This window comes from Pyxicephalus adspersus, chromosome 2 (assembly GCF_032062135.1).
Source record: "Pyxicephalus adspersus chromosome 2, UCB_Pads_2.0, whole genome shotgun sequence".
Lineage (NCBI taxonomy): Eukaryota > Metazoa > Chordata > Amphibia > Anura > Pyxicephalidae > Pyxicephalus > Pyxicephalus adspersus.
In genome coordinates, this window is record NC_092859.1 from 118,094,719 (window position 1) to 118,166,807 (window position 72,089).

At 37.6% G+C, this 72,089-nt stretch overlaps 3 protein-coding genes and 1 long non-coding RNA gene across 8 annotated transcripts in view; 3 read left to right on the forward strand and 1 right to left on the reverse strand.

Annotated features, from left to right (window-relative positions):
- The first annotated feature begins 9,104 nt into the window (after nt 1–9,104).
- On the forward strand, nt 9,105–13,801 carry SENP8 (SUMO peptidase family member, NEDD8 specific). 2 transcript variants are annotated; one of them, XM_072402104.1, is made up of 2 exons: nt 9,105–9,328; nt 11,630–13,801. In XM_072402104.1, exon 2 carries the CDS (start codon nt 11,631–11,633, stop codon nt 12,285–12,287), a length of 657 nt encoding a protein of 218 aa, XP_072258205.1. In that variant the 5' UTR covers nt 9,105–9,328; nt 11,630; the 3' UTR covers nt 12,288–13,801. The 2 variants fall into 2 exon arrangements, with proteins under 2 accessions (XP_072258205.1, XP_072258204.1); XM_072402103.1 differs by having other exon boundaries at nt 9,106–9,398.
- A 3,463-nt stretch (nt 13,802–17,264) lies between these two features.
- PKM (pyruvate kinase M1/2) lies at nt 17,265–37,269 on the reverse strand. Of its 3 annotated transcripts, none has more exons than XM_072402105.1 (11): nt 37,113–37,269; nt 31,308–31,470; nt 29,720–29,811; nt 28,374–28,505; nt 27,850–28,036; nt 26,348–26,618; nt 25,871–26,021; nt 25,615–25,767; nt 20,221–20,387; nt 18,607–18,788; nt 17,265–17,796 (listed from the first exon to the last, which is right to left on the reverse strand). In XM_072402105.1, the coding sequence occupies exons 2-11, from the start codon at nt 31,462–31,464 to the stop codon at nt 17,690–17,692; spliced, it is 1,599 nt and encodes a 532-aa protein (XP_072258206.1). In that variant the 5' UTR covers nt 31,465–31,470; nt 37,113–37,269; the 3' UTR covers nt 17,265–17,689. The 3 variants fall into 3 exon arrangements, with proteins under 3 accessions (XP_072258206.1, XP_072258208.1, XP_072258207.1); XM_072402107.1 differs by lacking the exon at nt 20,221–20,387 and adding an exon at nt 20,639–20,805; XM_072402106.1 differs by lacking the exon at nt 37,113–37,269 and adding an exon at nt 33,155–33,297.
- A 10,693-nt stretch (nt 37,270–47,962) lies between these two features.
- The window catches only part of PARP6 (poly(ADP-ribose) polymerase family member 6), a 31,727-nt gene continuing 7,600 nt past the window's right edge, over nt 47,963–72,089 (forward strand). Inside the window, exons 1-18 of one of the 2 annotated variants that reach the window (XM_072402108.1) lie at nt 47,963–48,797; nt 49,423–49,555; nt 53,623–53,700; nt 59,932–60,026; nt 60,638–60,698; nt 61,641–61,731; nt 62,068–62,134; nt 62,418–62,567; nt 63,323–63,500; nt 65,245–65,298; nt 65,473–65,568; nt 65,682–65,774; nt 65,859–65,984; nt 67,955–68,020; nt 68,095–68,162; nt 68,455–68,503; nt 69,362–69,474; nt 71,687–71,759. In XM_072402108.1, coding sequence (XP_072258209.1) covers nt 49,553–49,555; nt 53,623–53,700; nt 59,932–60,026; nt 60,638–60,698; nt 61,641–61,731; nt 62,068–62,134; nt 62,418–62,567; nt 63,323–63,500; nt 65,245–65,298; nt 65,473–65,568; nt 65,682–65,774; nt 65,859–65,984; nt 67,955–68,020; nt 68,095–68,162; nt 68,455–68,503; nt 69,362–69,474; nt 71,687–71,759 — 1,461 coding nt within the window. In that variant the 5' untranslated portion in view covers nt 47,963–48,797; nt 49,423–49,552. The remainder of the gene's footprint in view (nt 48,798–49,422; nt 49,556–53,622; nt 53,701–59,931; nt 60,027–60,637; nt 60,699–61,640; nt 61,732–62,067; nt 62,135–62,417; nt 62,568–63,322; nt 63,501–65,244; nt 65,299–65,472; nt 65,569–65,681; nt 65,775–65,858; nt 65,985–67,954; nt 68,021–68,094; nt 68,163–68,454; nt 68,504–69,361; nt 69,475–71,686; nt 71,760–72,089) is intronic. The other variant, XM_072402109.1, reaches the window with a different exon arrangement.
- LOC140324318 (uncharacterized) lies at nt 57,509–58,046 on the forward strand. The gene is made up of 2 exons (XR_011919522.1): nt 57,509–57,624; nt 57,798–58,046. It is a non-coding gene; the product is annotated as an uncharacterized lncRNA (long non-coding RNA).

Here is a 72,089-nt window from a genome sequence, read left to right on the forward strand (position 1 = left end):
GAGCCCACAGATAAGCAGTACCAAGATTCCAATAGAGACAAGTCCAGAATATAGAGTAAGAGGTCATAGAGTCAGGGTCACAGGCAAAAGGACGGTCCAGGCAGCATACACTCACAGGGTCAACAGGCAAGGACAGCAACAGTAAATCAGAGAAATCGCACACCAAGAGCTAGTCATCCTAGCTTAACACTACAACAGGCACTGGTGACTAGAAGCAGAGAGGCTATAAAGTCCCAGCAGCCAATGGCAGCCCAGGATGGGTTCAGGGACTAATCTGACTCTAAAACCCCTTCAGCTGTGTACAGCCTCGGTCTGCGTGCTGGGGATGCTGATAAAATTCAGATGTCACAAGGGAAGCAGGGGCTACCGTTTTTCTTTATTCTCCCTGCTGCTGCAAGTGGCATTGCTGGATAAAATAGGTGGTGTGGGATACTGCACTCAATTGCCAGCCCAATAATCTTTTCCTATCATTGTGCTAATAAAATCATCAGCAATCACAATTATTAATTGCTAGTGACCTATTTACTTATACATATAGTTTTATATAGCAATAAGTGAATGCAGATTACAAATAAATTGTTTCCACTTGGTGCATTTCTTCTTTTCTTTTATGTAGCTATGGATTGCCATGTTAACCCATCTTCACGATTTTACTTACATCATTTTTGTACTTACCAGGGCTTATTTGTACGTAACAGTTTGCAGAAGCATTTGGTTAGTGCAAAGTAGAATAATGCTGAATTCATACAGTGAGGTTGTGGTGCGTTTACTGCTTCCTCGCACAAGGATCCACTGCCTACATCCTGCCTACAATCCACTGATACATGTAATTAAATATTTAAGTAAGGTTGGGAAGGACTGGATACATGCTTTAACAGTTGTTCAATGGTGCACACTAATAAATCAAACTTGTATTTTTTTTTTTTTGGTCAACACATGTCAACACAGAGCATGGGTATAAATAATCACCATTAAAAACAATGGCAAAGTTTTGGAGCTTGGCGTTCAAATTTAACAAATGATCAGATAAGATATCGGACATAATTACAATAAACTTGCATTGTCAGAAGAAGTATAACAAAAGTATTGTATTGCACTGCAAAGCAGAGAGCAGGGCCTGCTCATATAATCAGGAAATATGTCTGCCACCAGTCACATTTATGTATTTGACTGGTATATACATATATGTACAATAAACATAAACATACACTGAATATTTACATCAATCTGATCTCTCTTGTATGTACCGTATTTTCCGGCGTATAAGGCGACTGAGCGTATAAGACGACCCCCCACTCTAACCAATCAGTTGGCGGTCGTGTTATACACCCAGTATTGTACTGTTCCTTCTGCCTGTCAGATCTCGCTATTGTGCGAGAACTGAGAGGCAGAAGGAACAGTACAGTACTAGTTCCAAGGCGGGGACACCGGACGTGAAGCAAGCTGCAGGTAAGTACCAGTACCCGGCGTATAAGACGACCCCTGACTTTGGCACAGATTTTTCGGGGTTAAAAAGTCATCTTATACGCCGGAAACTACGGTATATCTAAAAAGGTAATTTAAAAGATTATACATTACCCTTAATTTACTACAACTACAACTTTGGCAATTGAACATAAGCCTAAGGCTATGTACGCAAGTAAGATATATGTCCTTGGAAGGGATCTTTCAGGATCCTTTGCAATGATAAAAGACTGAAGGATGAAGGAGCAAGCGCTGTACATACACTACCATTCTGCTCCATGGAGAGGGAGAACAGGTGAGCTTGCTTTCACTTGCATTCCCATCAGTCGTTGTTCATAGATATGCCAGGACGGATCAATGAATGACGTCGGACGGCCTCTGTACACATGTCTGAATTTCGTCTGATGCTAGCCCTGAAGCGATAATCGGATGAGAATCATCTGACATGTGTACGTAGCCTGACGTGTTTTGCTGCACCATTTTTTCTGTTATGCATTTTGCAGATTGCTAAGTGAAAAAATCCTGCATTCATTTCAGTCAATATTTTTTTTTCAGTTTGCAGAAAAGAAACTGATCTCTTCTTTATATATCTATATCTCCCTATGTATGTGTGTGTGTATGTATGTTCCACCATCACTCGAAAATGCATGGTGACATTTCAACCAAACTTGCCATACATATGACTGAGACTCATGTGTGTGCACTGCTGAACTTTGTACAGCGCTGTGCTATATGTCGGAGCTATATTTGGTGATCACTCGGAAACGCATCAAGACATTTAAACCAAACTTGCTAGACATGTGACACCGCTGATCTTTGTACAGCGCTGTGGTATATGTCAGAGGTATATAACTGTATAATAATAGTGTGTGACTGTGGGGGGACATTAGAGTGTCACCTCCTCTGTACAGGGACTGATGGGTCTAGCTCAGTGTTTCATTGTACAGCACTATGATCAGAAGGGGTTGAATAGGCACAGGGCGATCAGAAGGGGATAAATTGGCACAGAGTGATCAGAAGAGGATACATTCCCGACTCTGTGCCTATTTATCCCCTGCTGATCCCTTCTAACTTACCGGTCCGCCGGCTTGCTTCCGGGATCGCGGGGGCACGCTTGCTCTCCAGGCTTGCTTCCGGGATCGCGTGTGCAGGCTTCTCCTCGCTGGGTCTGCAGAAGGCGGAGACACGCGCTGCAGCCAGGAGGAGAGGAGAAGATCGCGGGATCGCGGTATCGGGTAAGTATGTTACCGTTTTTTTTTATTTTTAAAACTTGCATTCGATGTATAGGACGCACGCACTTTTCCCCCCCAGTTTTGGGGAAGAAAAAGTGCGTCTTATACGCCGAAAAATATGGTATATAAAATTGGATATGTGTATGTGTGTATGTTCAGCCATCACTCTAAAACACATGGAGACATTTAAATCCAACTTGCTATACATATGACTGAGACTCATGTGAGTGCACCAGTCATCTTTGTACAGCGCTGTGCTGTATGTCAGAGCTATATTTTGATATATGTATGTATGTGTGTATGTCATCACTAGGAAATGCATGGAGACATTTTAACCAAACCTGATATGTTCCACCATCACTTGGAAACGCAATGAGACATTTAAACCAAAATTGCTAGACATATGACACCGCTAATCTTTGTATAGCGCTGTGGTATATGTCAGAGGTATATAAATGTATAATAATAGTGTGTGACTGTGGGGAGATACTCTGTACAGAGACTGATGGGTTTAGCTCAGTGTTTCATTGTACATATGACTGAGACTCATGTGAGTGCACCAGTCATCTTTGTACAGCGCTGTGTTATATGTCAGAGGTATATTTGGATGTACGTATGAATGTGTGTATGTCATCACTAGAAAACGCATCGAGACATTTAAACCAAAATTTCTAGACATATGACACGGACTCATGTGAGTGCACTGCTGATATTTGTACAGCGCTGTGGTATATCACAAGTATATTGTATGTATGTATGTGTGTGCGTATGTATTGCTCAGTGACAGTGTGCCTTTTACTTATATTATTACATACTTTTTATGGACTCTTTTACAAATTTCTGGCCTGTAATAATGCCTTTGAGAAGACGTAAGGCAATTGCCCGAGTGCAATCAAAGGCAAAAAAATGAAAACACCGTAAACAAGTAAATCACTATAGCTTTATTTGATTCACTTTCCTGTATAATATAAGATTGCAATAAATAAATACCCATGCAACTCCGGGTAATCAGCTAGTATATATATAGTTTCAAAGTGGGTGTTGGTGATTCATCATGTTGAATGCCTGCCCTTCCTCTCCAAGAGCCTGGAACCCGGTAGCAGAAACATGCAAGGAATGTGCCTTGTTTTAAATTATTGCAGATTGTGGTCTATTTTAGATTAAGGGTTGAAACAACTTTTAAGCAGAAAGGAGAACAGGAAAAGTTGAGTATTAAGTGCTAGAGGCAATGTTCTTGTGTAGTACTGAAAACGGTTTCTGGCCTTGGTGTGCCCTCCACTTTGGCAAAGATTAGATTATTACAAGTTAGAACAGAAAGCCTGTACTTTAGTACAAATCACAACCAATTTGATTCTATATAACTGGTAAAAAAATGGTTTAGATTTAAAAGAAACACTGATGTGGAAAACTGACAATTCTACTAATAATGCTACAGCACAAGTTATCAAATTAAAGTGTGTTTAAAGGTAACATTAATACATAACCAGTTAATCTCTGGAGTTCATACACATTTCCCGAGAAATGCATCTTCAAATCTCATTTATCCTCTTTTAACAATTCTCTTAGTGCTGTACTATTACTACTACTAGCTAGTAGATGTCAAGTCATATTACAAATTAATTATATAAACTGCATAAGAGACATTTGCAATATGTAAAGGTGAATCTCATAAATATTGTATTTGGAATGAACAAAAAAAAATGTGATCATGAATAAATTATAACCAGACTAGTGCTTATCAGTGTAATTAGTCTTTAAAGATTTAAAGGCCCCATTTACACCTTTGTGTTTTAAAGTCACATGCATTTTTAATGGGAGTATTGATGTGTATGTCTGCTGCAAAATGTATGAAGATAAACATATAGTCACTGCTCATCATAGCACACATTAAATATATATTCATTTTTAAAACACAAAGGTGCAAATGGGACCAATATGTTAAAAAATGAATCTAACCTAAGCATTATTGTGCTTAATGTGAGGTAATTTAGCATACTACATATTGGAATTTGTGTAGGAAAAACAATATATATATATAGAAGCACAGGGACAAAAAATTGTTTGCAGGGAAGCAAAAATTTTGTTTTTCCGCGGGTCTGGCCAGTGCGCCCCCAAACGGGGTAAGGAGAAGAACGCCACTTGCGGAATGCACCTAAAAGAGCCGCGGACCATGTTCCCCATACGGAACGCAGGCTCAGGGTAGTGGGCGGGATGTGTCTCTGGACTCTGGTCGAATGACCGGGGTTCTGCCATCATGACGTCACTATGGGGGAAGTTTCTTTCCCTTTGAGTGACACCTGGCTCCCCGCGCATACGTGGTCCGGAGCTGGTAATTTTAGTTGTCCGCGGGAGTGAAAAGGTTGGCAACCACTGCTACATAGCATACCTGGTGTTAAGCAGCAGTGTTAGGCAGACTGTGTGAGCCAGTCTCTCTGGGTGTTGGCCTGTGTAGAGAGAAGTGCTGGTTTTCAAGTAAGCCTGGACAGTTGGTTTATGTTAGCCAGGAGGCTATATTTTTTTTGTTTATAGGACTTTTGTTGTCCTGCGAAGGAAGACTGTTTTGTATTTCCCATTTTTGCACCTAGTAAATATGGGCAGGAGCCCTAAAGAGACTGGAGCCGTCTGGAGTTACCCTATTGCCAGCCTGCCATTTGTAGCTTATTCCCACATATATATATATATATATATATATATATAGTCTTATATATCAGTGTCTCTGGGAAAAGAAAGCTTGATCTGCATGTAAATAATAAAAAATGTGTAAAATGCAGTTTACAGGGCATAGATTCATGCAAACTTTTCTTCTACAAGTTAAAATCTATATCAATAATGGAGCTCCCTGGGTGTTGTGTGCACAGGAAGGTAAATGCTACTTTACTGGCTTGCTTGCCACAGTCTGTCACTACCAATAACACAGTTTTTGATTTTGTCAGTAAATCTGTTGGTGTCTTTTCTTCCTTGAACAGGGTGCCAACACTTTGTTTTGCTGGTAAATTACCAACAATGATGTCTCTATAAAAATACCTTCCCTCTGCACAATGCTATTACATCCCCCCCCCATAATAACAATGAAGTATAATTAAAAAATGTTTTGAAATCTGATTGAATAACACATTATGCATCATTGAGCATGCCAGAGTGAGAGTAGTAATTCTAGGGTCATTATTTCAGCCAAATAGATTAGAAATTAAAGGTTTTTAATGCATCCCTTATGAACAGTTTAGGATATTATGGATTTCCGCACGATTTACATGATTTTGAAGCTTGACATGGTTGGCATTTATTTACTCAACACAGCCTCATCTTTACAAAAATGAGAAAATATAGACTTTATTGTGTTTGCATGCACTAAAATTATTTTAAACATATTTGAATTAAAATAAAGATTTATATATTGAGAATTAAATTTATTTTACAGGGCCTCTGCTTTTTAGAAAATTGTTGTTGTGGCACATGTGCCTCTTGTGGTGTCAGTGCATTACTGGTGGATGCTGAAGCATTCATTGTGTAAAAGATGTCCGGACTTGCCACTTTTTGTGTCTTAATTTATTTAATATACGTTATTAATGTACTTTTATATTTCTCAACAGAATGGAGATATAACACACATCCATCTACATACATAGTACTGCTTAGCAGAGAAAATCATCATAGTGACCAAGCAATATGCATCAAAGTCCTGTTTTCTGATTCATAGCAAAATAAACTCAGTTACCTGTTGTACTCAATTTGTGTTATTCAAGGGACAATTGTGTTTGACCTACCATAATCTGTTTATCAGTATCTGAAAAGGAACACATCCTGTACATAATATAATATATCATACTTGTCCTAAAGTAGATGTGTCAACCTTTCTGCATCTATTATTTTAATAATTTCAATAAACCAGTCTTTAATTGTGGGAGCCTCAAAGTTTAGTAACCAGGCATTTTCCTGTGTTTAAAAAATGGGGAAAATAGTAAAAATATAAGTGATAAGTTCCCACTACAGATGAAGGATCTCTCTGATCACAGCTCTTCTATTAGTAATCAGATGTACCTCGAAACATTGTCTGCAAACAAGCAAGAGTTAACTTGTAACAGTATTCTTTGGTAATTATGGGAAAGACAAGAACAAACTGGGTTATCCTTTGCATCCAGGAATGAAATAGATCCACAGCCAATTAATATGTCAGATGATTCTCCTCTGATAATTGTCTCAGGTCTGATATCGGATAACAATCTGATGTGTGTACAGCGCTCAACTCCTGTCGTTCATGGATCCGTCCTGGTGGATCCACTGACAACGAACGGTCGCAATGAAAGTGAGGGGGAGAGAGCACAACGGGGTGCCACTCCATCGTTCTCCCCCCTCTATCCAGCATAACAGCACTGATCTTTTTTAATGGGTGCATCAGATAAGGAGGAAACCTCCATTTAACAGCTCATACCATAGAAGAAAGAGATTGTCCATCATCTGAGAGCACCCAATTGGTCAAATTGGGCCCAAATCGCTTCAAACTTATCCAAACAGATATATAATCGAGCAGGCATTTGTTCCATCAGCCAAACATCCCCCACACAAGCTCTCAACTTAGATAGAGAGGGCAGACATGTTGATCCCCCACCCACCGATATAAGGCATCTGAGAGCTGTAAGGATGTGATCTATGAGGGTTTTCTTTTGCTTGGAGAGTCTTGATATGGGCAAGTTCAACAAATGAGTTACTGGGTCCAACTGGACTGAGGTGTCTGCTATGCTGAAGAGCAGATTGTTAACCTCTGTCCAATATTATCTAATCCTTAGATTCGATTCACCAGCATTCTACAGCATAGGTCACTACATGGGGGATAGATAGCATACAGTTTATCTGGGGTATAGTATCAGTGCATATGAACTTTGTATGCATTTTCCTAATATAAGGTGCACACCGAACTTTTATGAGCTCTACTCCAGGTAACCTGCCAAAGCTCAAACTGTACCTCCGTGCCCAGGATAGCCTCCGGGTTGTACATATATGCATGTTTAATAAATGGCATAGCTGGTTTCATATTCAGCATTTGGTAGATTTCAGAGATTACTCCCGTGCGAGATGGGCCACCTGCAACTCTCTAGTGAATGGGTTGGATATATGACCAAAACAAAATATTTGTTTATAACACCATAGCTGAATCATTTGTAGTGTCAGACTACCAGAGATCTGAGGGTTGTACAGAAATGATGTAAGTAGGGAATTAAGGGATGAGAGATGATACTTACATTTGCAGAATGACCAGATTTGTTTAATGAAACGCATGGGTGCTAGCAGTGAGATGGATGGAGCTATAGAATAAAGAAAAGGAGATACCATAAGACTATTCAAACTACTTCTTGCTGGAACTCCAAGTTATTGGCATACAACAAAAAGGAAATAGACAAGGAAAAGGAGAGATTTCTTTGACAATTAGACAATAATTACTAGATTGTAAGCTCTTCGGGGCAGGGTCCTCTCCTCCTGTATCACTGTCTGTATTAGTCTGTCATTTGCAATCCCTATTTAATGTACAGCGCTGCGTAATATGTTGGCGCTATATAAATCCTGTTTATTAATAATAATAATAATAATAAAGATTTAATTATAAAATGAGATTGGACACCATGTATGGTGACCTCTTACAAAACAATAATCAACAAATCAATCTACAGTGAAAGGTAACAGTTGTGGAAATAGTTATCATGACATTATAGCTGAGCGTGGTGAACATAACAAGACACGATTATCTCAATAATCATAACAAGACACAATTATCTCTGTCCCAACGCGTTTGCCAATAAGGCTTTATCAGGGGAACAGTAGAGAAGTATTTGTGTCTAATAAAACGTATTGAGCTCCAAAGACTGGCAATGGGTTTTACTTTAGATAAGATCCCCGCTTATTCCCGATGAACATCTTATGATAGTAAAGTTTGCTTAAAGACGGTTCAAGTCCAAAAAGCCTAATTTAGTATGTGATTGGGAAATTAATTAGTAAGCACTGGTTCGTAGGGTGCAATCAGGACTAAATTCCCATTGCAAGATCAAACTGTCACCTTTCAAGATCAGTTGATTTTTGTTTAGTTAGGGTTCAATGTACATGGTGTCCAACCTCATTTTATGTAGATGTTTGTCTCAACATATTATTAGGCAGCGTGGTCAGTTAATGTATAAAATCCTCACTGCAAGTTAAACACAAACAAAGCAAAAAAAAAAGAACACTGCTACCTCATAGCCATACATTTGAGTGCATTATTTGTCAGGGTAGCAGCCCTATAAGACATTTGTGTCTCTGCCATCTCTCAAGTGACAGCTCTCCTCACAACTACTCAGACTACGTCACTGCTGGTCTTTTAAAATCTAGGCGCCACGCCCCTAATAGGCGGTGCTTATCTAGAGGCGGGGCTTAGCACGAGGCAGAACGTCTCCCTGTCATACTTCATAAAAAAGAAAATGCTATCAATGCCTCCTCACTCTGCCACACAACGGCATACACACAGCCCAATATACTGAAAAAGGGTTGTTTTCCAATGCCTAACCCCTGTGCAGACATGACTATCGCTCTATAAGTAAATGGCAGCCGTTCTCCTCTATCGCAGTGAAGTCAGAGTTTCGGGTGACGTCATCATCGGGCGCCGGGAGGTGAGAGCTGGTCACCATGGTGGTGCTGGAAGATGTGTGTGTGTGTTGTGACACTTGTGCTGCAGATACTGTGAGTTGTCATGGTTGTGCTGGTTTATTTCATTCGTTCTTGTAAACTGCACCATGACTGTAATTTGTATTGAGCCTAGAGTTGTCATACATAAAGTTAGGCTGATAGTCCAGTGCTATTTCCTTGTTCCTGGATTGTGTAGAGTTGTGTTAGGAATGTATTGCCATTTCCCACAGACAAACTTGTAGTATGGGTTTTAAAAGTGCAGCAATATTTACTGAATTATAAAAAACATAATTGGTTTAATGCACACACGTGACTGATTTACCTGCTAAAGGGGGCGGAGTCAGCTGTAATGTGCAGCTATGACATCATGTTTGAAGATTTCAGCACAGCTCCCCCTAGTGCCTAGCTCTAGCCATGGCAGCTTCAACCCCAACCTCCACCATCTTTACTGCTTCAAAGTCCTGTAATTCTCCTCACCCATTGGATTCAGTTTCAACTTCTTACAGAAAAAATGTCCCTGTACCACAACCCCCTTCCCAGTCTCCGGACTTACACAATGCGTGGAGTATGTCTGGACCTGCTTCTAAAAAAACGTGGATGTTAAACACTCGTGGAAGTCTACTCTGCACAGCTAGGCTTCCAGTATCGTCTTCAGGCCAAAAAATAAGCTTACGTTTGAAGAAGCCTGTACAGACTTTTATAGTCGTATGCAAATCTATGGAGACGTTTTGACAGCCAAATGTCCCTAAAAGCAACAAATGCAAAAAAAAAAAGGTGTTTTTACAAGACTTTTGTGTTTGCAGGGTGTGAAAATGTTTACAAAAGAGGTCTGATCATGCCCTATTAAGGAGGAAGTAAACTCAAAAGTCCCCCAAAACAAAAAAAATTCACTTTCCTTAATTCCGCAGCGCAGTCGACTGGTCCGAAGGGGTCTTCCATGGGAACCTGCGTCGCCCCAGAATCTGTCTTTGTGCCGCCACTATCTTCTCCTCTTCTTCCTACGTCACCCGACCCAGGCGCAAGATCTGGTGACGTAGATGGGGAAAAAAACACGCATGCGCAGTGAGATCGGTAATTTTTTTCCCTTTACACAAAAAGGCTCCTCCTTCTCGAACATGCGCAGAAGGAGCACCGAACGATGTGTGACGTAGATATCCCGGGAGGCTTTGCGCTCCCATTCATTAGGGGGCAGTGCTGCGCCAATACAAACAAACAGAATTTTAACCTTACATAAAAGAGATGCCTATCCTGAGAAAGGGGATGAGCTAGGTAAGCCAGCATCACTCTGTCTTTGAATCCTTATGGTGGCAGCAAAAACAAGTGGTAATACCAAAATTTATTTTTTAGGTGAAAATAGGCTACAAAATTAAAAATGTATATTTTCTGTACACACACACACACACACACACACACACACACACACTGCTCGTTTAAGAAAAAGTCACAAATAACCCTATAATATTGGTGGTCCACCTTTGGCTTTGATTATGGCATGTATTTGCCATGATATTGTTTCAGTAAGCTTATGTAATGTATTTATTTCCATCCAGAGCTATATACGGTAGTTCCCCAAGGTCTCATATTGATCACGGTGAAGTTAGAGTGCTGTGTACAGTCTTCGCTTTCACATGCCAAATCCATGTGTGATAATAAAGTCATGGCTCCCTGAAACATTCTCAATTTAAATTTGATGAATCCTGGCATTCTCATCTTGAAATATGCCCATGCCATCAGAAAAAATAAAATCATTTAATTAATATTATTAATATTGGGCAGCAGGTTGGCTCAGGGGTTAGCACTCTGGCCTTTGTAGTGTTGGGTCCCAGGTTTGAATCTCGTCCAGGACACAATCTTCATGGAGTTTGCAGGTTCTCCTTGTGTTTGCGTAGGTTTCCTCCGGGTACTGCGGTTTCCTCACATTTCAAAAAAACATTCAGTTAAGATAATTGGCTTCCCCCCAATTGTCTTTAAACTGTAATAGACATAGGTAGGGACATTATATTTGGGGGACAGCTAGTGACATGACTGGACTTTGTACAGCGCTGTGTAATATGATGGCGCTATATACTCTGTAATAATAATATTTATTAATTACCAGTACTTATGAAAAAGCGGGGTATTCAGGTAGTCAGCAGAGCTCATTTTCTGGGCACATAATGCTGCTGAACCCAGACCTGACCAACTTAAGCAGTATCAAGTGTATATTTAGGGGTGCATATGTCACACTTACTTGTCCTGTTAATTACATTATAGTTTAATCGTGTCATTTTTCCCTTGTCTTTCAGAATGGACCAGGTTGTATTAAGTTATGGAGATTCTCTTTTGCGCTCTTCTGATGTCGCGCTACTTGATGTCCCAAACTGGTTGAATGATAATATCATCGGTTTTTCCTTTGAATTCCTGGCATCTACCTTAGCACCACCTAAAGCTGAAAAAGTTGCTTTCCTCAGCCCTGAAGTGAGCCAGTTCACCAAATGCTGTGGAAGTGAGGTCAAAGATTTTTTACGTCCGCTGGAACTTCCAAAAAAGGACCTTATTTTGTTACCTGTGAATGATAATGCAGGATCTGAAGCTGGTGGGTCACACTGGAGCCTCCTCGCCTACCTTCGTAGGTCCCATGGACTTCTTCATTTTGACTCCTCGCCAGGAACTAATTCTCCACATGCAAAACTCATGGCCAAAAACCTAAATAAATTGCTGGGTAATCCTCTTTACCAGGAGGAGAATGCACCCCTCCAACACAACAGCTATGATTGTGGAATGTATGTGATATGTGTGGCTGAAGTTCTCTGTAAACAGTATTTCCAGGAGTATACCTATCTGAATTTTGAAATGATTACACCCCAGTATGTTACACAAAAGAGGAATGAGTGGAAGGCGGTCATCCGAGAACTGAGTTCATCAAAGGTTGCTTCTGGCCAGTCCAGATATGTTTCTAATTAGACTACTTGAGAAATCCATTATGCTCTTGTCTGCTAGCAGATACAAACTCCAACAAGGTGCATTAAAATTTATAATGATCACACTGACAATGTGTTTGAGTGTGGTGTGTTCTAAAAGCTTTGTTAGATGCATTTTGGGTGCCCTTTCCATCCAATGCATCTTCCAAAAGGATGAAAGGTTTACCATACTTTAAAAATGAATAATGCAGACATGAGTGGTCTGTATATGTTTTATGTCTCTTTCCTTCCATACACCTAAACATCTTTGCTAGTATTTTAAGTCACATTTAAATTAAAAATAAACAAAAAACGCCTTAAAGTAGAAGTAAATTTTGCTTTAAAGCACTAGGTATTATTTGTTTTTAAAAGATTGGGCAAGGCAAAGTTTATTTGTGTTCTCTAATGACAACTAAACTGGGTTATCTTTTTGCTTTGGAAATATCCCCTTTCTGTTGTGTGTGGGACAGAAAGTGAATAATCCTAGACACCAGAAACAAAACTGAGATCCTGATTATTCCTTACTCTAAAATACCGTACATGCATTTAAATGCACTGTAAATGGAAATCTGCCAGGAATGTCTTGCAGCTTGTATTGCAAGTCCCCTTTTAAAATGTTATAAGTATGGTATACTTTTTGCATCACACAACTAGGATGCTGTAGGGACATTTTACATTTCCTTATCTATATGCTTGTACTAAGGTAGAGATTTGGAGAACATTGAAAACCAATTGCTTAGCATGACAAGACATACAACTGATACTCCAAATGACCAAAGGCATTGCCCATATTTCTATCTTGGCAAATTCACTTTAATTATATATCTGCTATCCTGTGTGGAGTTCTACCAAACCTAAATTTATTAAGGACTCTTTGGGGAAATATATTAAATATTAGAAGCCATCATCAACTAATATTTAACAATGTAAAGACTTGTGCAGACTGTTTGATTTCCAGCAGTAGCCTTGTGGTTTATTTCTATCAACCAGTGCCTGGTTATCATTGAAATGAATGAGAGTGGTTCAAACTTTTTTTTTTTTTTTCCTTTACAAGTGTTTACCTATGATATATTCTCTTAATGCTTCATGCAGTATCTTCGGCTGGTCTGTTGCATGAACCACTTCCTTTTTGTTTGGGCAGGAAAACAAGGGCACTACACAGCTGGACAAAATAATTCCTATGAATGCTACCTGGCACTAAGTTGTTAAAAATAAGAGCCATGGAATAGTTTGTGGTTTGTCTAGACCAGTCCTAACCCTGATAGAAGTTTTGCCTTTGTATTATCAAATTTAGAAGATTGTGTTTGTTTTGTTTTGTATGCAGAGTAACTCTAAGCAATATAGGTTGCTTTTAAACATGATAAAACCAAAAATGCAGGTGGCCTTGACTATTTACAGTTTACAAAATAATACAGCAAATTTAGCTTTATTTAAAACAAATATTTTTGACACTTCAAATTGCAATTGTTTTAATGTGTTGTCAAATTATTCACTTAATAAAATTTTACTGTGACTAAAGTTTGTAGTTGTAAATATTTTATCGACCACAAGGTGGCACTGTGCCGAGAGCAAAATTTGACAGCCTTACCTTTTACAGGTTGTGCATTTAGAAGTTTGGATGCCACCACCCCTGGTCAACTTACACGTTTATTTTCTACATGTGATATTAACAAACGTTTTGTATAGATGGTCATAGCTCTGCAAGTTGCATTCCATGGTATTTATTTGCTGTACTTACATGGAATGTATTTAAAGGTCTATGAGAAAATGTCAAAGCAGGCAATACATATAACATTAGGTTGGGTATAGTTTAGAAGTAGAGTTTTACTTGGAAAAGTTCTGAACAGCCTGCAAATCTCTCTTTAAATGTTTTCTCATATGTAAGTAAAGTATGTATTGAATATTTTTATATTTTCTTATGATAGGATAAAAACATTGATGAAATAACACCTTGTTCTTGAAGTGCGTAGTCCTGATAAAAATTACATTTTATTTTTCAAATTTATATTACTGGGAAAGTTGGAAGTATTACATATAGTAGAAGGCTCATATTACAGAGACTAAAGAAACAAGCTCACACAAGGTTCCAGGAATAATACTATCTTTTTTTTTTTCAGTAATGTACAACTATGCAAGATCTACAGTAAACAGGACCAGGATTTTTCTTTTCTTTAAATGGGCTAAAACCAGGTTATTTATTGCTGGTAAATGTTTTCTTTATTCAAGACACAATACAGGAACTTACTGGAAATGTTCAAAAATAAAAGATTTCCTATTAGTCTCTGGAACAAGTGTCCCCATTAGAAAGATTTCTCATTTCTGGTCTACCTCTTCCCCAATACAAAACTAAGATTTCTGCTTACTAGATTGCGTCCCTTTTTCTTTACCTCGCCTCCTCTTGCTCCCAGCATTTTACCCTCCTTGTATTTTCTGGGTTTGGGAACTCCATTCCTTCCAGCATAAATTGTACAGTGAGCTGTGCACAAGCTGTCCAGAGCCTCCATTAATTAAAGGGTCTGCTTACTCAATAAGCCCCTTCCCAAATCAAGAACTCTTGTTAGGTGTTAAAACAAAAAGGGAATAATTTTCCTAAGACAGAATTTTACCTGCGAAATGGGCTATCCATACCATGAAAGATGAAAAAAGTGTTTTGTTTTTTAATTCATGCTGTGCTTTTTTATGCAGTTGAAAGCTTCTATACATATTTGTATTGAAGATGCATTTGTTCTTTTTAGACCTCAACCTGAACTCCACCTTTTACACATACAAGAGAAGGCAGTGCAGTGAACTAAACAAACCCAGTGTTTGCTGAAGTTTACTATTCTGTCAGCATTTATTACACATGGGCTTCTCATAAACTTAAACTCAATGGAGTCACAAAGCAGTGACAGTGGAAGCACAAAGACAATACAAATGAGGTTTGTGGCTTTTTATGCTGTCAGCAGTGGTAGGACAACTGATAAAAGTTAGGGAAAACTGCTGGGGGAGAGGAATGGAGTTTACCCTGTGTCAGTGTTCACAGTTAAGAGAGTTTTCTGATTCAAGTAAATGGGAAAGATAAAGCTTTACAAACACACTAAAATGCACAGCATGATGGCAGAGTATGAGAACCATGTAAGGCAATGGAAATGATTAGGGTGACTGTGCTGAGATAAGAGACAGTAGAGAGATCCTCCCTGCACAGACACTCCCCCCTCTGTACAATTTGTCACAGAGACTTTGGCTCCTGAGCATAGTCTTTTGCAATCCCTATAAGAGTAAGTAGCTCTGTAAGCTTTAAATGTTGTGAACAGTAAGAAAAGGACTAAAACCTTTATTTTTTCAAGAAAAATGTCCGTTACAGGCTCCCTTCAAACCTTACAGGCCTGAATATCTGAAGGCACAGAACTCAGGTTGATCCTCTGGTTTTATTTTTGTAAAGACTTTAAGGTTTCTAAATATTTTCAACTACTTATTTTAGGGCAGGTTCACGCCACGCACGATTTCACACTCCTTGGTTTTGCACATCCCAGCACTTGCCTTGCAGAGCTGGTTCTAAAAGAATCAGCTTCTGCAAATATGATAACTAGCAGCAGTGAGCAGTAAACCCACCACAAGCTCACTTCCAGTGTGAATTAGCCCTTTGAGTGACTGTTACTAAACATAAAATACCGTATTTTTCGGCGTATAAGACGCACTTTTTCTTCCCCAAAACTGGGGGGGAAAAGTGGGTGCGTCTTATACACCGAATACATGTTAAATATAATAAAAAAAATCATACTCATCTGATACCGCGATCCCGCGATGCTGTTTTTTAGTATTTTGTTCAGAATCTTTTTTTTCTAGGTTTTTCTCGTTTAAAATTGGGTGCGTCTTATAGGCCGGAGCGTCTTATACGCCGAAAAATACGGTAAACAATTGCTAGCAAATACCAGCACTTAACCTGCAGAAACTTTTAATTGCCTCTTCCAAACCCAAATGCAAAGCTGTACTGATAGTTGAGGCTTCTGAAACTGCACTCTTTCAACTACTACTGGTCAGGAAAAAAAGAGATGGGCTAAGTGGAAGGGGTGAGGTAGAGTAGTCAAGCTCCAATACCATTTGTGTCAGAGCGTTGTCCTTACAGAATGTCCTCATTACAAAATAAAAGCGATAATGAAAGCTGCTGTAGGTGACAACACTTTTGTAAGTCGACCATTTTAGACAAAAACTCAAGTCTGTTAACCTTTTAAAAGGTGAACATAAGTTACCTTGTAAACCTACTGATAGGCCACGTTCACTGGTTTTATACATAAGGTTCCAAAGTACCTGGGATGTAAGTCACAATTTGGCCTCATTTACAATAACAGACTTCAATGTCATAGTATTGTGCACTAATACACCAGTGTCACAAAGGGACTTAAAGCAGAATTCACCAATGTGACAGCTTCCTAAAGGCTCAAAGAAAAGAAAAAAAAAGCTTAAAAATACAAGCATTTTGAATGGTGGCTTAGCTGTTCATGTGTGCAGCACTACAGGTCTAGAAGTCAAGATGTCAATATCGGTGGACAGAAGATTTGATTTTTGCTTTAAGTCCCCTTTTATAACAATTCATACATCAGCCAGAGGAAGAGTTGTTTGATGTTGGTATCTATTTGAAAGCATTCTTGTTACAATAGACTGTCCCCATGTATAATGTAAACCTAAATAAAAATAAACATCTGAGTTGCCTGGTTATAGTAAGCCGCTAGCCAAGTAGTCTTATTTAACACATTTTTGAACTCATCAGACTTTGTTATGAAGCATTTCTAACAATAATCAAAGGGACGCCAATATTACAATCCCAGATAATGTTACAAAAGGAGCAAGCATAATGCTTGCAAAACAAGAATGTTAGGCCTATTACCATTTCAGGGACAGTTCTGGTGTTAATTTAGGTAGGTTGGTAGCAGCTGCTATCAATTCTTTAAATGTCAGATGTGTATATGCAATGAAGAAATAACAAACAAATGTGAGGCAGAAGTGCTCAGTAGCATGATTTTATTAAACACTAAACCCAGCACACTGCTGACAGGTGGATTACACATTGGGAGATCACCTTCCCCTCACCACAGCACAAACTACACAGCTGCCTAGAGAAGACACACAAAGGATACTCTTACTGAACACTGTAGAGGGACAGTAGGAGAGGAGTGTGAACACATATAGCACTAAAATGTTCCCCCCAAGGAGTAAGCAGCACATATGGAAACTAATGGCTATTTAATAGAGGGAGTGTGATGAGCAGCAGCAGAACAGTGCTATGTACACACACACACTTAACGCCTCTGTCCCGCACAGAAATTATGGGATTTACAGGTGTAGCCACAAGTGTGTGCAAGGGGCAAAACCGTTCTAAGTGCAGATAAAGGAGTGGGGTGAACAAGAGCTGCAGGAAGATGATCAAGTTTAAGGAACTGGTACCACACGCATAGTGTTGGTAAAACCGGATCCTGGCTGCCAGCCAGTTAGCACGATGACACAATTGCCAGTGTTGAAGAAACCACGGGCTTTACCTAGAAGACAAAGAACAGAAAATGTGGATGTGTAATTGACAAAAGCATACATAAACTGGCATCAATCCTGGCTATGCCTAGATACAGGTCTAGCTTATTTTGGATTTTTATAAGCCACATGCTCTTTTGGCTGACTCAAACTCTACAAGGCCTACACAAGGCATAATAAATTAAAGGAAATGCAGTCAGACAACCAAAATTTACAGAATCCTGTGTCAGTAATAGTAACATATATATCTGAATGAGGAAGTTGGGTAAATAGTTGCTCCAACCTACCAAGGGCTCTCATAAATAATTCAAATTAGTATGCCAAAAAAATCAAAAAGCATGCCTGTAAAAAGCAAGAAAGTCACTAAAAAGCTGATTTAATGATGACTATAGAATATCTCTGCTGTCATCTTTGGGAAAGAATTACTTCACCATACAAGCAGCTAAATAGGTGAGACTTGTTTTAAAGCTTTTTCACTATGTGTTTGGAGCATTATGTAAATACTTGAATGCCCAAAGTATGGTCACACGTGCACTGGTGTGCTTTTTAAAAATTAAATCAAATGCAGTGATTTTTTAAAATAACATGAATAAATACTGTCTAAAACATGTACAGAGTTTTATATTGATCAATGTGATTTTTAAGGAATGTCTGCACACAGCAACCGATAATTACAAATCACAGATAATGTGATGGTAATGAAAGTCTGTATTTGACAGCCATAATTCTTTTTTTTATATATTGAATAAATTGAATAACAGGTGTTGTATACTGCATATGGTTATTTAGAAAGTATCATTTTATTCTGTTTTTCCTCTTACCAATATCCATGGCAAAGTTCACTCTGCGGTCCACATCTTCTGCCCAAGCCTGGTGAACTGGCTCCTTGTACAGTACAGGGAAGATGCCACGGTATAGATGTGCTTGACGGGCAGTCTGCCCATTACGAGTTACAGCTATGATTGGAGCACGTGGCCTATACCTGGATACCAGGTGTGCAGATCTGCAAAGAACCAGTGTTAACACATAAAACACACATTCCAAACATAGCAATTAACCCTGCAGAAACGTTTCCTGTGAACCCTGTTATATAGGGTGACATTCAGAAAAGACATACTATCTTTCTGGGATGTTACTTTTCCTAATTTTCAAACTAAATGGACAGAGGGGTAGCAACTGGAGGAATTACAGACCCCCGTACAGAACAGATTTGGATTTCCTGGCCCTCAAAAAAAAAGAACAGTAACAGCAGGCATTTTGTGGCGGCTGAATAAAGTATGGGTAATTAGGATGATCTTTTGCATCAAAACAACAACAGAAATGTATGTAAACTTTTGGCATGGTAACCATGTGTCAACTTCACAAAGCACCAAATCAGCAATGCGTTTTCTGAAGTACATCTATCTAAACCTGAAAGTGTTTGTTTATTTACTTAAAACCAGCCTAAACCCAAAAATTAAACTTTGCATAGATTTTTACCAGGCAGCAGCACATAATGTTATCTCACTTTTTAGGGATCAGATCATGATACTAGCTTTAAAGAAGTCTAACATTCTCACAAAATTATACCTCTAATTCCTGTTATACCTGTTTTAATGCCACATTTCCTTTTTCATTGAAGTGACATATCTTTAAGGAGACCCTGCCACTAGGTTATAAATGGCAACATCAACCTTATCATAGGATTATATGTGCACATATTTAACTTCACTGGTGTTGACCTCCGAAAAAAAACCCCGAGACTGCTGCTTGGTGCTACTATCATTGACGTCGTGTCAGCAGGACGGTTACTTAATTGGTAATCTATAGTATTTTACATTCCACACTCTGACTGCCACAAAAAGGTTATGTAGGAAGGGGTACCCGGAAATGTTGGACTAAAACAAGCTGTAATGAGACACTCCCAGAAGGGGAGATGACTCTTCCCTATAAGTTCAAAGGTATATGTGAACAAAAATAAATGTTTACAGAAAAGCAAAACATTGAAAGTAAGCATCTGAATACTTGTATGGTTGGTGATAGGGTCTCTTTAAAATATAAGCCAACAAATAACTAAATCCCAGAAATATAGACTTTCTTTACAATTAGGCAACTCAAGGACACAATGTACAAACAGAAAAATTCTTTTCTATGTGACCCTGTAAGAGAAAGCTGTATCAGCTATAAATACCTGCAAAGAAAGGTCACAGAGTGAAGGATTCACAGGAGAAAAGGTCATCTGAAATAAGAGCAGCAACTCAGCTGTCCAAAGTACTGAAAGCTCAATTCCATCATGACCTGCTTCCTGGTAATCTGGTCTCTGCCAGAGGGCTGTTCCCAGGAATTAGCAATCTCATGCAGTCAGTATTTGGTCTAGTAACACATTTACCTCCCAGACTCGAGATCCAATAGGCATAGTATACACAGCTTTGTCACAGAGTTCATTACCCTCCTACCTGCCAGATTTGGTAAGCACGATGATGGCTCCACTACAGCATTTGAAAGATGCCTCAACTGCTCCTACAGCAGTTGCTTCTGTTGGGTCGCTGGTCAGCGGGGACACACGTCGAAGCTCCTCAAACAGCTGTCGATGATAAATGGCTGCTTCTGCCTCACGAGCGATCTAGCAGTAATGGGATAGGATGTGCCACAAATGCCCAGTGCAGGGAGGTAAGGGATGAATGAGGAGGGAAACAGGATGGGATGGTAGACATTCACATCAGTCAGGCTACATTTTTCTTTATATGACAAAGCCTATCTCACCTGAAACCACTCAAACAACATTCATACTCGCGACCTGCCTGAACCGTGGAATAGCAAGAGAGGGCGCAGCATGTTGAAAGCTAAGGGATAGAGTTGCAGGCAGAGCCCTACCTGCCAGACTCTGTCAGAACTATTAACGCCTTTGCTAAACATTTAAAAGATGCCTCCACTGCGCCTACAGCCATTGCTTCAGCAGGGTGCCTTGAGCTAGCGGTGAGACGGAAAAGTTCCTCGAAGAGTTGGCGGTGGAAAACAGCAGCCTCGGCCTCCAGAGCAATCTGTGAGCCGAAGGAGAGGAGAAAAGGAACCAGGGCAAGGAAGAGGAGGACAAGGAGAGAAGGGAGACATATAACAAAAGAAAGAAAATAAAGCAGAGTGATTCTCTGCACTAGTAACCAGAAGTCAAATGTTAGTGTGAAAAATTAGGAAGCTCTAAAGGTTAACTGAAAGAAAAACTGGAAGTATACGAGAGATAAAAAAGAAAAGAAGGTCACTAATAATCATCAGGCTGCTGTAAAGACAATAAAAAACAATATCAACAAGCAAAAAAAAAAGGTGATGCACTGTTGATAAGACAGACATTTTATCTTGTATTGATTCAACTGAGTATGTAACTACATAATTTAATAATTTCAAAAATGTCTTAGATTATAGAAATTTTTCACACAGCCTGATGACTTTGGACAACAGCAACCCGTAAAGCTATTTGTATACTTAAAAATCGTAAAGCTGTTAGCTTTGCTATCAGAAAAGAATATATATACCAACTTCCCATGAAAATATAAACCCTGAGTAATGAATGCCTACTGGATAAGAATATATAAAAAAAATGTAGTTGTGGTATTGACATGTGGTACAAAAGTATCCAAAAATACACTGTCTACAGTCACGCTTTATGCAATGGAACATCTACTTTTCCAGCATGCATTGTTCAAATGTTAGCCATTAAGGAGATTCTATGCACTAGGAAAAAAAAAATGTGAATCTTCCCTTAAGGAACGCAAAATCATCATTTGGTGGAATAGTGAGTGGTGGAAGATTCTTACTTCAAATTCCCCTGAAGAACCTTTTACAGGACCTAACACAGCAGTAGCTTACATACACACATCAGATGATTGTTGCCTGAAACAAATGGTTTTGGCAAAAATCTGGTGTGTGTACAGAAGACTCCCAACATAATTCACCAAACAGACCTAGCAGATTGATGAACAACTGATCTAGTACTTTCCTATGTAGAAGAGCACAGGGGTGCCATTTGCTGGTTCTCCATAGAGCAGAACAGCACTGTGTGCACATCCCCCATTCATTCATCTGTCACTGGAAACACATCACGAAAGATAGTTTTCAGTAATCTGACATTTGTACAGGCTTTAGATAACTCTTCCCCCATCCCTGTTTACTAACTAACTAACCTAGAAACATTTCCAGAATTCATGTGCTGAACAACAAGGACAGAGAATACCAACAATTGTTTTCTTGTATGTGCAGAAGTCATTTGTTATTGAACAAAAATATTTGCTCAAAACTTTTGAAGGTTTCTTAGCTGTCCTACACACACTGTATCATGTAACAGTCATGTACTATAAGTACAAAAGCTATGTGTGGCAATTTTCAAAAATACAATTGTGCTATACTTCAATAATGAGTATAATCTACTGTAATCTATGCTGTTAAAAGTTCATCAATTTATATGACTCTTCTGCCAAACATCTGGACTATATTGAGCCTGGCATAATGCGTGAAAAAAATGCATAAACAAATAAATGTATGTCCACATAAAATGAGATACATGTATAAATATTCTCCTTTAGGTATTGGGCAGTTAGGTTTAGAACCCTTCCCTGGACATAAATACAAAAAAATTAAAAACAAAACAAAAACTACTGTGTGATGTAATGCCACACCAGACAACACCATGCAACACACTGCTTCACTTCTCTAACCCAGCACAGAAAAGTCAGGCAGGAGGGCTGTTGGGAAAGGTGAGGGAGGTGAAAGTGCAGAACCATACCTTGCTTTGCAATCATTCAGTGTATGTATGGTCCATTAACACACAAACCTGCATGTGGGCACAGCCAGTTTCTGGTAGTTTTGTGGTTAGAAACATATCTATTTCATTTAGGATAGATCACTTGGACCCCAGAGAATTAACATGTACTACCAGCATTTAAACTCAAAGCTGCTGGACCTTTCGAGTCAAAACACATAAATTAGGGCAAAATATATTACATACATAATTCAAATTAAGTTTGCCAGCATTATGGTTTTAAATATTAAAGTACAACATTTTGAATTGTTCATTTCATTAAAGCTGAAAGTTGTGTAAAATAAAAAATTCACATTTGCCACAATGTATGGCCAATCCCTAAATTGAAATGCTTGCACATGCTAGAGAGCGAGCATTTTACAAATTTTCAAGATCTATTTAAATTAATACAGCTAGACAGTAGGGAATATCTCTTTAAATTAATTCCATTGTAATTTGAATTTCTGGTTTTGAAAAAGAAAACTTCCAGTGTTTCTGAAAGGGCAAAAAAAGACATAAAAAAGCAAAAAAATTATGTTCCAACCCAAAACATATGCTTCAATATAGAAGCTTTTTTTTTTTTTTAAGAACTGGACATCCTGGAAATTCTTTTCTTGACGTCCATTGAGGAAATAGGAATATAATATCTTCAAGACTTTCAAGCGCAGGTAAGAGATGTGACATCCAAACATAGGTAAGATATCGGTCTAGCACATCAAACAAGTGGTTCTAGGGAGTTTTCAGCATAGGAAGCCATCAAAATGATCAGATAAACAAAGCCAAAATCTGGAAGGGACATGTGCACAAAACAATAGGATGGAGCTCCATATAACTAGTATTTCAGACAACAGACCCACCCACAAGAACAATGCAAAGATTCAGGCTAATGACAGCAAAAAAAAAAAAAAAAACTTCACCTAATTAACAATTTGGACTAGGAATGGAGGCCAAAGTTAACATTACCATGGAGGAAGAACACCCCAAATCCTGTGTGTTTGGGGGGAAAGTAGGTTTTGGGGACTGAAATCCCCAGTAAACACAAACAAAATCATCCTAAATAGCATAAAATAGCATACCTAAACAAACACTGATTTAAGAAGAGGCTGGGACAAAGACCTCTGAAAGAGTCACTCCTACTTCTTCCAAGGATGTGACTGCAACAAAGTTTTTTTTAAAACAAAGCGTCCACAATGTAAATACATTTAGCGTCCACCCCTACCTGTTTTAAGAGTAGACTACTCCTCAATGTGGCTGACTCAAAAGGGTAAAAAAAAATAAAAAAATTGGAAGACTAAAAACAAAAACTGAACAGCCACATGAAGGTAAATAGTAAAATTAAACTAACTGGATTTACAAACTTTTCGTTCTGGATTAGCTCTACTGCGTGCTTTGCTTGGTAATGCAATTCAAAGCAACTCCAGAAATACATTACCTCTGAAAGTTCAGGGGGGAAACAAGCTACTTGGATGCAGAATCTGCAGTTTAGGTTTGCAGTCAATGTTCTGCTCATGTGTATAGAGAACTGAGCCATTTACAAGAAAAGTAAATGAGCTTGTAATACACCATCACAAAAGTAAAAACAATCCAATAATTAAGACTAACTGTCTCAGCAAAATGATCTCTGTGAAGAGACTCAAGGTACACCATCATAGTCTAGAACAGCAGAGCAACAGACAGAACTGGCCAAGCGGTAAGGAAAAACAAAGCCTCGGGGTATGAGGTAAAGCTTCAGGTATCTGAGTAACCCAAAATGCTAGTAGTAGATGACCGAAGGACAAGCATGACCAGATGACTGTTGTTGGGAAGCAAAAATGGAATATAGATTGAATATTCACATGGCTTTGCAGCTTGGAAAGTGCACATGCAACACAATAGGTTAGTAAAATAGACCTTTTGGATAGTATAAGATTGTCCTGAGCTGCCTTCAGGAGTTTCTTGTTGACAAGTGGCAATGTGATTTAAAGATATCAAATTCCGGAATCTCTCAATGGGGGACAGAGAAAAATTACTAACAAAAAAGACAAATTGACTTTCACTTCAGGTATATTGGTAAACCACAAAACCTGTCCATTGTGTGTGAATTGTGATCAAATGACATGGAAACAATGGGACTAGTTGAAGATTTGATTAAGAATGTACACTGTGCAAAGGAAATTTTCCCTAAGTATATTCTGCCCCCAAATTCAAAGTTGGTACCTCAAAAGATATCCAAGGTAAATATTTAATAAATAAAAAACTATAGAAACACTGCACTCATGAGCATTTTTTCCCCACTTGTGTTTGTGTCCAGAAAAGAAGACTTCACACATAAATATGCATACTGGTACTAGTAGAAGCAAATGTGTACACACGCTGGTGCATGAGTAATATGACTTGCTTCAGTCAGCACTCTCCCACACCAGTTATCTAAACATGCCGACTGTCTAAATACCAGGAGCAGTCAGGACTCCCCTCCAACAACACTATTGGAGACAAGCATGACCTCCACTAAGTCAGCTCCCACACCCATGGTAGTGAGCTGGCAATTTGGCATGCCATTAAAGGCTTTCTGTTAAGTGGAGAAAAAAAGAATAAGGGCAAGGAGAGAGGAAATGCAGAAAAGAAGCTGAATTTTCCAGGGCTCATAAGAAGACATTATGTATTGACTATCTAGAAGCTGCGCAAAGCTTTCAGCAAGCTATAGCAAATAAAGCGACAGCGCATGCCACACCAACCACATCTAAAACACAATACAGCACACTCCACACATTTGTAGGCTATATATATTTCATAAAAAAACATACCCACACACTACCAACAAATACACTCAATATACACTGTTATGTACATGTTAGAAAGATAAAAAAATATTATATGTAATGTTTCTACCTTTAACTACTTTTCTTAAAGTAAATAGTACTGGAAGACCTATAAGGTAATTGATTATACTAACTCACTTACATTTAATGCAACCTAGCTTATGTTTTAGAATGGGGTAATGCAAGTTGCTAGATAGGTGTTCTATGTGTTTTGCTATGTGTGTGTATATGAAGAACTCAACTTGTTTTAATTAAATACTCACAGCGTGCTGCATGCGTACTGCCTCCAGTGGGTAGTCTCCCTTGGCAGTCTCCCCAGAAAGCATTATGCAGTCTGCCCCATCCAGTACTGCGTTGGCAACATCACTGCCTTCGGCACGGGTTGGGCGGGGTTTTTTGATCATGCTCTCCAACATCTATAGAGAGGAATTTTCCAAGTTTATTTTGTTTTTTTTTTTTAAAGGAAAGTTTTTTTTCATACAAACTTTACCAACAAGGTAAAACATTTAGGCATATTACCTGAGTTGCACATATTACAGGCTTTCCCGCGCGGTTACAGCGGCCAATCATCATCTTCTGGGCAAGGAAGACTTTTTCTGCTGGGATCTCAATACCAAGGTCACCACGGGCCACCATAATACCATCACTGGCTTCTAGAATTTCATCAAATCTAAAGAAATGCGCAAACATACAATGTAACAGTTTATGCTAGAATAGGTTATGAAACATTAAGGCGCTCCCTCTGGTCTCTTTGCAGAGCTCAGAGCTTTTAGCACTTGAGAAAATCTCACCAGACATAAAGGCCCCTAAGACTTAGGGCTGACCTGTGCAAGATCAGATAACTACAAATCAAAGATGTCTGGGAAGCTGGTAAAAAACTTGATACTTGATACTAACTGGTTTAAAGATTTGACCTAGTATTAAGATTTCACTATATATTTTACAATATTCCAGCACAAACCCTTCAGTAGCCATTTATCCCCCCATCATTCTTACCTGCGTACTCCTTCATGGTTCTCAATCTTGCTGATAATTTTGATATTTTTTCCTTTCTCTCCAAGGACTTGTCTTACAGCATGCACATCAGCTGCCTTGCGAATGAAAGATGCAAACACCATGTCCACTCCCTGTTCTACTCCAAACTCAAGGTCCTGAATATCTTTTGCAGACACGGCAGGCAGGTCTACAGCAGCCCCTGGAAGATTTACACCCTTCTTGCTTCCAAGAGATCCACCATTCTCCACCTCTGTGACACAAAAGTTTGGGCCTAGAAAAATGGAAATTAATAATCATAAAGCCACAGACTAAAATATTATGCAGAATGGAATATTGATAAAACCTTCACTTCTCAGATGATAGTAATTCATTTTCTTAATACTTTCAGCACTAGACAACATTTTAGTAACACAACACTGTTAAGACCAACCTTTCTCAAAAAGGATTCCCCTATGAGTAACCAGAAGTTGTTCCACCGACCATGATGACCAGTAATAATTAATGTGGCCAGTGTAGTGGTCCCTTTACACTTGTGGTGCCAATATACTTATAATATTTTATCATATAGAAAGGGGTGATACAAATGTTCTGTAGTCCTTAAATTGGTATATTTTTATCATGGGTGGTAACAGTAACTGGTATGTACTTGGGAGTTTTCTGTAAAATGTAAGATGTACACACATGCAAAATTTGTTGCCAGTTCCACACTGGACTGATTGAACAGATTGAATGTTCGAAGTCTAAAAACAGGGCACACAGGTAGAATATGCTGCCTTCCGATCATGGAGTAGGAATGAATGAAGCACAAGACAGATAGGAGCTCCTGACTGCTTTTTAATGATCACGCGTACACCACTTGTATACTTTTAATCAATACCACATTGCCAAATGCTCAGAGCTGCAGTGGTTATTAAACTAGACTAAACTAAACTAGATTTTTGGATTTGATAAGAGGGCAGCTGCTTCCTGCCGCTCCCCTTTTATTGACTATTGGGTTGCTGTTTGCAGATGTTACATGTGGCATGGTTGGCTCAGAGGATAGCACTCTTGCCTTTGCAACGCTAGGTCACAGGTTTAAATCTCGGTCAGGACACGATCTGCAAGGAATTTGCATGTTTTCCCTGTGTTTGTTTAGGTTCCTCTGAGCATTATGGTACAAACAACTTGGGCCACTAAATTTGTTAGGTGTTGCCCCACCTACAGCCTCACCCACTCCCTTAAAAAAAAAAGGTTTGGAGCAAACACTGACCTGAATGGGATTTTTCCCCCATGCTATTCATTTGGCATGTCGAATTGAGTTCATTTTAAAATGTATATACACTAAAGTACCTAAACATACAGCAGAGTGAAAGTAATACAACAAAAACAGGTCTATCAGTTAGCTTTAACCTAAGTGGGGCATTAGAATCTCCTTGGTACGTGATACATAGAACACTACTACATTTTCCCCAACTACCCTAATAATAAAATTCAGATTATTTTTTCATCAAAATTATACTAACCAATTTCTTTAACCAGCAGGGAAATAAGACCATCATCTACATAGATCTTGCTTCCAGGCTTTACCACTTTGGTAAGGTTCTTGTAATCAACCCACAACACATTCTCATCGCATTTTTCCTGGAAAGCATCATCCAGGGTCACCTTCAGGGTTGCACCTTTCTTCAATTCTACCTCAGCTGTGCCACTCTACAAGATAAACCAAAAAGATCAAAAACAAATTAAAATATAGGACATTGCAGCTACAGTTAAAAAATATACACTGTGAACAACTTTTTTCTAAATTTGAAAGGTTCCTCGTATGTTTTACTACTGCCCTTCCCTCCACAAAAATTAAATAACCCAAAGATCCCTCATACAATGTCTTTTTTATCCATCATTAATATAGTGCCTCAATAACAGTTGGAAGCATCTAATAGCTGTCATACTAAAAGGTATTTTGGATAACTGCCACTGCAATCCCTCACTGTACTTCTTTAACCATGCCTTTTTTCCCTGTAGCTACAGTACATCATTTGGTACTTACACCTTTGATAAGACCTGTGCGGATTTCTGGTCCCTTGGTATCCAATGCGATAGCCACAGGTCTGTAGTGGATGGGGTTAGAAGCAAAGCTTTCTGTGGCTTCACGGACATTTTTGATGGTTTCAGCATGGTACTAGAACATAATAATTCAGAATTAAAAAAAAAGAAGAATTTAAATAATATTTTCCCATCAATTTCAACCCAAGTGCTATGTTTTTTGTTTCTAGGGAAACATAAAAAAAAGTATATATACATTTTTAGCTCTGTACACAATTTCCCTGAACAAAGAATGAAAAGTAGAAAAAAGCTTTTTATTGCAGTACTTAGCAACTAGGCTTCTTTGTTTTCTCACTGAAGTTTATCAGTTCTGGTGCAAAATGTGGAAAAAAGTACAAGGATGTGGATATAAGTGAACACTTGAGGCAGCCAACTGTGGAGCACAGGGTACGCCCAACTACCAGACATGCCAAGTCTAGGGCTAACGTCATGCCCATGCATGAATGGGAATGTGCTGAACAAATGTCAAAAAAGGTTAGTGCATGCTGTATTCATACAATATAGAAAATATTACTCATATGCTACAAAGATACGCTGCTCTGTGGCAATGACTGTTTACTGCCACGAATGTTGGGGAGAGTATAGCTAGCCGGCATTACATTCACAAATCAGTAATAAATATTTGCCATTGCCGGGATTTATAACACTTTAGAAGTGATCCTTCTTGCATAAATATCAAAAGGATTACTTATTTGCATATTATGTAAACAGTGCCATGCAATTTGCAACAAACTGGGTTGCTTAGTACCAAGGTAGAAAGTAAAAAAAAAATGCATGCCAAGTCTTTCCTGCTGTGACTAATATAAAGCTAGGTTGAGTATGACTCATAATGAATCTCATTTTACTTTTCACTGGTAAAATGCTGGAACAGTTGCACTCACTCTCTAGATGAAAAATTTACTCTAAAACAGCTTAAATTTATTGACAAAATCATTAAAAAACACGACTGTTTAGAAAAAAAAAACAGTTTTAAGAGTTTCAGTTACATCCATACACATAAAACTGTTCCAACCTAGTTCTTTGATGTGCAATAGATGCCATTAATGACACCATCATTTAAAGGTATTAAAACTTAAGAGATCTTTTATGCACCCCATCTCTAAATGTGCTTAAAACAATCTCAGAAATCATTCCAACTTGTTTATAAAAAGTAAAGCAAAATGGGAGTGCTAACCACTTGCTGGGGAAAATACTATTTTTATAGCAAACAGCTGCAGCCAGCAGATTGGATTTCCACAGTGACCTTCTACTCTGCAGCCTGAGAAGGAATAACTGGGATAAACTCCTTACCTCATGAGACCCATGGGAAAAGTTCATACGAGCAACGTTCATCCCAGATTTTATCATTTCTTTTAGCATGTCCACTGAGCGAGATGCTGGCCCTAGCAAGGAAGAAAAAATAAATTTGTTTTCAATCAACTTAACCTGAAAAACAAATTACACAAAACATGATCTGTAAAATTATTATATCCTAAAGCATCTGAGGGGAAGAATTGCTTTTACTATGCCAGATCATCCATATAAAATATACAACCCAAGGGCTCTATTTATAAAACAGTGGAATCAGACATTTCCAGGGAATGTTTGAGGGAATGTCAGATTCCTTGTTTTAAAAATAGAGCCCCAAGTGTAATTTTTTCTAGGGCAGGTTAATTCTAACTACTTGTTATAAGACCACATATCTTGTCTGAGCCAGCTCTTTCCACTGATACCGTAAAATGAACCTGAAAGGAAATATATTTACTGCCACTGCCAACATGGTTTTTATGTGGATCCTCCAGCACCCTTATTTTGTTCTTCGCTTTGGTGCCTAGAAAATAACAAAGCTCAAACATTCCAGAAGGGTATAGAAATTCCCAATGTAGTGAAGCCAAGACCAGGATAGAGCCCTACAGCTTGCACAATTAAACAAATATTAAATTAAATACACAATTAAACAAACAGTAAATCAGCAATGCCAGCATTCATACCTCTTTACAATTTCCAAAGTAAATTTGGCTTTGTTTCTATGGTAACAGCACTAAATGCAGTTGCTATAAAGTAATCATGTCCTCAAATTGACCCTAAATCATTTTTGTCTTTACAAGTTTACATTAAACACACACAAAACTTCAAAAGACAGCAGGGGCTTTGGCCTTGTGAGCAAGTTAATGCCGGGGTTTAATTTAAAATCATAATTGTTGTGTGCAAGTCTTGCAACTAAGGCCTACTGTGTTCCACAGAGCAGAGAAAATGCTTATAGGTGTAAGTTGTAGTACTGAGGATGATATAGGTGATAGACTAGTATTATTTTTATTATTATTAATAATAAACAGGATTTATATAGCGCCAACATATTACGCAGCGCTGTACATTATATGGGTGTTGCAAATGACAGACCGATACAGACAGTGACACAGGAGGAGGAGGAGAGGACCCTGCCCCGAAGAGCTTACAATCTAGGAGGTGGGACTCTAAGTGGTGAATTTAATAATGTTGCTTGCATAGTATATTCAAAGTAACCCAAATATTCACATGGCTGATAAATTTGACTGACTACCCAATCTAGAAAACTATTTTGATTAGTGATTTTCATTCAACAGCAATGAAGTGTGCGCAGTATATAAAAGCAGTTTAATATCTAAAAACATCATTGGATTGCCATTTCGATTTTGTTACTAAGCAGTAGAACTCAGCATCTGGATCACAGCACCATGAGATGGAAAATATAACCAGTGTTATATTTATATGAAGGCCAATGTGCACTGAAAAAATAAAAACCCTGAAATCTGCATTTCATTTCATTTCTACTTTTACATTATATTGTATTTCATTAAAATGCATTAAAAGTACTACAATGATTTTTTTTTAAATTTTTGTCCAGGTTCCAAATACATACCAATAGTGCAGATAATGCCTGTGTTACGTGCTACTATGGGCTCAGAGTCTATGTCCAGACGGCACATGTGTTCCAAGAAGGTGTCCGCCATCGCTGCATGCAGCTGCTGTGTCTGGATGAAGGCGCTACCAGCATCAGATATTTGTGACTTCGACATGGTGACCTGTGTGGAAAGTAGGCATTAATGTCTGTTCAAGACTGTTTTATGCATAATATAGTTCAGGGTATTAAAAGAAACGCACTACAACAAGACTAGTAAATTTTAATGAGTACAAATTATAATGAAAAAAAAATAATAATATATATAATATATATATATATATACACACACACACCCAAACTACTTCCCCTGGGACTGAAACCCCTCTGAGTAATTGGACTGACTGGTCCCACATTCCACATGTATATGATGTGTATGCATGCAAATGTATTGGTTTACATGTTTATTTCATGGCAGTGCTGCAAAACATGATGACTTTGCACTCTCTCCCTGGCATCCTAGCTTAGCATTGCCGTTACAGCATGCGGTCTGTAACCTGAAGCAGCAGAAACATAGCAGGTTTAGGCAAGTGTCTACTACAACATATACATCCAGTTTTGAGCGTTCAGCTATGTAAGAAAAAATGAACATTTTTGCTATACATTTAACTATGCTAAAATGCACTTGGCTTTTATGTCTTTTATGTAACTGTGTTTTTTAGTCAATACTTTTCCACTTCACTTTGCTGGTTAATTTGTACACTAAATATTTCACTTAACTAGTAATCCTAATTTGATATGTACTACTCTTTTTCAATGCATTTTTAAACAACATTTTGAAATGGTTACAGCCTTTGCTAGGTTTTTACAATTGTCCAGAGCTGGAAAGCTTCCACTTATTTCCTGACCTGGCACAGCACTGTCCCCAGTGCAGGAAGCAAAGAAAGTTTGACACAGGGTTTGTATTTTGTTAGTAGAATAAGCAGAGATTAAAACTCACATTGACTTTTTAGTGTTCACTCTTCATCTAATGACAAAAAAAGCTACAAACTGCAACAAAAGCCTGAGGGGTTTTTACGTAGCTATTCTATCTAGATATAGCTAGATATATAAAATATCAATTATATATTCATATTCTCAATCATATTATAGTGCCGTTGTAATAACCCCACAATCCAAAGACAAAATTCTGTATAAGACTTTGTTTTTTTTATCTGCAGCTTGGACGGTAAATGTGACCGACATGTGGATTCTACTTTGCTGTTGTTACTGGAAATAAACCAAAAGCTCAGGTGCCTGTAGTATCAGCATTATAACTACAGCTAGTATACTAGACACAATGGACATTGTGACATTTAGAAAGGTTCCTTAAATTTCATCATCTTTACATTGCTGCAAATATCTCATGCCAAACCACCTAATAAAACGATACCACAAGTGCACAGTGTTCCTTTCACACACACAAGCCTCCCACTCACCAAGAACTGGAACTAAAACTACCACCCACATTCACACCGATATGACGACATGCAGAACCGTCACAGTTAGAATATTCACTAATCCATTGTACAGGATTAGTCACTTCCTTGCAATCAAAAATCACTGTTCTAACCAGAAATTACCTGCACTGAACACTTTCAATGTTTGTACTCTTGTAAAAGTCTCAAAAAACTCTCACAAGAAAGGTGTGCACGTGAGTATATATATTATATATATATATATATATATATATATATATATAACACAATTCATTCAACAACATCAAATAAAAATAGAAAGCTATTTAAACTGTATAAACTGCATGTACGTATAAGGATCTTAGTGCAGTGATATATGGCTGATATGCAATAAAATCTGGCAGGATGTACCTTATGTAACACTTGATGCTCTCTCCTCCTCCGACACAGAAAATGGAATGATCTAGCTACCCTGCTAGCATCTAGTGATGTGCGGCATCACTCCTCCTCTTATAGGACATGCCACCAGTAGGTCCCTCCCTCTGTCTGTAAGCCCAGACTCTACGTGCATCTGCACACGAGCATGCCAGATATACAGAATTACACAGTATGGCTTTATTCACCACATACATGCACAGATGCCCCTCCAGAAAGCCCACTTGCCATGAACTAAAGCTTGCTAGTATGTAGCATAAGGATGACCATCTCTGACATATTAACATAACAAGTATTTTTGATAACTTGATTTTTTTCAGAATAGTTTTAGTTATCAATACTTGTCCACAGTAATATTCTGACTGCAAATGAGGAAAAATAATGTGTGTTTTTCTGTTTTTGTGTTTGCTATGTGTTGTGTAAAAACACCAACTTCTTTCTAGCCGGTTATATTTATTTATATATATTATATTCAGCACTGTGTAATATGTTGGTGCTATATAAATCCTGTTTAAAAATAATATTATTATCCAATTCATGTACTGAAGATAAATTCCCCCATCTGATTAAATCTGATTTTTGGGATTAAAGTTAGATGCATTACAGTCAAATTTGTAGAATTTTATATTTCCTGTTGAAGCCCAGACACAGATGACGTATATATATTCTTTGATGTGTGGTTCCATGCATCACACCACTAGCAGAGACCACTGGTACTTTCCTCTTTGTTTCATTGATTCCAGCAGTACATACATATAGCAGGGGAGGTCCCGTCCTCATACTAAGTGCAGTAAACTGGTCAGTAGGATATTACTCAGCTATTCCGTTAGATTTCAGAATACGGGAAGTCTCTGACTAAGCACTGAGGATGTGCAAAGAGGTTGGGTAATATTAACACTCGAATAAGAACTGTACAGACACTTATTACTGTATGGCAATATTTTACTGTACATATATGACATATATACAGCAGAGGTGAAGATCTATTAAAGAATTATATCAGGAGGAGCACTGGGGATATGAAAATTAGAAATCTTCTGCTAGCAACCTCTTGAAGCCCACTGGAACCTATGGCACTGTACTCCTTACTGCCTTTCCAAGATTAAAACTTGGAATCATATAAACATATAAAAAGCTGTTACTACTAGAATGGAACACTGTGGAAAGTACTTGTGGAGTGGAGTTCCAATTTAATAAATACCTGCCAGATAAATATATATTATTATTATTATTATATATATTTAAATATTATATATATATATATAAAATAATATATATAAATATATATTTGTCAGGGTGTGTATGGCTTCAATAGCAAGTCCCAGATCTTGGTGGTCATCCATGTAGCAGGTAATATCAGGAAAATCTGCATTGCATGATCAGGTGCCAGACGGTTTCATTTTTACAGTTCGGGGTTCTATCATACACAAAGGGTGTGCTTTAGTTTTTTGAACACTAAAGGGTAATGAATTTAATAATCGACAGCGCCCCATTATCCTGAGATTATAACTGTATACAGAATGTCAAAATCAGAATACAGAAAAAAAGGTGCTAAAAAACAATAAATAAAACAAAAATGAAATATAATCAAAAGGAAATTATTACATTTATAATAAAACCGTGTGTACTGCTATTTTTAGGATACACTGTGAAGAATAAGGACCTCTGTTAGGTTTTTACTGCAGGCTGTCCCCTTGCTAAAGACATTCACCCAATGACCAAGACTTATTAAAGTTCTCCAAGGCTGGAGAGAATACACTTTCAACAGTGTAGCTAGGTGATCCAGCAAACCTGGAGTGAATTTCCTAAAAATCATTAGCTACTTGTCCTGGACCTGATCCATTCCAGGTTTGCTGGATCACCCAGCTTTACTGATGAAAGTGTATTCTCTTCAGCATTGGAGAGCTTTAATAAATCAGGCACAATATGTCATGGTGACCACTGTATCCAATACAGATAGTAATAGAGACGATCTTAGATCATGGGAACAAGAGGTGAAAGGAAAACTTATAATGATGAAACCTGGTCTGACAGCTGTCTACTGATATCCCCCCTGCATGGGTCAGATCTCCTCTTGGTCATGCTGCATCTCTATGATAGAAAGTAAATATAGAAACAGAACGACTACAAAAACACCAAATAGTCACTCAAGCTGCTCCAGTTTTTTTCATTGTATTTTTATTAAAATATAGATGGAGGTTTGTCCAAATATTGTGTAAATTTACAAACTGCTCACTTTCTCTAATAGAAGTCTATTCCAGGCATCAGTTACTCTGTCCATAAAATGATATTTTTTATAGGTGATGGGAAATTCCTCACTGGAAACAATCTAAAATAAAGAAAATGGACAGGGTCTAAACCATTCTCTAATCTATCCACAGCGATAATATTTCTGTCTTTACATGCACTTTAATTTCAGTGCTATAAGAAAGCAGCTGGTATTAGAACCTGGGCCTGTCAGCCTTGGATTATGTGTGTGATCGCACATACATACTGAATACAGAAGATGATTCTATGGAAATCCAGTTCATCAAGCAGACCGCTCCTAGAACATAAAGGAACCACCTACTGCATCATCTGTAGCTAAGGTGTGTTCTTCTTTAACAATGCTTCAGCCCTGTCCAGCAAGGACAGATATCATGGGAAGAAAAAAGGCTTCCACAAGATGATGGGACAAGGACAACCCATAAGGATCTGAGGATGCTTAGGGATGCCGGACACCCTAATCTAGCACCCTTCATCATATAAAGGTTCTATTAATCTATGTCATATCTATAAATGTACTAAATAGCTCATAATGTCATGTTTCAGTATTCATTTCTGCTGGTCTTCTGCTCATCTATTTTTATTAAACAGGAGTAATATAGCGCCAACATATTACGCAGCGCTGTATCTACTGCAGCAAAACCCATATTGGATTAAGGGCTGAGCTGCTGGAGGCTTGGATCATCATCGTCCTGTTCTGCCGATTAGGTTATTGACCTATGCAGATCCTTTTTAAATCAATCGCTGACCTGAGTAACAAATGCTTCAGCCAATGACCTTGGAAAGGTCACAGCGCACCATGGCACTGTACGATGCTTAATATAGACCAGCTACAGATATCTGAGACTCCGCATACCATAATGTCGCTGGAAGAAGAAGAAGGCTAGCAACCATAGTGGTGCGGGGTACAAATACACATTTATTGTGAAGGTTTTATAGCAAATGTGAATTTCACACATATCTTAGACCATTGCCACATATTACAACAGAAGGCCCTTCTAGAAAGGGGAGCTGGATTTCATCATGAAGTTGGGCAGGTTTTTCTGTCAAGATGAAAAGAAAAGCTGCATATTTATACAGCGAGCCGCCATATATCTGACATTATATAACGTATGAGATCCCCCACCTTCTATTTACCACAATCAGGAGCAATAGAAAAAAGCCATAAATGAATATTATGAAAATCACATTGGATTATAAACAAGGCTTTTATAGAATTCATGCGATTTCCTCCCAATCATCTTATTATGAACTGGAAAGCTGCTGAGCCCTTTAAAGGAGAACACTGAATGGTCCCCATTGGTGAGGCAGGACACGCCCCCTCGTCTCCCTGGTAACCTCTGATGCAGCACTTTATAAAAGGGAGCCATTTTCACCCTCCCCGGATACCTGAGGCAGCATTACGCCTCATATGAAGTATAATAAACCCAATATGAACATACATTGCATGGCACACTCAGTTAATTAGGCCAAGGCTTAACACATTCATTATTATAAGGGGCAGGCTGGACATAACGCTACAGACCAGCACACCCATCCTGTCCGCTCCATGTACATCTATGTAATAATTTGTGGAGCTATAATTGTAATGGAAACCTTTTCTCCTGACTAGAATCAGTGAATGACGTGTCACCCCATGCTATAGAAGTAGCGGCATATTACTCATTACCTGTAAGCTGGGTGTGTCCGAGCACCTCTCTGTTATGTATCCGTCGCCCGACTGACAGCAGCCGGCAGCTACCCAGAAGCAAGGTGATCCCTGCAAAGCCGCATCACTAGCCCACACCTGCCGCACAGATCCCTCCGCCAGTCCTTCTCACATCACTGCACCGCTGCCTGTCCCGCAAATTATATCTGCCCTACAGCTACGTGTTCAGCAATTGTGTTCTATTAATGAGCAGAGCAGAAAGAACGTGCGTCGGTATAGAATTACACGATAGAGAAGAACTATTTGGCGAAAGGATTATTTTTTGGATTCGCAGTGACTGACGCATTTTCTTTGCCAGCCAATCAGAAGGCAGGAGTCAGACACATGCTTCATGCGTGTAAGGCGAGCTGATTTGCGCATGGCTGAATTAGTCATCCGCATCATCACGTTATTGTCATTAACAGGATACAGTGCGGCTCTTGTATGGGGATGATAAGGCCGGGGTCCAGCTGTGCAATGAGATGTGGCTGCAGATTATTTAGTGCTGAAACGTCGTGACAGCAAAACTTTATTAGTCATGTCAATATTCACATTGTTTCTGCTGGTCACCTACAGTTACAGTACAGAACTGACTAGAGAGAGGCCAGACCTTCTATTAGGTGTAGGCCTAAAACTAAGCTTCCTAATTCTTAGCACAAATACAGTTCTAAACAAGTCAGAAGTGGTGCCGCTGATATGGCCATGAGGCCGGGGTACAAAAGATGGCTATTAGGAGGCTGAATGAGCCCCATCTGCACCACAAATTGATAGTTTGCTGCAAGTTAAATAGAAACTAAACTGAAAACTGCCCAAAACAAAAAAAATACACTTACCTTCAATCCCGCAGCACAGTCGATCGGTCGGGAGGTGTCTCCCATCAGGTCCCGCGTCTTCCTGGTATTCGTCTTCAAGCCGAGTGCCACCATTTTCGCTTCTTGTTCCTGGTACTTCTTCCTACGTCACCGGACCCAGGAGCGAGATAGGTTGACGTAGGTTGAAAAAAATTTGCTGATCTCACTGTGCATGCGTGAGATTGGCAATTTTTTCTCTTTTCACCAAAAACACCAAGATGTTGGGGCATGCGCAGAAGGAGCACCCAAGAGCCTCCTGGGATGCGTGACATAGGAATCCTAAGAGGCATTTAATTTCAAACAAGGATTAGAGGGGCAGTGCTGCATCCTTTTTTTTTAAAAAAAAAAACCTAAACCAACAGAATTTTTACTTAACATAAAAGGGTTGTCTACCCTTTTAAAGTTTAGGTACACTTTAACAAGGCTCCTGACTGGGCACCTCTGTGCGAAACTGCTATTGACATGCGCTATTGTGATATATATATAGTCACATATGTACACAAATCTCACATTCCCTTTTGGGAATCATTTCTTAAAGCTGAAACACATGGAAGATTCCTATGGGGGAATGTCAGATTCCCTGTATGATAAATAGAGCCCAAAGAGTTCTACTCCGGGCTCCCATTCATGTGACTCAGCTTGTTTGTTCAAGTGGAACTAAACCGAAAACAAAAACACTTACCTTTAATTCTGCGGGTCCCTCAATAGTGCTGGTCCTTTCCATGATCCAGTCCCGCGTCGTCCTGAAATTCCTCCTTATCTGCTGCCATCTTTATTCTTCACTTCCTTCTTCTTCCTCAGTCTTTTTGGCACGTCACCCGATCTCGCACTGCGCAGGTAAATGGGAAAAAAAGAGAGCTGATCTCACTGCGCTTGCATGAGATCAGCATCTCCTTCCCCTAATAGTAAAAATGCCTTTCTGCACATGTTCGAGATTAGGGCATGCGCAGAAGGAGCACCCAGTGCCTCCCAGGATACGTGACACAGGTATCCTGGGATTCTTAATCAAGACTGGAAGGAGGGGTGCTGCACTCCTTTTTTTTTAAAGGGTGTTGCACCTTTTGTCTACCCTTTTATGTGATGTGAAAATGTTGAGTTTAGGTATGCTTTAAGCAAATGCAATACCCAGTGAATGGGACCAGATTTCATTGAAGAATAGGAAACCTGCCAGGTTCCAGAGCAGAATTGCATTTATGGAAGAGAATAGCAACATTCACCAGCTTCATGCAAGGAAAATCTACCGCAAAGGGGACAGTTTAAAGTGTCACTAACATCAACAAACAAACAAAAAAAAGATTTGTGTTTAGTGATACATTCCTTCCTCCTTTTGTTCTAAAAAATGTGTTCAAATAGTCTCCAGAGCACTGCATATATTTAATGCCTGCAGCTCCATTTAGAATGTCTTCTTTTGTAGACACATCACTGGGCTGTAGGGAGCTAATACTACAAATGTACACACCTACTTCATTGCACACAATATTTTCTCATTCATAACAAATCCATGATGTCACACTACACATCATGGAATGTAAGATCTACTTAAGAAGCAGGAAGCAGACAGTGCAGTTGTTTCTGTAAAAACCACCAGCAGCCACTATAAAGACTGCATAAACTAATTAAAGAAGAACAACTATAAATAAATAAATATATATGTTTATAATTTATCATTAATGTGAGGATTGTAACTTTAGATCTTTTTTTTAGAATAATTACATGTTGTACATTCTCATTATTTGTTTTTTTATGCTGTGATGGGTGACACAGTTGGACTTCAACTGCTTTAACTGACAGTTGAAACAGTTGTAACACAATGAAATTAAAGTTCCACTGAGGAACTGCCAACTGCCATTTCAAGTGTTCTGCCTAGTCCCAGGACCATGTCCACTTGGCACAACTGCAGGGCACTATTGATCGTTTTAGCTCTCTGTAAGGATGGCATTCTGACCAGAATTGCTTGAAGGGGACATTCATCTTACTGTGACTGCCAATGTAGGAGCATATTTGTTCCCCAAAGACCATTTTTAACAAGGATTCCCTGAGACCTAAAAATTGTCCCAAGGGTACACCTTTGGGGTAAAGAAGTGGATAAAGCTTTGTCTAGGGAGGCATTCACAATTGTGGGCCCCTTTACACTTTTCACTACTGACCAAAGAGATCCTTATTTTTCAAAGTGCAGATTCAACATGATGATAATAATGCATCCAAATGTCTGTGTGCAGGAATTTGGGAACACGCTGCTGAACGTTTCATAACACTAAATGCTAAAAGAGTGCAAGATTTAGAAAACTAATCCAAGCAAAATCTCATAAGAGTGGGAATTCATTAGGGCCCAATTAGGCTTGTGCATTGCGGTATGCATGGAACAAATTGTGTCATAATGCATTGCCTGGAATTTTAAAGTGGTTCCACAATGCACAGACACTTTAGCCAACTGCTATGCATGTGAACCTTCTGTGCCTTGTCCACTCTATTGTAAAATATAGATAATGCCCAGTAAAATATGTGTTTTGTGCTTTGGCAACTAATTATCTTACTGCAACACATGTAAAAAAAAGACTGCAAAACAACATGGGTGCCATAACACATCTTAACAGCCTGGTAATTTAGGCTGAATTATTAATTCTGCGTTACTATAATGTGCAGTTATGTGTATAACATGCATTGTAAAATTGCTTTGCCTATTTGACTACTAAGTCTGCAACCTAAAGCATGCTATGGTACATTGACAGCCCATTTTTTTTTTCAAATAACTCAAATGCAACACACATATGAAATATTGTACAACGAAATAATTATGCATCCTCAGTATTTTTCTTTTAGGGGTAGTAAGTTAGTTTAAAAAGACTGTCCACAAAAGGTGGGGGGACTGATCCACTGCTCTACCTTAAAAAAAGAATGGTTACATTAGTTTATTATATCCATGTTTCTGCACGTTTCCAACTCCAGACAGATGTAGCAAAGAGCCAATGTATAAATAGCAAATCTAGGGGTATTGATTCACAGTTTTTATTACTGAGCAAGTTGTATAGCAATTTATAGAGCTGTGAAAACAAGGTCGGCCATACAAAAAATGTGCATAAGGGAAAGCAGAGAAAATGACAGAAAAAAGGGATTAATAAAAATAAACCTTTATTTTACTGCACTGCTGTATGTAGAAATTTCAGTCCCAGAACATACTACAATCCACATGCTGTGGAAGCATAAGCATGTACAACAGAAATTTTACCAAATGACACATACTAGTTATGATTATGTGTAATAGATACTTAGGAGACTGCAATACATTTACATTGGATAACATTTTCATTGTAAAAGTAGTGATTTAGCCTTTTGTAGGTTTACAAGATAAAACATACTCCCAGTTATACACTGTGATCCGTAAAACATTATCTGCAAATTTCTTGTAAAGATATTATCTGCATACAGGGTAGTCACCAAGATTATGCAACATGGAGCCGCTTTGTGCAATGGCCAACGACAAAAATGATGCAAAGCCTTATACTGTATGTATATATATATATATATATATTTATATATATATATATATATATATATATATTTTTTTTTTTAAGATAAAAGAAAGAAGGGTTATATTTACTTTTTGTATATTTTACTTGCTGTCTCTGTTCACATTATCAGGACAGGAAGTGAAGGGCAATCTCCTTGAAAGGACACAAGTATGAACATATAAACTGGTAGGGATGTTATTGTTTCTGAACTATCCTAAACAAAAAAAAAAGTTTTGGCTATACATAGACCTAAAAGTACATTAAATTTAGACATGTAAATTTCATATATGCTTTAAAATGCAATGGCAAATGAAGAAGTACTTTTAAAATATTTTTTAATTTTTTTTAAATAATATTAGATCCAGGAAGCACTTCCTGTTATAAATTTACACTGAACTTTGTCCCTATTTCCCTTTTGTTCTTTTGCATTGTCTGTCAGTTACACACTCTCCCTGTGGAGACCACAAGTGGCTGTGTTGACATTGCAGAGGCATGTTGTCACTATAAGAAAACACACCCTAAGAAATGATTTGCAAAAATGGCTGGAGTTTGTAGAGAAGGTAGCTGGAGAAGATAGTTCAGAAAGGCTGCTGGAGTTCACATGCACTAACATGCGACCTTTGATTAAAAAAACTTGAGTAAAATACATTTCATTCAGTTAGGATTTACATCTATTTTAAGTCTAGGTTCATGCTGTTGCAAAGCAGCACGTGCACGCTAATTCACGCATTAACACAACTTGCAAAGCAACATGCTAGGTAAAAATTGTCTACCATGAGACATGATGCCAAACATACATAAAAAAGTGCTTGATGTACAATTTACTAAACTGCCCTGTGTGTAACTCATTTTATTACACATAGTGCAATATTGTCCTTTTTTTCCCTGTGATTGTGTAAGAGCATAGTATTGTAAATGACAAGGCTAACAGGATTTGAAATCAGTATTGATAGGTGAAAACAGCAGTAAAACAGTGTAAAATTTGCACTATAGAGTGTTAATGTTACATATTACCAGATTGCTTAGGGCAGTGCTACATTTAGCAGAAACCCTTTAATTGGCTTACTGGCAATAAAATGTTTCCCTGAAGTTAGGAGATCAACAATTAGAGATGAAATGACTAAGCAGCAAGCAGTCTGATTCCAGACAAGGCCATAGCTGCCCTTGTTCCATGTCACAACCTTCTCCATAGAATGCAATGTTTCTCTACAGTCAGCTCTTTCTCTTCCGTTATCATTGTCTGCTACAAAGATGACAGGATGAAAACTCGGTGACTGACAGAAATAAAATCCTTGAAAGTAGTGTAAAAACAGATAAATCCTTAATAATCTTGTGACATTGTTTTTATTTTAACCACATACACTGTGTATTTGTATAGTGTAAGTATTTTATCTGTTTCATATTAATTATGCTATTTTTCTTCTTTTCCATTCAAAATTCAAACTTGTTTACCAAGGACCCCAAACCTATACAGTTCTTTGAGCTCCTATACCTATTCACACCATCATACACAGCTACACACATAGGAGTATTGTTAAAAATGTCACGGAAGATTCTCCCAGCTTTTATCTATAATCTACACATTTGTTTACAATAGAATCAGATAACAAAATATAATCATGTTTTACTCATGAGTCATACATTTACTAATTTATTGTGAAAAATTGATGAATTTTGGGTAAAATTTGTGTAAATCTTGGTAAAAACATTTATAAATAAACCACATCGATGCATAAGACTTATATACATATATACATGGGTAAACCCAAACAGCAGAGATTTTTCCTGAAAACATCCAAAAATCTAGGGTAGCAGATATAGTTGTTTGGCACCTTTTTTAGGTTGTGGGAGTAACATTTCATTATATTGATAGATGACTTCACCTGCAGGTAATATTTGTTACAGTGTAAACTGTAACAAATGTACTTATTTCATAACCTGGGATTAAATGAAAAGATCCTATTACCTCCACAGCTCAATTAGACTCTGCCTCCAGGGTTTATACACCAAAACTGAGTGAAATAAACACCTTCTAACCAAGGCAATCAATCAGGTGAATTCATTGTTAATGTTACCTACACATTGTCAGATGATTGTCACTTGAGACAAATGGTTGTGCTTGTCTCAGGGGAAAATTGGACATGTGTACAGCAGTCCCCCAACATCTTTAACCAATTCATTACAGCATATTGATGACTGACCAATCAGCAAAGACCACTGTGTTGTACTGCTATGGAGAAGAGCACAGTGGGGTGCTGCTTTGCTCATCCTCCCCATCCCTTCTCTATGGAATAAAGTGGAGCTGTGTGTACAACACATTCGTTAATCTCTAGCTGGAAGTGATCATGAAAAAGGATTTGAATTTCTGTGCTTACAAGGAATACGCTACTTGCTCACACTCATTACATTGGTTGTCATTATTATTTAACAACTAGATTCTAAATGTTGTGTCATCAATTTATTCACCAGAGCTACAATTTACTTGGTTTGAAGTCCCTTGAAGAAATTAATTGGAGTCTGTGAGAATGAGAGATATCAATGGGGACTAAACTGCCAAGACTAGAATATTTCCTCTGGATGGGGTGTGAGTAGACTAAACTATATGCAAATTAGCAACCTGAGTTACACAAGTACACATATCTAAACGTGTAGGCTCACAGTAGATCTATCATATTTTGATGAGATTTCATTAGAAAGTGTAACCAGATACATTGTAGTGAAATAGTCCTAAATGAATCAAAGAAACCAATGTTAATCAAATTGAAAACACATGATCATAGGTTTTAAAAGGTTAAGAAATGCACATGTTATCTAAATAGAGACATGCCAAAAGGTTTAAATTGTCAGCACTGTTTACCTGCCATGGAAGCTTTGGTTTAAAGCATTAGTTGGGTATTCTGTGGGGCAAAGCACCCAGGGATCACAGCCACACCTAAGTATTAAGGTGTGGGAATTACTTGTATGTGTATTTGTCCCCACCTCTAGTTGAAAATCAAAATGGTTAAAGATTCACTAAAGTATTCCCTTATTTCTTTTGGATAAGTGCCTATCTTCACATTAATTTAACTCTTGGACTTCAGTATGGCCCTACAACTCTGTTAATGTTTTTCAGAGAAGGAAGATAAAATACACTATGAACTGTATGTTTAAATATGTGTAACTGTGTGCCAAAACTTGAAGAAACTTGTCTTTGAGAAGACAGGCTATAACAGGGAGACTGAACACAATGCTGTTCTATTAGCATGGTTCAGTTGTTACTAAAAACACTGTAACTTACGCCACCCACCAAAATTAACTTTGCTATGCCAGCTAGCTTGTTGCATGTTGAAAGTGAACTGAGTGGTACAAAAATTGAATTTATTTAGGGTGTATAGGGCTGTATAGGGTATTATGCATCAGTGTACAATGTGTAATGGTGCCAAAAAGAACTTCTGTAATGTGTTTATGTACTCCCCATAACAGGCAAAGTAAAACATCTGAATCGCAGCAGGAGCATGATTGAATTAAACTTTTCTCTACCATATTCCCCTCATCATATTGTCCACTTACAAAATCATGAGATATGAATTAAGTTGAACCTGTCAGGTGGGTCAACAAAATAAAACAGACACCATCTTGTTTTATACATACCTGTTCATTGGCCCATATGTTAAAACTTCACTCAGCTGCAGAATTATTGGCACCATTCCAATTGAATTCATCCAGCTAGTCCAAATGCAGGCACTGCAGCTGATTTAACAAAACCAATGTGGAGTGGTTTACCTACAGCAATCAATTAGATTCCAGAATCCATTTTCCCAATCAATATATAAACCATGCATGGTTGGATAAGGTAGATATTAGTCATATTTGTATAAAATTGATATAATATGCACTGGTTCAATAAAGAGCTTTTAAGTTCCTTTTCTCCTTTTTTAACAATGCTTGCTGAGTTATACATTCTTGTTGTTCCACAAACCTTATCAGCCACACTTTGCCTGGAAGTGTTGTATGTAGTTTGGAAATATTGGCCCTATAAGACTATATACTGTATATACTACATACACATGGTTCTGGATGTGCAGTTAGCCAGTTGTACATATTGGAATGATTTGTATGGATCTATTCACTATCCTGAAGCAAGAACTCATACTCCTATTTTGGTAACTTCAATGGAATAAGGCATGTTAACATCTTCTGTTTTAAGAAAGTTCTGTTGTGAGTTAATAAAGTACATGGAAACAAGCCTATTAAAGTTGTAATTGTGTATTCGTCTTGCTCCAGCATTTCTGAAAAGCCTACTTGATATTTACAGTAACTAGCAAGTCTGGTTACACATTTTCCAGTGACATAGGTGTGCTGTAATATGCCAAAACCCCATATTACATATTTCTCAGTTTTCTGGAATCTGCGATTTTCTCTGAAATTTGAATTCATTTGTTACTGGTTTACTACAAAATCTCAGTTTCTGCAATCTTTTCTGGTAAATGTTAAATACATCATCTGTGCCCATCTGAATAATTTACTAGCATAAAAACAAATGAATGTTAGATGTCCTTTTCCTTGTATTGATATCTCTGCACACTATGCCATAGATCGCCTTCAACATATTAATACCTGTTAGCTGAGTTAAAGAAATGACTGGCTACTTTGAATACATTGCATGGTAATTCTTGCCATTATATTAAGTTAGTCTAACTTTAGCTTATCACACTTTGTTCCCTGTCTCATATCACTAAGTAACATTGTAAATAGTATTTATTACGTTGTTCCACATTGCCAAGAGAACAAAATTTAATACTGTTTGTTCAGTGCATAGATACAATGGCCCTGATTTATTAAAGCTCTTCAAGGCTGACTTTCAGAAGTGAAGCTGGGTGATCCAGCAAACCTGGAATGGATCTGGTGCAGGATTCAAAATGTTTGCTAGCAAATTATTTTTTTTAAAAATCCATCCCATTTTTCTGGATCACCCAGCTTCACTTCTGAAAGTATATTCTCTCCAGCCTTGGAGAGCTTTCATAAATCAGGCCCAATATGTTAACACCTGGTGAAAAAGATTTTTGACAGCCTTTAGATTTAAGTATACCGTAGATAAATTCGGAAAAGACAGATCAATAATTTGACTTCAAACTTTTTTTAGATCACGATGCCTTGGTAACTTCATGGAAACATCAGAATATTAGAACAAAATCCAAATTTACCCATCTGTAGATTAATGGAGAATTGGACAGTCACCAACAAACACGCACTAATATTGTGGCACAGTAAACACTTTGAAGAAATCCATTCCAGGTTTGCTGGATCACCCAGCTTTACAGATGAAAGTGTATTGTCTCCAGCCTTGGAGAGCTTAATAAGTCAGCTCCATTGTGTAGTAATAGCTGCAACAAAGCCACTTAATTTCCTGGCTAATGGATATCTAGCATTATCCAGCCTATTTTCCCCCAGCCTTACTGCCACTAGCCCACAGTGTTTTATTTATAGGATTTAGTTCTTTTAATCATGAAAACTTGTCATGAAATGAAGATGTTTTTAGGAAAATATGTACAGCAGGTTCCTACAACCAGCTATGATCTGCTTGCCAAGAAGCACAGGAACAAAGCAATGATGTTCATTGGTCAAACATAAGGTATGTAATTGTTTTCTGCCACATCCCAAAAATATACAGGGGGGGGGGGGGTATTTGTTTCCATCAAAACTGACCTTAGACTGTGTTAATGACATATGACTATGGTAGGGATATTTTTATGGTAGGGATATTAGATTGTGAGCCGCTCTGAGGGTGAGTTATGGACATGACTATGGACTTTAAATATTATGTCAGCAATATATAATTAGAGGACAAAATTGTAATAAAAAAGTGCAAGGTTTTATGTAAAAAGTTTCAGCATTAGCATGTTGAGATTAGGGGAAAGCAGGAAAAAAATGAAGGCAGAATATTAGCTGGGTAAGCTTTAGCTCAGCCTAATTAATAATTCTGTAATTATGTCCTGGGGTAAGGAAAGATATGATTACCAGGTAAAAGGGCGGTACTTACTAAAACAGTAAAAGATCAGAATAATTATGTCCTATCTGTCTTCTTTATGTTACATAATCAGAAAACAATTACATCATGCTTGTTGTCTGTACCAGTTACCTGTTTAGTGATCTTGAAAGTGATGCTAAAGAGATTTACTAAATAGAATATATTTTTTCTGTTTTCCATATACATATAGTACAAGCTGATGTTTACATATATATATGTTGATATTTACACATTCTGTACTTGCAAGCTGTTAACAGCCTAATAAACAATAGTAGGAGTACAATATATTTTATTATTCACACACATCCTCTGTATAACATAACACACGATATATCAGCTTTATTGCAAACAAAGAAAGATGAAGTAGAAGCCGATGCTAAATGTATATATATTTATGATCATTGGGTACCATTATTCCCTGCTGTACAGAAACAGTCATGTGATGTGCAGAGGATAATCTGCACATGCGTAGTCAGCTCTCAGCTGCCATCAGAACAGGAATAACAAAGGCTGGAGCAGCTGTGCCCGTGACAGCCAGAGATAACCATCTTCTGAGAGGTTTATCTATTTGTTAATTGGGGATGGAAGAATAGCCCTGTCATAGAGACCGTCTTCATTTAAAAAGAGGCAAAAGAAGACAGCTGTTCTGAAGAGACATCCATCCGCTGAGAGATAATAAAGAAATTCCTTGACAGCTGTCACCTGAGACAGAAATCTTGAGACGGTCGTCAGCGACAGCTTGAGACCACCAAATCTATTCGCTGTTGGAGCGGCGTCGCTTAGACCATCATCTGTGTTCTACAGCACCTGCCTGCCCTTCCCAAGATCTATCCCCTCTCTCCCACACACAGTGACAGCAGCATCCTAGGTCCCTCAGTCATTCCCCCACCCTCATTCCCCCTGTTCCCCTTTCATTTCTGCTAACTCTCAGTCATCCTCACCCCCACCCGTTTGTTTGTGATTGGACCTGCTCCTTTTGTCTGACAATCCATTCTATATTCGCCTTTACTTAGTCATTCCTGCTATCTATCTATCTATCTATCTATCTATCTATCTATCTATCTATCTATCTATCCATCATTGTCAATCTATCCATCTGTCTAGCATCACTGTTCATTGCAACAAGCAAGCAAAAAACTTAGCTACAAAAACCAACACACAGATAATCAAAATATAGATACCTGTACATACCAAGACTCTTAGGGAAACGGTTATTATTTTTTTAAATATAGCATAGGTATAAACTCTGGCCATAATTTCTGCTTCACTGTGACAGCTTACACTGAATACACCAGAAGATGTGAGTATACAAAGCACTGTGGTGTATTGATGTATGTGTTTGTATTTAATATATATGCCTGTCTACTTCATACTAGTATATAGATGGTTCTGTTCTGGCTTTCTGATCTTGAAGATGGACAGAGGTGGTAAGAAAAAAGGCAGACAGTGTCTATAGTATGTTCACTCCTCCCTGTAAGGCCTTTATCAATCTACACAACATGCTATACACCAAATAAGGATGAATTATTTACCTGTGTCTTGTACTGCTTTAATGTAATGTTATGGTTGATATAATCCTTTATATAATATTCTTATTTATTCAGCTGTCTATTCTGACAATTTCTCTGTCTATCTTCCCTCTGTCCTGTAGTTGTTTTTATTTCTTACATTTATCATACATCTCTTCAATGTTCATGCCAATACCAATCTACTTTCCAATACATTTAGTTGCAGTTTATGAGTATCCTATACAAGTGAGGAATGAAGAAAAAAGTATAAACATGTACAATGCTCTCTTTTTCATACAACAAAACCATTACATAAATGATAACAAATGCTATCTCCCCTTTTTGTGCCATGATTGCTTTTATTATCATTTACTTGCTTAGAGTTCTTCTTTGAAACGTTTTGCTCTCTTTCTACAGGGGGCAGTGATCCCCTCAATTCGGTATCCCAGCATGCCGGTGTATTTGATAATGATAGGCCTGCTGGTACATGGGGCATTGGCCCTTCAGCCCTGAAACAGCATCAAGGTGATTCTTCACTTCAGCACAAATGGTGAGAGTCCAAGTATTAGGATTTCATGTTTACATTTTCATATAACTATCTGTTGCTATATTGTTTCTGGAAACCCAATAATGCCTTTGTATGCACATATGATGATGAATTGATATTGTACTTTTAATAAATACAGTTTGTTGTTAGGAAAACACTTAAAATTACATTTTATGTGAATTGTTATGTGACAATAAAGCGGAAAAAGGCTGTTTAAGGCTAAAGTAATTTAAAAGGTATATTTGTGTTATACTAGCAGCATTTAGTAGACATTGTGTCCTTGGTAGTAGAATGTCAGAGGGTTGTAATGCCAGTTTGTATTTTTTTTCAAATGTAAATATTTGCAAATTTGCTTATGTTTAGTATTTAAACTTTTATGCATGCTGCGGTGTTAAGGTAAAAAGATGATTTGCTATCGGACCCCACAAAATTGCCAGGGTTGGTCGAGGTCAGTATGGTCAAGGTCAATATTTGGGTAATATAGTTTAAAGTCAGTGAGTGTGGAGTTTTTCTTAACAAATTATTGTTTTCCAGAGGAAGGAGAATTGCTTACTGTTACTAACATACTGTATACACACACCTAACATAGAAATATGGAACTTGGCACTGCAGAATGTTTTTTAACAGTTGCTTTGCATTTCAAGCCAACAAGTTGTGTAGATATCAAAGTGTATTAAAACAGTAGGGTCATTTAAATCAATAGTAGTCTTTTAGGTGCATGTAGGTCATTTTAGGTGTATGAAATAAGAATTGTCATGTTATTCTGTAACATGCACTTTGGTTTATAAATGTTATGGAAAGTAACAGATGGAGAAAGAAAATGGGAGAATCTGCTGCAAGATGATTAGTGCTACAGGTTGCTTGCCAAATGTCCATTTCTAGTACATAGTAGTGATAATCAGTATTAAAAATATCAGTGGTAATATTAGTAGTGGTAGTGTATCACTTAAAATGTATGTACAATTTTTAAATTGTGAAAAGGTCTAGAACCGTGCAGGGGAAACCCTCTTTGTCACCAGTAAAAAATGGAAAATGTAAGATTTAAGGTTGTCATCAGAACAGGAACGGAGGGGTAATCAAAAGCACAAATTTAGTTGACAACTGTATAAAGGGGAATTTTCTCTCACTTCCTGTTGTATCCTAATATGAGAAGAAGAGTAAATTCTCCCCAATACACCATAGCACAAAAATTTGAAAGGGGGTTTAAACATTCTCTAATCCAAAGTTAGAAAAAGTCTTGACTTTAGCTAAACTTTAACAGGTAATGGCTAGTAGAAAACTTTAATTTTTTATATGAGGTTTGTAGATTTGTACCTGATAAAGGATGGAACACCTAAAGATAGAAAGGGACAAAAGACACAACATTATGTTTAAATGATTTACAACTTAGAAAGCACAATTATCAAGTGTGCAGAAGTTTTACTTTTGGCAGGTCATGCTGAAGGAAAGAGCCTAGTCAACACCAGGTCAGAGACTACCTGAGGACAAGAACAATTATTTGATGTTTATTCTTTTATTATTACAAGGTGCGCACGAGCAGCCCCAGTGCAGCAACAGTCTCCACATATTGCAAAAGAAATTCTGATGATGACTCTATGCTATGATTGGCATTTCCTGAGCTAAAGGCAATCTGTTATGAGAAAAGGATGCTTGTCGTCTTTATAAAGTAGCATGTTTCATTTTCTTTACGGATACACAAATTAGCAAAAGCAAATTAGCTTACTTTTTAAGTGCCTTTCTTTCTTCTATTTTTTATAAACATGTATCTAATCTAATTGTATCCAATACTCAACATTCCTATTATCCCTGTATGTTGGTACTGCTGTTGAAAGACATCTGTAGTATGTTCAGTTTATACTTTTTTATTCTAGTTACATACATTTTAAATTATTATGTCCACAGAGCAGTGTGTGGAGGATCTGACTGTATGTAGGCATTAACAAAATCTTGATTTTCCACTGTTTATTCCCAACTTAACCCAGTCTTCAAAAGACAACAATTCTGGGTGATCCTGAGACCTTTTACAATAGCATGTACAGTAAATGTCAGGTTGTGCAATTATTTATCTAAAACAAGCCACACTCAAAGTTTAAAATATCTATTTTTTAATTTTTTTGGCAAAACTCCTAATACATTTCTGTGTTAATAAAAATCTTGATTTGATTTTCTACAAAAATTCTGTAATCCCCAACAAAACAGCACACTGAGTGATGAGTTAAGGCAAGCACATGATGCACTCTGATTATATGTGCTTCCAAGGACTGTGCTGAGAGATAGTAGGTGATGACCTCATCAGTGCACTGCTGCTCCTTTATTGTAAAACTAAAAGTTTGTTTCATGAAGCTGTGGCTGCTGCGTAGAGAGTAGAAAGTATGGTTGTGCTGCTTGGCAAGCTATCCTGCTTTACAAAATTTGCAGCATGTAATTACAAATCCTTTGACAGATCAAACAGTTCTTAGGTATAACTGTTTCTGCCATAAATGCATCCTATCTGAAGCTGAATAATTACAGTTTTGCAAAGTGTACATTTCATTATCTTGTGACTTAATTGTTGGTCAGAGAACTTTTGTACAACACTATAGGGGGGTACTCTTTTCCATATAATGCCAACCATATCAACCTAATATACTGCAAATGAATGTCCAGCATCTTCAAGCAGTATAAGGATTTTAATGTAATGACATAGTAACATTGAAACAGTGTCTTGGGATATCACCGCCCAATCCTCCCTACAGCATGCACCAATAAACAGTGCTGTGGTTTTTAATTTTCAGCTATGCTTACAGCCAGGGCTGTAATAACCATAATGCTAGGGAAGCAGAGCAACAGGGCAATGGATACAGCACAAAGCCTTAAATTAAATTCTGATTATAGTTTTTCTATTTTGGATATAGTGCCTGCCTTCCTATGGATATTTGTATTTTACAATCATCATATACAAAATGTCAAGATACATCTATTTTTTGTTTGTTGTGCTAGAAAACATAGGAGACCTAAATCTAGACTAGAGCAAATACAGAAACCTTACTTGTCCATTTACACAACTTGATTTATCTATATATTTTATTTTAATTATCAGACTTTAGTTTTCATTTCACATTTAAATACATTGCAAAAATCCCCATAGAAGAAAAATATTTACTCAGATAAGAAATTTTACAAACTGAGGACTGACCCAGAACTATTCAAGTCCATAGCACAGAAACTTAATTTGGGCACAAACAAGGAAAGTTATAAGTGGTGCATCACATCTGAGATCATAAAATTAGCCCACCCACACTTCTACCTAGGCTAAATAGATTTATAATATGTGCAAATTCATTAACATTATGTGGTAGTGTTGGTGCTCAGTTCATAAAAAATAGCAGTGCAAAACTAAAAACAAGGGGGTAAACTGGTATGGTCCTGTACCTGTATGCATGCTTGAAAGTGATTGATAATCACCAGAAGAAAACCTCCAGGTTGGATCCCTCGGGCACCTGACAATCATCATAACTGAGCCCAGTTTTTTTTTATAACAATTGATAATGGGTCTTTGGTGTGGGGAAAGGTTTATGTGGTGTTGGTAAAGAGTTCCTCTCACTTTTTGTCCTCTTAAAACTTTGTCAGCCAGACAGTAAGGGGAAATATCTCCAATGGAGTCTGAAATAACGTAGAAAAACAGACAAGCATTTAACTTTTTTAAATGTTTTATATCCGAAACTAAGAAAAAAATGTCTGCACATACACCTTAAAACATACCTTTAAACATAAAGTAGAAAGCTTTTGAACATTTTGTAAAAATAAAGATTTTGCCTCATGAGGAATGGAGCTGCTTTGCTCCGTTCTGGAATGTGAAACATTTCTTTATAACATGCATAGTACGCCTTTTTATTAACTAGGAAACCAAGTCATTTTTCGCAGGTTGGTGTAGTTAAAAAAGAAATACTGATCTGTGACTGGTTAATATATGTTATTGGATTTTAATATTTGGATCATAGCATGTGATTTAAAAACTCAAAGCACGTCACAAATTGTATTTGAAAGACTTGTGTTTCTTATGATTACTATGGATTATATGTGTCTGCCAGGACATCAAGGGACACAACTGGGCAGAGGAAGACTCTGATGGGGAAAATGAATGTGGGGAGTTCCTTTATGGAGTACAGGTAGGTTTTTTTTTTTTTTATATTATTGGTGTAACAACATTGAAAACTGATACATACAGAATTGAAAGCATTGTATTTTTGTGGAAGCTAAAGCTATGTTCAGAATAGAGGTGATGATGGGTGCGGCTACATCTTCCCCACACCCCTGTACAATACATCCCGCCAGCTGCAGGGAGCTGCACAGAAATATGCTGTTCCTACTACCAATATAAACATAGCCTTAAAGTGTATCTCCAAGTAAAACCATTTTCAGGTTCTGGATAAAGTAGGAAATGGGTATGTTTTTATTGTTGTCTGGGTCTTCACTGGGAAAATATGCTTCCTAATTTGTAAAAACAAAAGGGAGGGGATCCGAACAATTTTACATAGTCTCCTAAACTAGTGGTAATCTCTTAATAGGGGTACTTGTTCCAGGGACAACTGCTATTAGAGGAATCTCCTTCACCCCTTGCCAGATTTTAACTAACATGCTGTGTCTCTAGGACAGAAAATGAAGGGAAATTTCTCCAATGATACACAGACAACAAAGAAATGACTTGGCAGGGGGTTTAAACCTTAATTATGCTATCCAAAACCACATGTGTTTGGAATGCATACACCTAAAGCTAGAAACAAGTGCACTGATGTACAGCAGTATAAAATTACATATGCAAGAAAAGGTTTGCCCTTAAAAGTTTTCTAGATTTGTGCATGTATGGCTCCTAAACATAATCTGACTTCATCTTAAACTTGACAAAGTTTTATTTTCCAGACAAATTACCTTTTATATGAACTTTGCGAGCCATTTATATGAACTTTTGAGCCATTTCTCTTTACCCTTTTCATCAAACTTCCCAGTACTTGAACAGATTTTAAATGCAGATTATTTACCTCCAGTGCTTCAGCCTGCCCAAAGCCAGTCAACATTTATGTCTTCTTTGGTGTTTGTCCTCATGTGAATTAGACCTTCATGTGTCAGACCAATCATGCTTCCTGAATACAATATGGAGATGGACAAGGTCCATGTCCTGTCAGATGTGCGTCTTATTTCTCATAACAATAGTCACCAGAAAGGAGAGACTATTGAGGTCAGTACTTTATAAGGTATATAAAGTTTTTCTTGTCTGATACATTGTTGTGTTGGGCGTTGTTGGATAAATCCTGTATTTTAGCCACTGTCATGTTGCATGGCCTATTTTGTTTAGGCCGTAGACCTGCCCTATAGAACATCCTGATACCACTTGGTTCTCAGTAAATGGCTGTAGACTATTTAGGCCCCGAGGAATAGTCCTACACAATGATACTTCCTGCATTTCTCACGGTAGGGATATGGACCTGTTTTTGGTATGCAGCCTTCTTCAACACTGCACATTTAGTCAAAAGTTAACTGGTAATCAGGTTACTGTAAGAACTTATGGTTATCTTTTACAAACTTGAGAACTAAACAGTTAGCAGTGTCCTTTGTAACTCCACTCTTTTGGAAAAGAGACCATGTTTCCATACCAGTCATTTCACCAAAAAGCATTTTTATATTATCATAACCGCATTTAACATATTTTATGCATGTGGTGTACCTGTTAAAGCTTCCCTTATGTAGATATCTGAAAGCTCTGGGACTGCTGCTGGATGCTGTCACCTTGGATGTGATATCAGCAGACACAGAGCTGTCATTCAAATGACTCTCAATGGCTTTTCCATATACTACTCCCCAGCATCTACATAAAAGTTTATGTACAGAGGTGAGGAGAGGGGGTGGAGGATCTCAGCCAGCACGGAGATTAATCAAACAATCCCAAAAGAGAAGGTAGAAGAGGTCTGTGTTAGAGAACTGACAAATTGCATTTTCAAGAATGATCAAAGGCACATTGCAAGTAAATACAATAATATTTATGGAAAGGAAAATCCTTGCAAACATAAAATACCTCATTTTTGTGCTTTTACCTACATTTTTTACAACTGTGGACAAAGTCTTTTTAAATGTTATTTTTTTCTGCAGAAATGACCTAAAGCATAAGAAGCCTTTAAACCTTTGACCATCTTTTGTATAACTTTACTGTCAACTTTACAAATATAAGGGACCTCAAGTGTGGCCACTATTGAGGGCTGCACATGTGCTTAGTTTTGTTTTAATTTGCTGGTAATATTTATTAGGTTTGTTTTAAATGGTAATTAAAATAAACACATTCTATTTTGAAATTGGACAAAGCATTTCTCTAAAATGAAGTTTTTCTACTCTCATGACACAAGAAAAATTATTGCTTTTGCATAAAATTGTTAGTATAATAATAAGGTATTAGTATTAGGGTATTGAGTTTGGATTGCATAATTTAGTATAATTATGCCATTTTCATAGGTTTGCAATTGTTAAAATGTTAAATTACATTGAACTTGTTAAGTGAATGTTTGACATTCACAAACCGGAAATTAATAGTGAGATTATTAATTATTATTTATAAAAATATCACATAGCACATCCCCCATGAAGTTCTTAGTTTGGGGTGCAGAGAGTGAGGGAGAGAAGGACAGGGGTGCAGGGTACACAAAACAGCATTAACCAGTTTATTAGAGGTAGACAAACTTCTGAAGCCCAATGTTCTGTTTGTTTAGGGGTAGATAGACCTCTGATGCTGCTAGCAACATGCTGGTCTGCCATCTGAAAAAAAGACTGAGGTTCTTATAGCAGTGGCTTAGCCGGCTAGTGACCCCATGTGAAGCAGTCACCTAAACACTCACTTCTGAATTCCAAATATCTTATGCATTACATCATGTACCTCATTGAGCAGGGGTTCCTTCAACAATGTCACAAAGTGACTAAATCCAGCCCTCCACCGGGCACTATTTAGCAGAAGATTTAATCCAGAAGATGCTTCTGCAAAAAAACCTGTGGATTATCTTAAACAAGCATTCATACTTAAACAGGCAAGACAGGACTGGCCCCAGGGCCTAGGAATCTGGCTTGGCTAGGGTAAACCACACAAGTTGGCTATCACTCTAGAATGCCATTACTGGACTGTCCTCCACAAGGTCATCTCCCAATATTTTTCCTTTCCTTCTAAGCCCAAACCTCTACGCAAAGCCCCAGTAATTTGGGTCCACCCTCTCTATCTGCTGACTCAGCTCAACAACAGCAATGAAAAGTCAAAGCAATAACTAAATGAAAGCTAGATACACTCCCAATTGCCCCTATGCCACACTATAAAGTCTAGCCTAGAACCGCAACCTGCGGCTCTTCAGCCTTCTTGTTGTGGCTCCCTTCGGCTGCCGCGGGGAGATTTCTGATGGGGGATCCCCTTCCTCCCAAGACACTGCGGAGGAGGGGGATTCCCTATCCAGTGTTCTAATGAAAAAAATCTACCAGTGAAATAAATCTACCACGGGGCGTGTACAAATGGGTGTGTACAATGACATCCCCCTCCTTTGAACCCCAATTCCTCTGGAATGGGGAGATGTACAAAACCAAAAATGTAGGTGCAAGTGGGGGACACCTGTGACTAACACCCCCTAAAATTTAATTGTTAGGCTATCATCAGAACATAAAGAACTCTGCCCATCAAAAAAATCCACCGTTACACATTGCTGGAGGCACCTGAACCCCAATTTCTCTGGAACAGGAAGGGGGTACAGGTGAACAAAATTAGAGGTGCAAGTGGGGGACACCTGTGGCTAACACCTCCTAAAAACTTCACCCATTAAAAAACCCCTACCCTGTTACACATTGTTGGAGGCTTCTAGCACCTAAACCCCAATTTATCTGGAAACGGGGGTACAGGTGAAAAAAATTTGAGGTGCAAGTACGGGACACCTGTGGCTAACACCTCCTAAAAATTCATAAAAACTCTGCCTATCAAAAAAATCTACCCTGTTACACATTGCTGGAAGCATCTAGCATCTGAACCCCAATTTCTCTGGAACGGGGGGGAGGCGGTACAGGTGACCAAAATAGAGGTGCAAGTGAGGACACTTACGGCTAACACCACCTACAATTGAATTGCTAAGGCATCGTCAGAAAATAAAGAACTCTGGCCATCAAAATAATCTACCCTGTTACACATTGCTGGAGGCACCTGAACCCCAATTTCTCTATAACAGGAAGGGGGTACAGGTGAACAAAATTAGAGGTGCAAGTGGGGGACACCTGTGGCTAACACCCCTTAAAATTTCATCGCTAAGGCATCGTCAGAACATAAAGAACTCTGCCCATCAAAAAAATCCACCCTGTTACGTTAGAAGCCTCCAGCTTCTAATGTAACAGGATGATACGTTAGAAGCTGGAGGCTTCTACGGGCATAGTTCAGTGTTTAATTTATTTCAAAGTAGGCCTACACATGCACACTTGTTGTAACAGGTAAAAATAAAAAAACATTAAATCTTTTAAAAGTTTATAAACTGTGTTATGTTTTGCGGCTCCAGACTATTTTTCTTTAGTGGAAGAGGAGGCAAAATGGCTCTTTTGATAGTAAAGGTTGCTGACCCCTGGCCTAGAAGATCATGTTAGGAAAATGGATCTCCATTGTATCTTTAACCTTAAGATTTGTAAGTCAACCACTACTGGGAAACAGTAATTCAGCTCAGTTTTTGCATTTGAAAATGATCTGCCTGTGAACTCTTTTTGAGATTGTCCTTTTATTTTACTGCATATATTGCATTTCAAGTAGAAATCACATTTATTTTCAATCCTTTACACCTCTGCATTCAAAAACAAAAATTAGGTTGGGTTATGTTATTATGTTTCATCACATTTCTATAAACAAGGGGGCAGATTCAATCAATATATGGCCTGATATGAAAAAAAGCTGGCTACTAATACATTTCTTTCAAAATTCCATTTTATTAGGATGAAATGCATCCTCATCAGTTACATTGCCTGTAAACTTTGTGCTTGTCAAATAAAGAGAACTGTGGATTAGGTGTTGCTTGTTCAAACCCATCTCTGGGCATAAGCTAATCCTCCCTTCCACTCTTCTTTCGCCTTTTTTTTTACCTCCCTCTAACCCAATCCTCATGAGAATCCTAATTTTCATAGCAAAAGATACTCATCTACATCTGTTATCCCCTGCCCCTAAGCAGCCAAAAGATATTGTCTGCATCACACAGGCATGATATGAATCCTTGAAAGACCCCCATCGGATGTTAATATGGAAGTGAGAAGTCCCAACACAGGAGCAAACATGTGACTGCAGCTATAGGGGAGTAAAACAATATTTTTGCATTCCCTACCCTTCTTCTTCTTAATGAAGAAATAAAGGTTTTGGCATTATTGATATTTTATCTGTAATTGGGGAAGGAGTTGGGAAGAGTTTAAGTGTTAAACCAACTCTCTGGAATGGTCTTCCTTGTCCTATTCGGCTTGCTCCTACTTTCTGCTTATTTAAAAGAGCGCTCAAAACCCATTTTTTCAAACTTGCCTACCCATCTTCTTCTGTCTGCTAAACCCTCACTACTTCCCAGCACTACATATCGCCTATCCTATTGTGTGTGAAATTCCCCCACCTACTAGATTGTAAGCTCTTCGGGGCAGGGTCCTCTCCTCCTGTATCACTGTCTGTATTAAATAATGCCCTAACAAAAGGACAGTGGTACTGAATAAATTTGATTAAATCTTTCTTCCTCTACTGTATTCCAAACACATTCTATTGTTATAGTTCCTTTCTATAGCTATATAGAATATAATATTTATATTTATCTCTTCCTCAATAGAAGTCCTAAAATGTGACTAAATGAGAACACTCATTTTCCCATAGAACTACTATTCTGCAACCTAGCTATTACAACCTCACAATGATTGCCATATTGCACAGCACACCAATACAGTTCATGTCTGCCATCATGCATATACACATCAAGCAATATATATGATTGTATTTTTTGCGATAGCATTACCAATTTGTGATTGGTTTAAATTGCTTGTAAGTACGGGAATAGGAGCATAGCAAAACCACAATGAAAGCTACCATGGAAGCTCTGTAGATCCAAAAGCATTAGCATCTGGGGATTTCTACTTTAGCCGTAAATGTTTCCTTGTTAGTTTTTGTGAAATCAAAGGTTTAATATAAGGGAATTGAATGGATGATAATAAAACAGGTTTTAATTCCAGTAATACCTCCCTCCTCAATGCACTTTTCCAAAACCGATTGTCTTACATAGATTGTGTCACATTGTTCATCTCAGAAATATCCATTTATGAGAATCTTTTTTTTTCTTGAAATGTCTTTAATTTAATATTTTGCATCACTGTACTTTCCTAAACCACAGGGCACATGCTGTGCTGACCTGTACAGACACCCTCAGCTTGATGCAGACATTGAAGCTGTAAAGGAGATATATGGTGAAAATGCTGTATCTGTAAGGTATGTAAAGTTGGCACTTTCTTTTGTTACCTTCTACTGTCTGGTAACTAAATGTATCATGTTTGGTATTGTAGCTGCCCTTATGAAGAATGTTGGATGCAACAAAAACTAGAAATAATATTTAGTGGTCTATGGATAATACATTGTGCTCAAATTCCAATGCCCATATTCTTTAACTAGAGCATGGAGATGTACATATAGGTGTACTCTATGCTTTCTAGATGTGGAAAATGCTACTTTTGGTTAAAATGGGGCAAGACTTATTACCTATTTGGGTGTTAACTTTGTATCATGGCTGTGGTAGGATGGGGGAAGTTAAACAACCAAGATTCTGGACAAAAATGAATATCCAAACAGGGTTTCATCTGTGCCCTACTGCATCCAAAATGTCTTTATGGCTAGATTTTTTAAGTGATAGGTATTACACTTCAATAGGAATGTTGTCATAAAAAAAATATAACATGGTGAGTTGTGAATAGAATAAATAATTTGCACAATATCAGTGCTGTATTTACAGTATAGAAACTTTTGCTAGAATTGTTATATTACTGATTTCTGTAAGTCTATACCATTACTTGTCTTTATGCTTTGGTTTACCTATCCTTTTTCAGGGAGTATGGGACTATTGATGATGCTGACATCGACTTGCACATTAACATTAGTTTCTTGGATGTAAGACTCTCTTTATTTTTCTGCTCATTTTTTTTCTTTTGCTTTTTTAAAACAGCTGCATTGTAATGCTTCCTATATAGTCAGTCGTTTATGATTGCTCATCATCACACTGATAACATCCCTCTTGTGTTTATTTTATACTGCATGCCTTGATACAAACAAGCCAGGTTTTCATTTAAGATGCCAATTTTGCAATTAACTAACCATTGTAATTATTATTCCAGCAGGAAGTTATCAGAAGCTCACTTGTAATTCATCAATTGTTTGTACAATTGATACAACATGTCCTTTAATCATGATTTAACAACACCTACAATCACTTCATACAGAAGCTGATTGAGCGGATAAAATCAGTTTGTTATGATCAGTTGGAAATAGATTTGACTTTGGGTTCATGACAGGTCTGATCATTTTAAAGCATTGGAAATTAATTGAAAGTAAAAAATACTGTATGCACATGTGTATCAGCCCATAGCTCCCTAGACACTTTCTTTGCACCAGCTTCTAGTGCACACAGATTCTAGAATTCTTAGAGAAATAAAATATACGCAATAAATCATGAACTAGCTCACTGTTAATAACCACCAATTTTTATACCATAGAGTATCTGATTCAGGCAAATGTAAAACTGGACATTTTTTATATATTTGCCTAAAGTTCTATTTTAAGAGAACATATCATTGTGAGGAGTATCTTTATGAATTTTAGGCTTCACATGCAAGAATTTGTTCTTTAGAGAAGAATCATATTTATTACATTACAAAAAGAGCATAGTTTTCCTCCTTTTGAGAAATTCTGAAGCAAGGAAAAATAAAGAACTACATTTAATGATGGTAGCTAATCAACTTTAACTATAACATTTTAATCTTTTAAAGAGTAATAACTATTTTGTTGTTATTTTTTCACTTCTCATTACATCCCTGTTTTTTCACCTGTCTGCAGGAAGAGGTAGCCACTGCCTGGAAAGTAATCCGCACAGAGCCAATAGTTCTTCGTCTGCGCTTTTCACTTTCACAGTATCTGGATGGTCCTGGTGAGTGTTGTCTGTCACTTACTGATCTCTACAGTGAACTGCTTCTTCAGCTACATCCCCACAATTTATTGTGGTATTAGAGAATATTACCAATAAGTGCAGCTTATGTGCAAACAAGAATAACAAGATGGAGAACTATGTATTATAGAGTATCATTAAATGGCGTCATTTTAACCTTCTTTAATGTACGCTTATGCAGAGAAGACAACATAATCAAGATTTGTATTTTATAATGGTGAAGGAAGTTAATTGATTGGTGTAATTGGATGTTTTCTGATGTTATATCAACCTAAAGATCATTTGGATGCATAATGTCTTGCATTCATGTTTTTGTAGAGCCTACCATTGATGTCTTTCAGCCATCAAATAGAGATGATTTTGGTCTGGGAATACAGTTAAAGAAGTAAGTATTTTTATACATGAGGTCCACTGGCTGATCTGTATTTTCCTTTATGTTGCTTCAAGCTAATATTGGTGTTTGTATTGGTTTGTTAAATGCACCTTTTTTCTTTTTTGACTTTCCTTTTGCCTTGATTGTGCCTACATTTTCCTTAATATCTTATAATATTATATCATCTTTATTTCTATAATATTTCTGTGACTTATTTTGTTTTCGTAACAGTACAATATCTGTTTTACTTCCCCTTCTTTATTTTCTTCTCTGTTCCTTTTCTCTTTTTCCTCAGGATCTTGTCCCTCTTCTCGTCTCATCAGTGGCGGTATCTCAGTAATGAGGTCTTGCGCTCACAGCAGGAGAGAAGGCTACGTTGGCTTAGAGTCAGTGGTAGTATTAAAAGGTTTCGAGCTGGGTTGAGCATCTTCTCTCCAGTGCCTAAGTGAGAATTTTTAGAATTGTTCTTTTGCACCAAAAGGAAAGAGAATCTCAATCTGCACTGCTCATTGATTGTCTATTCACAGGCTGGCGATGAAGAGTATTCCAAATTGTACTACCTAACTGCAATAGCAGATTATGTTACCAATTTGCTGCTTAGTAGGGTTGTGTACATACCAGCAGTGTCTGGACAAAATTACAATACTTTCAACAAGTAAAACCGATTCTATGGACAAAATATGTGTTGCTGGCCAGAACTTAGATGTGGAATAATTCAGTTCAGGGAATCCACTGATTGTATAAGGAAGGCTTCATTGTGACTATTTTCATTTTTATTAGTAATTGTCCTACAAAAACTAAGAACGAAGAGAGAAAATACCATGAATATAATTTAACCTAATTCCTGGACAAATACAAACTCTATCTAATTTATTATCATTAACATTATCAAGTGTTTCTATAACCAAAATGTTTTCATTCTAAAATAGGAAACTGATAAAACCCTTGTTAGCTTTCCTTCAATTATTTATCCGGAGACACCATAGAAAGTTAGAGAAAATCTCTCTAGTAGAGACAAACAACATGACTGGCAATATACTTTAGGAAATGTAACTGAACAGAATAAATGTTGTTGTTACTTTTTGGATATCACATGTTTACAGATGCTCTGAAAAGTTCAGTATTTATATAAGGTTTATTTAGTCAAAGTTTAAAATTGTGGATTTCATATATGCCTCACTCCTGATTCACTCATTACAGGTCTCCCAGTTTTCCAGTAGTTCAGGACTCTGCTGTGCGGAGTAGCCTCACCGGGGCAGATCTCAGAAGTAGCCTTGCAGGAACAGACCTCCGTGGTCCCCGTCTCATGAACAGATCAGTGTCCTGCACTCTAAGGAACCCCAAGTCTGAGCTATATGGTAGTCATACCACAACACAGGTGGGACACAGTTACTAATCCTTCTAAACACAGGCATGTTATACAAATAAATAGAGGGACATTATTATATTTTGAATTTGTTTGATAGGTATGTCAAAAAGATCTTGTTATGAACGTCTCAATAACTCCATAGGTTACTTGCCACTAGTGCATTACACATGCAGCTTAACTGTGACTGTACTTCACTGTTGCTTTGTTGATACAGGTCTGTCACTTTTTTTTTAGCCTGGCCAAATACAATGTGCACTTTAGGTAACTTATTCTTAGCTACTGTTCAGTAGAATCCAAAGTAGCAAATTCGCAATACAGCATTTTCAGGGGGAAACTAGGTGTATAATAAATACCATTAGTTTATAATTATTTTTTCAGCAATATTAAATGATTAAACTATATGCTACACAGAGTTAGACATTGAAAGATTAGACAACATTTAGCAAATACAGTAGTGATCTATTGACTAAACAAAGACATACACTAAAACATAAACACGTATGATTTCCAAAAGCCTAAAGTAAGCAGATATGCAGCAGAACTAGATGTCACGGGTACAGAGTTAAGTGACTGGAAGAGATATGCAATAGCTTGAAGTGTCAAGCAATTAGTATAGGCTTTTTAAGTGTTAGTAGTAGAAACATAAAATCATGCTAGCAACTTTAGCATGTGTCAAAGCATTTGAAAAAATAGAACAGGCAAAAGGAACAGCCACAGGCAACTGCTCAGCACAGTATAATGTTTATTGAAAAATGGTAATCACACAAAGGCCGAGTGGTGAATGTAATGATATTCTATACTCAAAATAATTCCAGGTCTCCTTTCACGATGTTTCTAAGTGTGCTGTAGAATCTCATTTTGACCTAAGGTCAAAATAAACTTTAAAGCTAAATCAAATACAATCCAGATGTATTAAAATACAAGATATGTAAAGTCTCACAGACTGATTTTTTATTTTAGAAAGCAACCATAGCTGTGGTGGAAAAATCTGTCCACTTCAAGGATACTGCAAGGAAGGACCCTTACTCTTTGTGTGGATCTAGTAGTCTCTCTGCAATGGCCTGATAGAGCCGCAGCTGAGTCAGACCTACAACTCAGAAATCAGCAAAGCTCATGCTCCCTGCTGATTAGAAAGTTCTAGCAGTTATGATAAGTTAATATCATGTGGTCATGTATCCAGTGAATGTCAGAGATACTAAGGGCAGCCTCTTTCCAGTCCAGGTTAACCTGATGGTGGTGACAGGGGCACATGGGCACTGGAGGGGCATGAGTGCTGATGATTGAGGTGTGGTTCAGACTACAGGTCTGGTACAGGCTTAAGGGGAATTCTCACTTTGCAGGTGCATGGCCAATTGCAGATACCCACGAACAGAGGCCATGGACAGGAACACCTTTCAGGACAACCTGGGTCAAAAGCTAACAAACAGCATAGAGCAGAGGTTGTAAATGGTGTCAAATGGATAGCCCGTCAGTAACCAGGGTCAGTAACTTGTGGGCAGATGTGATACAGAGTAATAGGCAGGAGTAGGTCTGCTGAAACAGAATATCAATGATCTCTATGCCATCCATAACATTTATAGTGAATACCAATGTAAGAAGAATAATTTCACTGGTTGCTATACTAATGTACTATAGTGATTTAGTTTTTTTGATGACTGGTTCATTTATTACTTACTATTTTGTCCTGATTTCTTTATTAGTAGCATCTTATACATTTTCATTCCATACATATTTTCCCTTTTACTCTTTGCAGGTCAGTGGACACTGTAAGACGGTCCCTACTCTAGAGTATGGCTTTTTGGTGCAGGTAAGATATATGCATGTTTCTTCATCCATCTGCATTGAAATTACCAGTGATCATTAGGTTTCTTAACACTTTTAAAACTTTAATTTTTTTGTAACTATCCCCACTCTTCCTCTAGTTTTCATTTCCTGTTTTTACTTTAGTTATGTCATCTAAATAATTTGCTTTTATGTGCAGATAATGAAGTATGCAGAGCAGCGCCTCCCCACATTAAATGAGTATTGTGTGGTATGTGATGAGCAGCATGTCTTTCAGAATGCATCCATGCTTAAGGTAGGCCTATGATAAGTGTAACTGTAATAGTAAGTACATTTTCTGCATCAGTTATTATTAGTTATTTCTTTTATTTACTGGCCTCTCTATGACCGCCATTATTTCTCCTGCAGCCAGCAGTTTGTACAAGAGAGCTCTGTGTTTTCTCATTTTACACTCTGGGAGTGATGTCTGGGGCTGCTGAAGAAGTGGCTACTGGAGCTGAGGTAAAAATCCTTTTTCAGGATTAAACCTTCTCTTAGCATATGTAAAGGTCAATGTACAACTATGTGCTTATGTCCATGTTGCAGGTTGTAGGTCTGCTGGTTGCAATGTGTCGAGCAGCCCTTGAGTCACCACGGAAAAGTATTATATTTGAGCCATATCCATCAGTAGTGGACCCCAATGACCCTAAAACATTGGCCTTTAACCCTAAGGTAATCTAGAGGTTTTTCTATACTATGATCTTTACACATGACAAGTTATTTATAAAACAAAAGTATTTGCATGCATAACTTGAAACAAAAAGTTTGTGATTGGCTAATTCAGGTTACTAGAAAACTTCCTTTTATTACAGGGGGTTTGGTTTCCAGTAGAAAAACATAAAATTACAGTGGACAAAAATATTATTCTTCAACCAGCTGCATAGGGGGTATTTGTAAATTTAAAAAAAATAGAATACAGAATCAGCATGCACATTTATTTCAAAGGTATGACTACTTTAACATCTACTACTGTACTGGACTACTGTAACCTCCTCCTCTCTGGTATTCCACTAACCCAACTCTCTCCTCTACAATCTATTATGAATGCTGGAGCCCGACTCATCCATCCTTCCCACCGCTCCTCTTCTGCTGCATCTCTTTGTAGTTCTCTTCATTGGCTTCCATTTCACCTTAGAATCAAATTCAAGCTCCTGTGCTTTGCCTTCAAATCCATCCACAGTTCTTGTCCCACTTATATTTCTGACCTCGTAAAAAAAATACTCCTCCGAATACCTACCAAGGACTTCCTCACTCATAACCTCATCAGACACCCCCAATTCTCTGGAATGGCCTTCCTCGTCCTATCCAGCTTGCTCCTACTTTCTGCTCATTTAAAAGAGCACTCCAAACCCATTTTTTTCAAACTTTCCTACTCATCTCCTTTTGTTTTTTTGAAACCGTCACTACTTCCCACCACTACATATCTCCCCCCCATTGTGTGGTATTCCCCCACCTCCTTGTAAGCTCTTCGGGGCAGGTAGTCCTCTCCTCCCCCTGTGTCACTGTCTGTATCTGTCATATGCAACCCCTATTTAATGTACAGAGCGGGGTAATATGTTGGTGCTATTTAAATCCTGTTTAATATTAATAAAATAAAAATAATAAAAGGTAAATATCAAGGTTTACATTTTTGCCAATTTGTAAAATTGTGTGGCACAAATTGTGTGTTTCAGCGCTGTTTTTTCCATACATCATCAACACATTTATTATGGCAAAACATAGTCCTTAGATAGACTGATAAATTAAAAAAAAAATCCTCCACAGAACATTTCTCTAAATGATTTTACCATCAATAAACCTGGTACAATCCATTATCCTCAAATAATTTTGGATATTTTTCAAAATTTCTTAATGCTACATTTCAAGAGTATCACTTTTTATTCATAATTATAACTTAAAATGATCTCACACTCATGGCATCAATCAAAGTTCAAAATGAAACCATCAAATCAGTCAAAGTTTACAGCAATAATAAAATGGATGTGATCTGTATTGTAATTCTGGACAGTTTGCCAATGAATGAAATGATAAATCAACCATTGGCAAAGGACTATGATACTTAAAGATAAACATGTTTTATAGAAAATGATGTGGGATGGATTCTTTGCATTTTACGGACTGGTCCGTTTAGGAGGAATCTTTAGTGACCTCAAATGTAAACTCAGCATATGGCACACACAGGCACAGAAGCTTACTTCCAAAGCAGAGCTCAGAAATGTTGACCTTTCACTTGACAAGTGCTTGAGCAGTACTACGGTGCTTGGCATGTAGCTAAAATGAGCCACAAAATGTCAGCACAGTAATAACCACAGTTACTGGTGTCAAAGTGTGTGACCTAGTGATTGCTTGTATACCCTTGGGAATAAGGGTGACCTTACCCTAAGTGTAATCGTTTTGTCCTCTCCTCTACACTTTATACGATGAAACTATTCTGCTAAATATATTTTGCACAAGAAAAGCTTAAATTACTTTGGGTTTGCATGGGGAAAACAATTTACAGTACAAAGGACACAACCAATGGCTTTCAATGCTTTGGGTCTGACACTGTTTTATAAAGAAAAATGAGTTATATATATATATATATATATATATATGAAATAGATACACACTGAGGTATCTTTTTTATGTTTTTTTCACTGCAGAAAAAGAACTATGAACGTCTCCAGAAAGCCTTAGACAGTGTCATGTCCATCCGAGAGATGACCCAGGTAAACATAGAGGCAGCATACATGTCTTTTTGAAGGATTAGCCAATTCGATTCTAATAGAGTCATGTTTTCTAGGGGTCATACTTGGAGATCAAAAAACAAATGGACCGCCTTGACCCACTGGCTCACCCATTATTGCAATGGTAATGCATTTAAGAGTAATATTTTTTATGATAATATTTACAACTGCGTAGTACATATTTGTATATTACATACATGAATCACAGTTTTACATTAAACACAGCCAATCAGTATAATAATAGAGACATATTTCTACATAAAGCATTCCAATGGATAGAAAGAAGAATAGAGAGAAATAGCTATGACCATTGGCATAACATACACATAGCAGTAAATTACAAAGTTCTATGAGTAATTTTAATTTAAATGCATTTTTATATAAATTGCCACATATATTTTTGTTTCTCCATGCAGGATCATTTCCAGTAACCGATCCCATATTGTAAAGCTGCCTCTAAGCAGGGTAAGTATCTTATCTTGTTGATTGCACTGAAATAAGTATACACGATGATACACGTAAATGTATAATATAAAAGGGATAACACAGTCATTCAGTTGGCAATGCATGCTAAACTTTAGCTGCCAAACCTAAACTTCCAGTTTGTGCCAGGAGGGAGGGCTGACAATAGGAGCTGTAAAAGATGACTATATATACATTGGTAGATGCATTCATATGATGATCACATTTTGTATTCGTCCCATTCAATTGAAATGTAAGCAAAAATAAGGCAAATTAGATGGCTGAATCAAATATGCACAGTAATGATCTGCAGATTAAACCAGATTAAGCCTTAGTTTTACTATTGATTTTCTTGAGATATGTCAGTATCCAGGTTCCTGGAGCTCATTGAAGATCTCTATGTTTATGTGACAATGGGGACGAATAAAAAGCCATAGTTGTAAGCAGTATTATTGGGTAGTGGAAAGAAATGAATGAACAGATAAAAGAAATAAAATATTAATAGTCAGGATATTTGTTATAGTGAACTGCATATATAGATAACACACGTATAACACGTGATTTTATAATGAAAATGTGTTTTATATTATATGCTGCAAAGATTTTCCTCTCTTATCTCTCTCCTTTTTTACTTTCTTTGTTTTGTTTCATTGTCCATCAATTCATTACATTTGCTGTTCTGATGTCTTTAAACCATTCCCCTACACTAACATAAAATCTTACTTCATAACGTTGTATCCCTATTCTGTTATGTGTCTGTCTTGTCCTTTTACCTTCTGCATATAAACACCCTTTTTGTACACCCATATATATTATATTATTTCTCTCAATTCCCTTCTCTCTGCCTTAATCCTGTGATAGCAGCTGAAGTTCATGCACACCTCTCATCAGTTTTTGCTGCTCAGTAGCCCCCCAGCCAAGGAGGCCCGATTCCGAACTGCCAAGAAACTCTACGGAAGCACATTCGCCTTTCAGTGAGAGACAAATTTGGGCGTGCAGTAAGGGGAACGGTGGTTGGGTGGGGAGGGGGTTGAAATAGTTTAATATGTGTCATGTTATGACATTTTGAGAGCGTGTAGCAAATTGGGATGAGAAAGCAGAATACAAGTAAAGTCAGTGGATATCAGACATGACAGCTCCGCTGAAGTATGAAAAGTAGGGTGGAAGCAATGAACTGGTTGCTGTGAAAAGAAAAAGTAAATGAGAGGACAACTTACAACTATGAAAAGAAACACCAATGGGTCTTTTATACAAGTTGCTTCAAAATGAATCTCTGCAGAAATGTAATTAGCACAATATGGTTATGGAAAAAGTTGGTATATGGTTAAAGCGGAACTAAGCTAGTTGGAGGGTGGTGAGCTTCTTCTTCATAATCAGTTTATGGCACATACTTACTCCTGTGCATCCACTTGGCTAGAACCTCCTATTGCTGCATCCTTGGAAGGCGCCATCTTCACTGCCAGCTCCGCGGTGGACTTCTGTGAAGACTTTGCATGTGTGTTTTGTCAATTGGTACTACCTCCAGGTGATTTTCTGTTTTCTGAGTTCAGGTAAACTGTAAGTACAATATGGTTAGGCACAAGTTATGGTGAGGTAGACCAAATGAACTCAAAATGTCCTCCAGTACATTGCATTATTAATCCTGAGTGTATTTGTATGCCATTTTAATTCCATCACAAATTCAGAGCTGATTTATTTTATATTTAAGGAAAATAGGAGGAATTATGGACATTATTTTCTTTTATCTCTCTTTTATGTCAAGCCCAGATCCATACAGCTAGCTAATTAAAGCCTAATTCAACTAACCTACAGTCCAGACTGCAAACACATTTCCATTGTTGTTCTTTGTATTTGGGTTAGTGGTAATCACATGGCTCTTATAGTGTACTTCACAAATATGTAGGGAGATGTTTCAAAGTTTGGTTAGATACCAATATTTTTGAGAATCAATTGTGGTGAGAAATATTTACATACACATGTGACTTTCTGTCTATTTACCTAATTTAAAACCCAGTTTTGCTATTCCTTGCCTGAAATGGTTGAAAGCACCATTATTTTGTATTACTGTCCTTTAATAATTACCAAAATGTTTCTTGGCTGAAAAACATTTGCGTATTTAGAATTTGCATTCTCCTTTTAGGACAACAGGAAGAGCTTTAGGCATTTCACATATTTACAGGCTACCATTAACCTCTATTTTGAAAAGGGTCAGCTATTTACAGACCTTAATAGCTCAAGGTGAAAATTGTACACAGCGTAAATGACTAATGGCTAATCATACAGCTCCAAATAAATCAAGTGGGGCTTTAGTACAGGCAGGTACTGCTGTGCTGCTTCCTTACCTAAACCATAGGACCATGAGACTCCTATGTAATACCTTGGTATGTATTCCTTTTGTTTTGTAAAACCAACCTAGTAGTTATATCCTGTTTGTGTGGCCCTGTAACAGACTTATATATAAAAAAAAATGTTATAAATAGTAATATTCACTAGAAAAAAAATAATTTGGCATAAGAGGATGGTATTTAAAGATGCACCCCTATCAGACAGATATACCATGAATTATCTATGTGTGTATTGTTTTCCTCTTTACATTTTGTAATTCTGTTCAGACACTCCTGGGTTTCAAACACTTTAGAGCCAGAGGGTGACACCACTATTTAGAGCTTGAAAAATTGCAACTTCCTGTGTGACCTCCCCACAAGATAACTCATTGGATTCTGAATGAGTATCATCCCACTGGCAAGATCCCTTCTGTAAACTGGCAAACACCTCTCCCTTCTCCTATGGTGCCAAGAACATATTAGTATGAAAGCACATTCAAGCACAATGGAACCTAATTAGCCCATAGTTGTCCTAGTCTTATTTCTGCTGTGTAAGGTAATATGGGAAAGTAATATAAATGTGGGTTTCAGGTATATTATAATAGCAATATTTAAAAATACAGGTAAGGATTTAATAAATGCGGACATGTACTAAATGTTTTTTTTATATAGCTGTCTGGAGTTCTATTTATGGTATAGCTGTGTCCTCGTTATGCCACCAATGTAATAGATAAGTTGTAATAGAGGAGGATCTGTACTCTGTGTGGGGATTGAAGGGGCCTATGAAAAGTTGTTAAAAAATCATATTTTGAATTCACTTAATGTGTTGGAAAGATCACTGGAACTTTATCTCTCCCACCAGCGGCTCTCATATTGAGAACTGGCACTCTATTCTGAGGAATGGGCTAGTAAATGCATCCTACACTAAACTGCAGGTAAGTTTGTGTCTTGGTTTAATATCTATACCATTACTCTATGAACAGACTGGAACCTTTGTTGCTGTTTACTGTGAATTCTAAACCCAAGGACAAAAATGTAATATTTTGCAGTTCACCATTCCCTAGGTGTGGTGACTGCATTAGTATCTATTTTTAGCATTTTTTTCTGTAAAACGTCTTGTGCATGAAACTCATACCTTAATGTTAAAAGCTTTCCTGCCTAATTCCTGTGAACTACAAAAGACATTCAAAAGACATTTAACATATGTAATGAAAATGAGGAGAGGATGAGGTGTTTGAAGTCCAATCAGGAAAGCATCATAGGGT

Bases quoted from the DNA above. Each gene is read 5' to 3' on its own strand.
- SENP8 (XM_072402103.1), top strand. From the start codon at position 9,361: ATGTGTGTGTGTGTTGTGACACTTGTGCTGCAGATACT. The intron at 9,399-11,629 runs GTGAGTTGTCAT...CTTGTCTTTCAG, and splicing joins ACACTTGTGCTGCAGATACT to AATGGACCAGGTTGTATTAA.
- PKM (XM_072402105.1), bottom strand. From the start codon at position 31,464: ATGTCGAAGTCACAAATATCTGATGCTGGTAGCGCCTTCATCCAGACA. The intron at 29,812-31,307 runs GTATGTATTTGG...CTTCCTTGCTAG, and splicing joins AGGCATTATCTGCACTATTG to GGCCAGCATCTCGCTCAGTG. The intron at 25,768-25,870 runs GTAATATGCCTA...TCCTCTCTATAG, and splicing joins CTGTAATATGTGCAACTCAG to ATGTTGGAGAGCATGATCAA.